The sequence below is a fragment of the Hemiscyllium ocellatum genome, chromosome 6 (genome assembly GCF_020745735.1).
Source record: "Hemiscyllium ocellatum isolate sHemOce1 chromosome 6, sHemOce1.pat.X.cur, whole genome shotgun sequence".
Taxonomy (NCBI): Eukaryota; Metazoa; Chordata; class Chondrichthyes; order Orectolobiformes; family Hemiscylliidae; genus Hemiscyllium; species Hemiscyllium ocellatum.
In genome coordinates, this window is record NC_083406.1 from 38,960,376 (window position 1) to 39,032,464 (window position 72,089).

Consider the following 72,089-nt stretch of genomic DNA (forward strand, 5'->3'; position numbering starts at 1 on the left):
TTTCCTTTTCAACTAAAGGGTAAAGGTTTTGAGAGCTCTAACAATCAATCTCATCAATACAAGTTGTATTTGCTGAACAAAGGATTCCTCAGAGAATAATATGAGACAATGGAGCCCAAATTACCTCTGAAGAATTTTAGGAACAGGTTCAACATCCATCTCACCATCAAATTAGTCGGGGAGACATAGATTTTTTTGTAAAGTGACATCTTAGCAGTCAAGAAAACTCTCATGAAATCTAAGAGTCAAAGGAAGACTCAATCAGATCTGCCCTTTTGAAGGCACATAGAGCCATAGAGTCATAGAGCTGTAAAGCATGGAAACAGACCTTTCAGTCCAACTCGTCCATGCCGTCCAGATATCCTAAACAAATCTAGTCCCATTTGCCAGCGCTTGGCCCAGATCCCGCTAAACCATTCCTGTTCATGTACCCATCCAGATGTCCTTTAAAGGTTGCAATTGTACCAGCCTTCACCACTTCCTCAGGCAGCTCATTCTATACCTGCATCACCCATGAAAAAGTTGCCCCTTAGGTTCCTTTTAAATCTTTCCTGTCTCATCCTAAACCCATGCCTTCTAGTTCTGGACTCCCCTAACGCGGGGAAAAGATCTTGTCTATGCCCTAAACATGTCCCTCTTGATTTTATAAACCTCTATAAGGTCACTCCTCAGTCTCTGATCCTCCAGGAAAAATAGCATCAACCTATTTGGCCTCACTCTATAACTTAAACCCTTCTAACCTGGCAATACCAAGGTGGCACGGTGGCACAATGGTTAGCACTGCTGCCTCACAGCGCCACAGACCTGGGCTCCATTCCCACCTCAGGCAACTGCCTGTGTGGAGTTTGCACATTCTCTCCGTGTCTGCGGGGGTTTCCTCTGGGTGCTCTGGTTTTCTCCGACAATCCAAAAATGTGCAGTTTAGGTGAATTGGCTGTGCTAAATTACCTGTAATGTTAGAAGAAGGGGTAAGTGTATGGGAATGGGTCTGAGTGGGCTGCTCTTCGGAGGGTCAGTGTGGACTTGTTGGGCTGAAGGACCTGTTTCCACACTGTAAGTAATCTAATCAACCTTGTAGATCTTTTCTGAACTCTTTCAAATTTCACAACATTCTTTCTATAGCAGGGAGACCACAATTGCACACAATATTCTAAAAGTGGCCTAACCAATATCCTGTACAGCTGCAACATGACCTCCCAATTCCTATACTCAATGCTACAACCAATAAAGGAAAGCATACCAATCGCCTTCTTCACTATCCTATCTACCTGCAACTCCGCTTTCAAGGGATTATGAACCTCCAAATTCTCTTTGTTCAGCAATACTCCTCAGAACCTTACCATCAATTGTATAAATCCTGACCTGATTTGCCTTTCCAAATTGCAGCACCTCACATTTATCTAAATTAAACTCAATTTGCCATTCCATTGGCCTATCTGATCAAGACCCTTTTGTACTCTTTTGTAACCTTCTTTGCTGTCCACGACACCTCCAATTTTGGTGTGATCTGCAAACTTACTGTTCTCATCCAAATCATTTATATAAATGATGAAAAGCGTGGACCCAGCACCGAAGTCACCTGCAGAGCAATTTGATGAGAAATCACAGAAGATAACTTAGTTAAGCAGGATAACTCCTCTAAGGGATCAGATGGATTTAAGAGAACAGTTCATAAACATGTTCAATCCCATCCTGAGCTGTTAAAAGAACAAATAGTACATCACAGGATCTAATCATGTCAACTGGCATCCAGCAAAAGTATTTGCTGTAGTTGCAACTCAAATGACATACCTCATTGGGACTGAAACACATGAACAAATGAGTAAGAACAGAGTCCATACTCAACCTGCACTGAGCTGGAAAAACAGAAGAGATCATCTACAACTCCAGCAAGATCAGTACCCAATGAGATATCATTGTTCACGAGCAGTACAGCATCAGCAATAGCAACAGCAAGTGACACATTAACAAATTCAAACACATCTGCAAGACTATATACACACCACCTGTACAATGTACCAAATATAAAATGATGAGAACAATGAATGCCGAATCCTCAAGGTAAATGCACAACATACTACATCAGCAATATCATGAACAATGCTTTTGTTAGAAAATGAAAAGAGCCTTAAAAGGTTTTTGATGTGTTAAGTTTAACTAGAACAGCTGATTGCTACTCTTCTTTCGGAAAAAAAGGTTAATAATTGGAATAGTTATATTGGCTTTAGGCATTGTTTATATTTTTTATAGAAAGAACATTGTAATGCTGTTGATTTATTGATAAAGAGAACAAAATAATTGCAATGGGAATAAATATCCTGGGGTGCACGCTTGTGCAACAAAAAGTTAATATTATTTACTGATTTGCAGATTGTTTGTGGCACTGAGGAGTCAATGGTTCATGTATACATAGGATGTCTGAGGCTGCAGACCCACTTTCATTATTATACAGGCCACTGCTAAACTTCTGTTTGCAATTTGGTCCCACATTCCTGATCTTTAGTCACCCACTGCTTGGGGATTGTATCACTGGCTTGTTCCTTAGTCTGACCAATGTCATCATCGACAGGTCCAGGAAGCAGGCCTGGGTGTTGTTAGACGTAACTGTGTTGCCTCTCTTCCACTGTTAAGTTTCCATTCATTTGCCCCTGAAGAGACAGAACATGCAATGTTCAGCAGGACACTTGAGACCTCCTGCAACTGCTGGGCACTTAAGGGGCTGGACTAATCTCCACCCAAAATATCATTCGACATTAGTTCATTATGTTTCCTTTGAAAGCCTTTATTTTGTTGTCGTATCCCTTCAAGGGGTTTTCAATTATTTCATTAGATTAATTATTTCATTTATTTAATTGTTTTCTGAAATTAATACTTGGGGTAACATATTTACTGTTCCACAGAAACAATCTATCAGTTGACCAGCCAACTGTTGAGCTGCAAGAAATACACTTAATAAAACCTGAGAATTTTGAGTTGAAAGTGTGATTTTTGTAACTGATGGGACCAAAAATACATGATGGCAATGGTGGCTAATTTGAGTTCTGCTTGTAGAAAGATAGTTATAGCCAAAATGTCATTACTTTTATTCACCAAAGCTTTCTACTTATCTATAACCTCTTGGAACTTAAATTAATGAGTTGACTACACTGCATTCACACTGGACTTAACTGAAATTATCTTTCTTCCTGTGATTTCAAAATTCTAACTTTTATAAGATGGTACTTTCTCAAGGCAGTAACATGAGCACTGGCAAGGATAGTAACTGTTGTCCCTCATAACTGTAATTGAACTGGAGAGAGACATTGAGGGAGGAAAGAACTCGGTTCACAGAAATGTTCAGAACCCGAAGATCACAGTAAACTATTAGCTAAAGAATACTTCCTGCTAGAGTTAACAAGTAATGACCCAACATTTCAAGAAAATAACCTGAAGAGAAGACAAACATGTTTTTTTCTTTTTCATGACAGAGATCACTAATAGAATGAGGTTGAACTTTCAAATAAGTCTACAGTCCAGAATACTACATAGTAGCTTTCTACAGATCTCAGTCCAGCAGTAGATTCTGTTGAGGTTGAAGGTGCTGTCCTACTTTCTCGTAGAGCCTCTAAATGTCAATGTCGTGACAGCAATGTCATACTAAAGAAAGTGTTAAAATGGTTCCACTATATACAGAAAGAAAAATTCCTACCCTAGACATAATATGTAAATCTTCATTTCCTTGTCACCAAAATAATCTTCAGAAAGCTCTTTTTTCTTCTTTTTATCCATAAAGGCCATACCCAGATCAGAAAACAAGACAGAAGGAAAGGAGAACAGGAATTGCAACTTCTTACCTACGCTTTCAAGAGTCTGTGATAATGTGAGTCCCAGAGTTTTCTCCTTTGAATCTGGTTTTCCTTGATTGCTCTTCATTGCTGGTGCATTCAAGTTATTGTGAGTGTCAAAGTCAAGTATCAGCTGTCATCACACTCCAGCAATGTATTCAGCATCTAAGGAAACAATAAATGAGAATTCTGTATGTCCAATAAGGCACCCTAGTACACTGTTGGAGATTACTGTCTCAGGAAAAAGAAGAAGCAAACTGGATTAAAAATTTCAACATTCATGGTTAAATGATAATAGCTAAAAAATTTGAGATGGAAGGATGTGGAAGCTTTAGAATGAGTGCAGAGGAGGTTTACCAGGATGTTGCCTGGAATGGTAGGAAAATCTTATGAGGAAAGGCTGAGGCACTTGGGGCTGTTCTCATTGGAGAAGAGAAGGTTTAGGGGAGATCTGATAGAAGTGTATAAGATGATTAGGGGTTTAGATAGGGTAGATACTAAGAACCTTTTACCGCTAATGGAGTCAGGTGTTACTAGGGGACATAGCTTTAAATTAAGGGGTGGTAGGTATAGGACAGATGTTAGGGGTAGATTCTTCACACAGCGGGTTGTGAGTTCATGGAATGCCCTGCCCGTATCAGTGGTGAACTCTCCTTCTTTATGGTCATTTAAGCGGGCATTGGATAGGCATTTGGAAGTTATTGGGCTAGTATAGGTTAGGTAGGATTCGGTCGGCGCAACATCGAGGGCCGAAGGGCCTGTACTGCGCTGTATCCTTCTATGTTCTATGTTCTATGGAGATTATTAAGTCTAAAAATAGCTACTGACTATATGTGAAAGAAACTGTCAAGTGATGTCAATTTACGCAAAACAGGACCCTAAGATTGTATTATTCCAGGTAAGATGTCCTCCCTGGTCATCCTTGATATATGGTTATGTCCAGTAAAGCCTTTTACTCCAGACTCATGGGAGTATAAAACTTCCATTAATAAAGCTGCTTGCTTTTTATGAATTATTATCTATGATTATTAGTCCACATAAGTAGTTGAAAAGCTGTTCAGCTCTGAAACTTCCAAATACTCAACCTTCTTTGCAGTGATGGCTGCTTTGCCTATTGTGATTTTCAACGGTGTGTCTCGCAATTACTTTAACTGGTAGCAGAGTGGAAGTCATAGGCCAGATGTTGCAATGAAAATAGATGCATTCAGTTTGGATTAATACAGTGAACCGGGACCATTATAAAACTTCGTGATGACTATGTTTGGCAATTCTAAGGTCAACATTTTGTTCTTTTGATACTTGAAATTTTGGAGATACTGTCAGATTGACTTGCTTAAATTTTGTACTCTTTCACAACAATGTTATTATAACTTCCTTGAATAATTAAATAATACCAAGGAACCAGTTTGACTTTGCATGTGTCTCCAAAATAATTGTCAGAATATCACATTAAAGTGGGTATTATTCAATGGGGGCAAGGAGCTGATGTGTTCAAAGAATATTGAAAGCTATGAGCATGCTATTATACTGCTGTCTCTGCTGTCATCTCTGTTACTTAAGTGTAAATCTTACATAAGCCAATGGCTTTGAAAGGGTTCATTTTCATGCTACATTGGTTTCACCAACTCTACTTTTTTAACAGACAATCTGTAGTTGGACAAAAGGGGATATACTCCAGTTTTCAAAGGGAGCAAATGTATCTGTACCAGCCTTCTGAAGTCTGAATAATTATGTGTGACCTCTTGCACTTGTACTTATTGTTGTCATGCAAATAAACCTTTTTGTTATGTGTGATCAGTGCCTCTTCTGTCGGTAATCCGCAGTGATTCATTCTCTACCAATAATCACTAGATAGGCCCAAGCTGAAGCAACGACAAAGGAGGACAGGTGGCAATGAATTATCTCAAATAATCCTCGCCCAATACTACATACCGGGCTCGCAAATACTACAAGCTGCTATGAGTGACTATTTCAGAAGATACGACCATTAGTTTAGTTAGTTAATAATGTCCACCTAAAGTTATGCATGCATTTATTGTGCTCAATCTACTTCATGACAATATTCATGGGAATGAAAAGAGACATTGCTGGAAATACACTGCAAGTTATGGAGGGAGAAGTAATGAGTCTATAGCTTCTTCAGAATGACCAGAACATCAGAAGAACAATTCTGAAGAAAAATAATGGCAACTTGATTCTTTAAATCTAGCTGTGAATTTTTTTCAACAGTATGCTATTTCCACTGTTGGAACTTGAACCACTGCTGATGTCTCTTATTTTTCTTTTTCCCAGGTGGTTAGAAATTGCATTTTATGTGTCAGCATCGTGAATGGAAAACACATGCAATTCAGCTGTGGGTCCGGCTTCCCAGTGGTGAAACCTGCCATCAGCAGATAATACAGCAGGTATTGCCACGCAGTATAAGAGCTTCTTGGACAGAGAGGGATACACTCCGTCCTGACCACCACTCTCCTGTCAACTCCATTGCTAATAACAAGACACTTGAGAGCACAAACGTTTGGTGTTTTTCATATTTGAAATTCACTTGTAAATATTTCACATAACGTGTAAAAAATGAGGTCTGCAGATGCTGGAGATCACAGCTGCAAATGTGTTGCTGGTCAAAGCACAGCAGGTTAGGCAGCATCTCAGGAATAGAGAATTCGACGTTTCGAGCATAAGCCCAATATTTCACATAACATCAATTTTGCTTTAATCGCGTGCTCATCTTTGTTATTTGTTTAATAAGGCTTAAGCAGATAGCTCAGTGTACTGGCACATTTCACAGTTGGCATGCTTTGATGGCTACGAGGGAGTTAGAAGCATTTCAATTATGGTTCAGAAACATTTTGTTTGGTCTTTATGGAATATTGATGTTAAGACTGAGTCCTATACTTGCCACTTTGTGAGACAGGGTTGAATTTGGAGGCTCAGCTGATTCTCAGTTCTGTACACTGTGAAGAACATTGTCTGAGATCACTGTCAGCAGGATAATTGAAATATTAAGGGTGAACTCAATGACCTGCAGGGACACTGTCAATTACATCCTGAGATGAATGCACATGGGGACAATACTGACATCACACTTAAGGCCCCTCATTTTTTTACCTTGACTGACTGTCCACACATTTCCCCTTCCTCATATGAAGTCTGAAACTTCCCATTCTACTCTTCAATGCAGCTAACCCTTGGAATCTTATTCTATTATTCTAATGACCATGACCCCACTTTGCAACCTTCTTCATCACTGGCCCTGTCTTGCCTGTCCTGAGTTCCCATGCAAGTTGTCACTCTTCTGCTTCCTTCTGTTGCATTATAGAGTTGAACAAAGAAACTCACTTACCTTACATACAACAACGCCAAGCTGACAGATGCATGCCACCTTTAAACAAGGATAAGATATTTCCAAAATCACTTTTTTACACTTTAGTGTATTTCTATCATGCAGATATATTGCATGTTTGAACCCACCACAAACCGGACTAATGCTTGGCAAGCTGACAATATATCATTGACTTTATTTCTGTTTCTCAACATGCTGTACTAAAATTGAAATTTCATGTCCCATGTAATTCATCTGCCCTGCACATAATGTTTCCATTCTTACAGGCACCATCACATTATCCCCTCTCTGCAGATACTGCCTGACCAGGTCAGCATTTCCAGTACTTTCAACTTTTGTTTCATATTTCCAACATCTTTAATATTTCATTTTTATATCAATGTTTTATTGGTATTATTTATTCAAAATCAAAAATGATAAGTTGCCTTAAGTAGATGGGATCCAGACTGTTGTTAGTACTCATTTGGCTAATTGCATGTTTGTTCTGGATGTTGGTGTAATTGGAAAGTTAATTGATAAGCTCTACAATTAAGAGACAATCTTTAATCACAATAGAAAAACTTTTAGAATGTTGTGGATTGAGTCACATCAATACTCTACCTGTGATATTCAGGCACTGTTCCAACACAGATTCTCCTTTTTCAGGTGCCAAAACATGGATTTAATTCTGCTGCCTCGTGTTTATGCTGGACAAGGTACTGCAGTGGTTTGCCTTCTGCAAATGGTTGACAAGATGTATGTTAAAAGGATTCAAATGTCAGCACTCAAACTGCTTGACTGCATTCTGAATGTACCTTCAAGTGTTGGAGCGTGGCTTGAACTCAGACATCTGGCTCAAAGGCAGGATGCTCTCCACTGCCCACAAGATCTCCAACCCTGACTATATTTGTCAAATAATAGTCAACTTATTTACAAATAAACTTGTGTTCCCTTTTAAAAAATTATGACCAACACTTTTTTTACAGGCAGAACATTTTTTATTTTTGAATGTTGAATGGTTGAATGGCCGGTGCTACAGGCCATGGAAATGGAATAAGGTAAACAGCAGCTTTTCACAGCAAGACAAGGATCAGTGAACTTGCAGCTACTAGTTAGCTCACAACTTTGTTTCAAAGACAACTGCATTGAAAATCAATAGGTCTTGTGGTGAACCCAAGAGTGGAGCATTGTTATGTGTTACATTGTTGAGGCTTGCCAGGAAAAGAATGCGAAAATTACCTTTGGGAGCATGAAGTTGCTTTAAGAAATTCCTTAAAGGAGCCATTAATTGGCTGTGACTATTTCCTCCATTCCTTTTATTGCAACGGCTTGGAAGAATTTTGAAACTAACCCAGAAGCATTAGCATCCTAAGCAACTTTTAACTGTCAAAGCCTATCCAACACTAGTTTTGGAACCTTCCGTCGTTTCGAAAACGCAGCTCTTTATTTTCTCTGACACTTAATGGTAAGGTCCTTGGGAGTGTTACTGAACAAAGACACCTTGAAGTGCAGGTTTATAGTTCCTTGAATGTGAAGTTGCAGGTAGATAGGATAGCGAAGAAGATGCTTGGTAAGCTTTCCTTTATTAGGTAGGACATTGAGTATAGGAGTTGCAGGTTATTTTGCAGTTGCACAGGACATTGGTTAGATCACTTTTGGAATATTGTGTGCAATTTTGGTCTCCCTCCTTTTGGAAGCTTGCTTGAAACTTGAAATGGTTCAGAAAAGATTTACAAGGATGTTACCAGGGTTGGAGGATTTGAGCTACAGGGAGAGGCTCAATAGGCTGAGGCCCTTTCCCCGGAGCATCGAATGCTGACGGATGACCTTATATAGGGCATGGATAGGGTAAATAGACTAGGTCTTTTCCCTGGGGTGAGTCCAGAACTGGAGGGCATAGGTTTAGGGTGAGAGGGGAAAAATTTTAAAGGGACCAAAGGGGAATGTTTTCACACAGAGGGTGGTGTGTGTAGGGAATGAGCTGCCAGAAGAAGTCTTTCAGGCTGGTACAATTACAGCATTTAAAAGGCATCTGGATGGGAATATGAATAGGAAGGGTTTAGTGGGATATGGGCCAAGTGCTGGCAAATCGGAATAGATAAGGTTAGGATATCAGGTCGGCATGTACAAGTTGGGTCTTCTTCTGTGCTGTACATCTCTATGACTCTATGGCTGTATGATTGAGAACCACTCCTTGCAGCAGAAACTATTTGTGTAGTAGGTACGCAGTGAACTTCTTAACTCACTTACTTTCTGTTTTTCAAGTTCAGCATAATTTGCATGCATCCACTGAACCCAAGAATCTGTCAATATTTCTTTGTAGAACCTTTTGATGAGTTAAAGATCATCTTGGTTTGCACATAACTGTGGTATTTCTTGCTTGAGGACAAATGATATAATTATTTCCTTTATCATTTGACAAGAGATTAAAAGGAGATAATTTTCCTTTTTGATAAATCTGCATCTGACATTTTGTTTTTTTTCTACATTAGATTAAAATTAGGTGAAAATGAAGCATTTTATAACTTATGTACCAAATCACTTGTGTTTTAAGTGTTAGTCCCTTGATATATAAAAAAAGTGTGTTTGTCTGAAGCCACATACAAATATCAGAGTGTGAAACAGATACTGTAATGTGTCATAGACATTTTAGTTTTTAGCGGCAGCACAAGTCACATTCAGTATTAATGCACTACTACAAACAAATTTGTTACTAAACACTTTCTGAAATATCATTTATCCATGAAGGGCTTTTAAAGTTATATTCTTACGTTTCACAGTTACTTATTAATGCTTTCCTCTATTGTTGGGGAAACTCTTTGATAAATGGTTTATGCATAGGATACAAAACATATACAAATAAAAATTAATCTTGAATCCAACCACTTCTCTTCGGTTTGCTTTCCTGTAAAATCTCCATTAATAAGACAGATTTCAAACGACTTATAGGACTAAGTAGGTATTGATGCTAATAACCAGAATATTCTGCAAGGTTTCCTTCTGTTCTATCAACTGGACTTTCAGATTAATTTATAGCTTAAAGTGTTCATATTTTAGATTTTACTAAAATGTCTGTATTTTAACAATGTTGTGTTAGTATTTTATTTCAATTAAATTAAATTTCAAGGTCTATGTACACCCGTATATCCAGATTTTCACAGCATGGGTGACATAGTGGCTCAATGATTAGCACCGCTTCTTCAGCGCCAGGGACCCTGATTTGATTCCACCTTTGGGCGACTGTCTGTGTGGAGTTTGCACATTCACCCCGTGTTGACTTGGATTTCCTCCAGGTGCTCTAGTTTTCTCCCAAAGTGCAAAGACATGCAGGTTAGGTGGATTGGCCATGCTAACCTGCCCAGTGTCTAGGGATGTGCAGGCTAGTGGATTAGCCGTGGGAAAATGCTCTTTGGAGGGTCAGTGTGGACATCATGGGCCAATAGCCTGCTGCCACATTATAGGGATTCTATGATTCAGTCACCACTGCTCAGAGTCAGCTGATGAGTGATAAAACACAGCTCACGTATGACGTTTTATTTGATCTGTTCATGTATGTGATCACCAGTGGCTGGATTAGCATTGATTTCTCACCCTTAATTGTACGGGAGAAGATGGTGTTTGGCTACCATCTTGAATTGATGTGATCCATGTAATGCAGATACACACATACAGTGCAGTTTGGAATGGAGTGCCGTAACCTTGAACTAGCATCAATGAAGGATCAGTGATATAGGGATGAAACTTACTTTTTTTGGTGAGATCCAATTGTGTTGAGCTTTTCAGAGGCCTTGATAGTGTTCCCACTATATCTTACCAAATTCACCACATTATTATTTACCCTCTCCCATGGCACCATCAAATTCAGGCCCTATCATACAATGCATTGCCCTCTCCCATGGCACCATCAAATTCAGGCCCTATCATACAATGCATCATTCTCAGAACAACTTGTCACTCAGTTGTTATCTGTCATGCCTGTGTATCTGGATGAGCAGTGGCATTCGGAAGCTGCCCTCAGTCAAGAACAGATTCTAAACTCCAAAAGTGAAGGGCAAGAGCAGAATATCCAGGGAACTCTGCATGTCAAGGGATGTCATGAGGTTGATAAAAAAAAGCAACACTTTAAGAGGACTGAAGTGTTTTGATAATGCTAACGGTACACTAAGACACTATTGAGGGCACTATGATGGCTCGGCTAAAATGGACTGTATGTGAATTTGTGCATTTTAATAAAAAAGATGGGATTGGCATAACTCATGAGCTCTCCTTCCCTGAGGGCTGCTGACCAGCAAGGCAAGCTGCTTGTTTGTGTGACTGTACTAATTGGCAAGACATGCCGAGGCAAGATAAAGCAAGGCAAGATAAAGCAAGGCAAGGCAGGGATGCTGTGCCTAGACAGATGTGAGCAAGAACTATGAAAGCAAAAATGGAGCCCTGCGATGCAGGTTGTTCGGCCCTTTGTTTAGATGCAATGGGCTACAGGTCTTTTATCTGTGATGAAGATTTCTATCAACAATACATAAGGACAGAGATTTAAAACCAATTCAATCTACTAGAGTGGACTAGAAGGACTGAATGCTTTTGTGCATTGCTGGCTGGGTTTGAATATTATCATGCTGTAACATTCATCAGAAACCTATCCTTAGTTATCCCTATGTTGCAAAAGACCTCACCTAACTCTGTGTACTATAACCAGTTAAACAAAATGTAAACAGAAGACTGTCTCTTATCCTGAGTATTAAAATATCAATCAACTTACAAAACCAAGAATCTCAAAACACAAATGTTCAACTACCAATGTCAATGTTACCAATAACCTCCTCTGCAATGGTGTAGAAGAGGAGTGAAAGGCTATGATAGTGGGTGGCATTGCTATTACTTTTGGTGCAGTTGGCTAGTGTCCCAATCAAGTGAGTAAGCAGCATAGAGAACATTGAGTCTTAGAGTCATAGAGATATACGGCATGAAAGCAGAACCTTCGGTCCAACTCGTCCATGCCAACCAGATATCCCAACCCAATTTAGTTCCACCTGCCAGCACCTGGCCCATATTACTCCAAACCCTTCCTATTTATATACCCATCCAGATGCCTTTTAAATGTTGCAATTATACTAGCCTCCACCACTTCTACATCCCATACACGTACCACCCTCTGTGCAAAACGTTGCCCCTTAGGTCTCTTTTATATCTTTTCCCTCTCGTTATATCTGTGCCCTTTAGTTCTGGACTCCCCGATCCCAGGGAAAAGACTTTGTCTATTTATCCTATCCATGCTTCTCATGAATTTAAAAAACCTCTATAAGGTCACCCCTCAACCTCTGACACTCCAGGGAAAACAGCCCCAGCCTGTTCAGCCTCTCCTTACAGCTCAAATCCCCCAACCCTGACAACATCCTTGTCAATCTTTTCTGAATCCTTTCAAGTTTCACAACATCTTTCTGATAGGAAGGAGACCCAAATTGCATGCAATATTCCAACAGTGACCTAACCAAAGTCCTGTACAGCCGTAACATGGCCTCCCAACTCCTGTACTCAATATTCTAACCAATAAAGGAAAGCATACCAAACACCTTCTTCACTATCCTATCTACCTGCTACTCCACTTTCAAGGAGCTATGAACCTGCACTCCAAGGTCTCTTTGTTCAGCAACACGCCCTAGGACCTTACCATTAAGTGTATAAATCCTGCTAAGATTTGCTTTCCCAAAATTCAGCACCTCGCATTTATCTGAATTAAATTCCATCTGCCACTTCTCAACCCATTGGCCCATCTGGTCAAGATCCTGTTGTAATCTGAGATAACCCTCTTCTCTGTCCACTACACCTCCAATTTTGGTGTCATCTGCAAACTTATTCACTGTATATCTTATGCTCGCATCCAAATCATTTATGTAAGTGACAAAAAGTAGAGGACCGAACACCGATTCTTGTAGCACTCCACTGGTCACAGGTCTCCAGTCTGAAAAAAATAATCTGAGGCAACCTTCTTCACTGTCATTTAATGCTCCAATGTTGGTGTCATCTGCAAACTTACTAATTGTACCTCTTATGCTCACATCCAAATTATTTATATAAATGATGAAATTAGTGGACACAGCACTGATCCTTGTGACACTCCACTGGTCACAGGTCTCCAGTCTGAAAAACAACCTTCCATCACCACTCTCTGTCTCCTACCTTTGATCCTAGTGACTATTTCTCCCTGTATTCCATGAGATCTAACCTTGCTAACCAATCTCCCATGGGGAGACTTGTCAAACACATTACTGAAGTCCATAGAGATCACATCTACTGCTCTGCCCTTATCAATCCGCTTCGTTACTACTTCAAAAATCTCAATCAAATTTGTGCGACATGATTTCCCACGCACAAAGCCAAGTTGACTATCCCTAATCAGTCCTTGCCTTTCCAAATACATGTACATTCTGTCCCTCAGGATTCCCTCCAGCAACTTGCTCACCACTGTCAGGCTCACTGATCTATAGTTCCGTGGCTTGTCCTTACCACCTTTCTTAAACATGCACAGTTAATTGTGTCAAGGTGGCTGTGAGTGAATGAGGGAAGATGTTGCTGGTGCAGTAGTAGAGAAAAAATGGCACTTACTCTGGCTGAATGGAGAAAGTCTTGACCTGCTTTCTACAGTAATGTGCATTGCTCCATGTGGCTGAGATTGCTTTAACTTGGTAAACTTGGACATGACCAGGTGCTGTGCTTTCCACTGTTGGTCCTAATGGAAGAAGAATACCCAGCTATGCATCATCCTTTTTTGCAACTGCATCACATCCTTGCCTGATCAGTGGGATGCTAGTTTCCTCCTGTCTTCCATGTCCTGGTCAAGTGCTAAGAAATATGCAGGACAGCACCAGATAACACTGCTTGTCTGGGTTTTCAATGGACTTTTTAAAGATGGCAGTGATGCCAGTCCATTCCAAGATGTTCTGGCAGTAGCAAATTCTTCCATGCATGCAGAGTGCTAGAAGGCGGATAGAATCAGATGAAAGGTGTGTCAAAGGGACAGGGTAGATAATTAATGAGGCATAATTGGCAAGATACAGCTTCACTCGGCATCTCAGAAAAAAGAGCATCCATGAAACTTGATGTGACTGACCGTCAAAAAAACCAGATCCAACCCAATGTGTTTTCAAACACTTTAATTGTGGTTACTGATATCTTCATATCTTCATTGAATAACTGGGAGAAAGTGAGGACTGCAGATGCTGGAGATCTGAGTTGGGAGTGTGGTGCTGGAAAAGCACAGCAGGTCAGGCAGCATCCGAGGAGCAGGAAAATTGATTCCTGATGAAGGGCTTATGACCGAAATGTCAACTCTCCTGCTCCTCAGATGCTGCCTGACCTGCTCTACCTTTCCGGCACCACACTCTCAACTCTTCATTGAATAAGACCATTCTGAAGAAGAGTCATTTTGGACTCTTTTATCTGTTTTCCCTCCACAGATGTTGCCAGACCTGTTAAGTCTCTCCAGTACTTTCTATTTTTATAAACTGTCCTGTCATTTTGTGTGAAAATCTTGCAGAACCTGCAAAATAGGTCTGTTGGTTTGGTAGCCATGAGGTTGGTGAGTGAGGTCACAACACAATATAGATACCATGCAAAAGTCATATTACAACATAATTAGCTAGAAAACCAACAAATATTTTTGATGCTTAACAAAGCATTAGGCGTACATGTTGGTTGGAATAAAGAACATTGAAATCATGCATGCTTTTGCAAATATTGTAAGAATGTCAACATTTGGTTCATTGCATTAATGCTGATGCCAGTTTTATATTAGAGGTAACTGGTCTAATACCACTTATTGCTATTTGGACATATATTTTACCCTTCAAGTGGTTGTCAAATTCTCTCTCTCTCTCTCTCTCAAATATCAAAGTTGACTTTGGTTTACTAGCCACTTGCAAAACACGGTCTCATGCTCTGGTAAGACTTACGTGCTTATGCTAACTTATACATAGGATCCAGAAAATGAAAACAATATTTTAGTCTAAACATTCATATTTTAACTTTCCTCAACCTTAGCCATCTCTGCTGGCCAGAATATTATCATCCTCACTCTTAGAGGCTGAATTCCATCTTCCCTCTGTTTACTGACTTCCAAGACTTGTTTATTTTTCCTGTAATCTAGTGCCCAGATTACCATATGTCTTGTTTCAGCAGCAGGCTAAACACATGAGAGATGGAAGCACAACAGATGATCATAAATACTCAACATTGAATTTGGATGTTATGATGCTACATGGCTTCATGTCAACAAGGTTAAGAAAATCCCCTGACCACCATGGGTCTTGCACTTGTTGACGTAGTACTCTTCCACTCTGGATTCCCTTTAGCAAAAACAGTGAGAGAAGCATCTATAAGGGATATTTGAATGTCTGCTGCCAAGTGTAGTTTTTACCAGTCTGAAACATTAAAGTGGGCTGGAAATCTATTAGCAAAGGAATTGATATGAAGGCATCTCATGGCTCATAGTTTGTAGATACCTCTGTCTGCAATAACATCAGAACACTTTACTTTGAGCATTGTCATGTTGCTAAGAGAAATAAATCCAGTAATCAACAATTGGAATTCAGGTTACGCTGTGGACCATAATCAACATAATTGTCAACTGCAACAATTTGTACCTTTATAACCCAGTACATCCTTTAATACATTATCTTCATGAAACCCAGAGTCCAATGTTTGATGGACAGTATAAAAGGGTGCAACTTCAGGTATTTTTTATGATTCTAGTATTTCATGTGTGATTTATTTAATTCTCAACAACTGCTGTAAATGGCACAGTACAATCCACATGTCCAGTCAGGCCACTTATCATCCCCATTATGTTGCAATTGCCTCCATGTGTTGCAGGGCACTAAGACAGAGTAGCTGGAGTACCTGCTTGGTTCACTTATTCTCACTCCTGGGTAATTACCTAAACCTGCAATTCACCCAGAGCCCATGTATTGCCTAAACATGTAAATAACCCAAGCAGCAATTTGGTAAGAATGGTTGCATATGAATGAGCAAGGATGATTAATCTGTCCTCTACCTTTATTGGCAGTTAACTCTATTATGTTTCATTAATCTATTATTGTGTCTATCTTCAGAAGGCATTCTATTTTAGCAATGTGAAATCCTATTTTACAATGATGAAACTAGCAAATTTGCTGATTTAAATGGCAACATTGCCTTGGTCAATAAATGTCTGTACAATGTCAGTGAGGAAGCTCTTTCTGGTCTTATGACCTAGGCTTCTAATAGATTAAGGAATATGCATCAACTGTATAATTTTTTAATTATATATTTAGCATGATCACACAAATATGGTACATTAGGTATATCAGCTAACCGATAGCTGATCTTGATCTTGAAATTCTTTTCCTGTAATACTTTATTTTCTGGAGCACTTTTTCCTTGTAATGCACTGTCAACTATAGTTCTCACCTCATATATCAGGTGGGTTTGTACTAGAGTGATTTGGCTATTGCAAATGTTTTTAATGAACCTGCATCAAATGAGCAGGTGGGACTTGAGCCCAGGCCTTCTGGCCAAGAGGTGGGGACACTACCACTGCACAAAAAGACTATGCTACTCAGTTAACAGCTCCAATCCGTTTTCTCCACTTGATTTGATTTGATTCGTTATTGCCATGTGCACCAAGATACAGTCAAAAGTATAGTTTTGTGTATTATCCAGACAGATCATACCAAACATAAGTACATTAGGGTAATAGATTAGAATGCAGAACATAGTGCTACAACTACAGAAAAGATGCCGAAACAGATCAACTCTTTCAAGGGTGAACGTTGGGAAGTTGTTTCCATTAAGAGGGAAGACTAGAACCTGTGGACAGCCTTAGAATTAAAGGGGGTCAATTTAGAACAGAAATGAGGATATATTTATTCAGCCAGAGAGTGGCGAGCCTGTGGAATTCATTGCTACGGAGTGCAGTGGAGGCTGGGACGTTAAATGTCTTCAAAGCAGAGATTGATAAATTCTTGATCTTGCAAGGAATTAAAGCAACAGGGACAGTGCGGGTAAGTGGAGTTGAAATGCCCATCAACCATGATTAAATGGTGGAGTGGGCCCAATGGGTCAAATGGCCTTACTTCTACTCCTATGTCTTATGGTCTTATGTCTTATGGTCCAACGCTAATATATGAGAGTTCCTTTCATTAGTCTGATAACAGCAGGGAAAAAGCTATTCTTGAACCTGTTGGTACATGTTTTTAAACTTTTCTATCTTCTTTCCAATAGAAGAGGATGGAAGAGAGCACAACAAGGGTGGGAGGGATCTTTGATTATATTGGCTGCTTTCCCGAGATAGCAGGAAAATCTTCAGAGTCAATGGAGGGAAGGCTGGTTTTCGTGAAGGACTGGGGTGCATTCACAATTCTGTAATTTCTTGCGTTCTCGGGTAGATCCGTTTCTGTGCCAAACTGTGATGTGTCCAGATACTTTCTGTGGTACATCTACAGAAATTCCACACCTTCCCACAATTGATTACAATGCAAACAGCTGATTGAAGTTGCGTGAATGACTGAAGTCAGCTGAGGAGGTGCTGATGCGCACAAAGTTAAAGGCCTGATATGGGCTGCTTTCTATGACAAACTGTAGATGGTGAAAATGGTCTAAACTGTGCATGTTACCACTGAATTCCTCTCAGTGGCAATGGTAGCGGTACCAGAATTGCATTGGAAACATTACTGAAGATGTTTAGTGAGATGTGAGCAGGTGTGCTGCCTGGGGACTTCCTGGTTATGGACTAAGCTGGAATAAGTTGGCTTCATAATGGCAGTGAGACAGAATGGAAAGACACAATAAAAGAACAGTTTATTTCATCCTGACTTTATTTCAACTAGAAGTTCAGTGCGCATATTACTTTTTTACAAGAAAGGCACCCCTGATTTATTTGCAAAACTGTACAGAATAAATAGCTTTCAGAATCTTACATTTTTGTAACTTAAAAAATATCTTGCAGACTTCTATATAATATTTGAAACAAAATGTATCCTTCAGCATTTTGGTCTTTGTGTGCTTCTTGGTTTTACCCTACATGTGTTAGCTTTTAACTTTTGAGTGATTTGAAGACTTGCAAATGTATAGCACAAATTATTTTGTTTAAATTTCTCTCAAAATAAAAAGTGAATGGAGTCCTGGGCTTGGAGGACCTGGGAATGCCTCATGATATAAACGATGTAAGAGAAACTTCACAAAGAGGAACATGACATCGTCTAAATACAGTGTGCAGCCAGCTTTGTGTCTGCTTCATACAGTAGATTTTTCAGACTTGCAGATTTTCAAGTACAAACTATAGTCTATCCTGTAAATTAACATCCAGCAGCATCAGAAGATTGGATTGTCAGAAGTCATGTAATACACCCCAATATCAGACAATGAAATTGTAACAGGCTGTCAGAATATACATTAACTAAAATAAAATTAAGCCAAGTTGCTTGTTTACATTGACTGAATAAGTCAAATTTTGTTTTGTTACATGCAATTATTACTGTTGTTTTGGGGATCCCGTTCCGTGATTTCACGTCCTTTTTTTCATGAAAACTGCAAACCAGTAGCCTTGAAAATAAGGCTCCCATTAAATGTGCATACAAGCAGTAATCATACCTTCAGGTTACCTCTTTTAACCACCATTGGCTCACATGATAACATTTTTAGATTATATTAATAGGATGTCTTTACAACTACAAAATGATCGTCCTGTCACTTTATAAAGCTATGTGCTTGACTACCACACACAGTCCCTGCATACTGTGAAACAAATGCTATTGACAGTTGCTGCACAGGTATCTGCATTCTCAATGGCTGTTCCAATGGTTTGTCCATCGATCCCTGAGATTAATAAGGATTACTGCTGTATTTTGTGTAGAAAAAAGAGAACCATCTGTAAAGGCACTAATGTCTTAGAATAGCAAATGAGCTTATTTATCACAATGTAACAACCAAGATAAAAATGTTAATATCCTTCCAGACATCATGGTTGGTTTACTGCTGTCTGTTGTTCCAGTACCTCTAGGTAGTCAGGCTCAGCCTGTAGTTTTGCTTTCAGCTCAAAATACTCATTTTTTGTCTCTTCTACCACAACCTTTTTAGGTCTCGAATACATGATCGCTTCCATCAGTTTCAGCTCTTCATGTCTTGATGGATATCGAACATCAAGTTCTGATTGTAGAGGTGGGATATTTTTCTTCAAATATTCAGCAATTCCAATTTGTTGAAGCTCTCTTTCTTTCTCAAGCATATTTCTATACATTGAACCAGGATCACAGAGAGGTATGAATTCTGGGGTCTGCTCTGTTACACTAAATTTGGAACCTGTGAGCATAGAATTCTTTTCTCTCATCATGTGACTCCTATATATCATTTTTGGTTCAATTCCATCTTTATTTTCATTTTCCAGCTCTACATCTCTAATGTTGTAAGGACGGCTTCTGCACACTGGACCGATTGCATTAATCGTATGCTGCTCATATATATTTCCATCTGGTCTTTCTTCTGTATGATGGGTCCTCTTGTGTCCATATACACTATACTGAACATGCAATGGACTGCAGTCCTGCACTGGAGTAGTTTTTTGTTTCTTTTTTGATCTCCTCCGACGATGGAGCACAAGGACCACTATTCCGGCTGCGCTAAATACAATCAAAATGAACACCACCAGCATACTTAGAATCAAAACAGAAAGTGGCACTGTGTCCATGATAGAATTCAGAAGGCTAGACGCTGTACTTGTGGCTGCTGTGACTAGACTGATATCATTTGACTGTGTTGGTGCAGCTGGGAAATTTATTAATCCAGGACATATCAATTCATTGTTTAACATTTTCAAATCTTTCTTGGCGAACTTCTCAGGAGATTCACACATAATCTCACTCACAGTTACATTTTTACTGAGTTTTTCCATCCATTGTTTCAAGCTTATCAAGTCGCAAGTGCAATCCCATGGATTGTCTTCCAGATCAATTTGAACTAGAAACTCGAGTTGATCAATCACATTGCTTACAGGAAGATGCATAAAATGGTTGTGTTTAAGATTTAACCGTAAAAGTGGAACACCAGAAAATATATGTGGAGGAAAACTATGAAGGAGGTTATTATTCAAATATAAGACCTTGAGCTGTGGTAAGACACTGAACGTTCCTGGTAATATCTCTTTAATTATATTGTGTTCCAGATACAAATACTGGAGGCAATGGAGCCCAATGAACATTTCTTTTGTTAATCTTACAATACCATTTCCATTCAAATACATCTTGTGGAGATTGGTGAGGTTGGCAAAAGCACCATCCTCGATTAGTGTTATTCGATTGTTGCCTAAATGTAATACATCCAAGCTGCCATATTCTAGGAGATCATTTTTTGCCACAGACTGGATAACGTTGTCAGTGAGATAAAGCTTTACTGGATGTGGGGGACTAGGCACAAGGTCTGTTAAACTCTTAATGTTTCTTTCTTGACATTTCATTATCTGCCCAACATTTGGTTGTGTACTGCAATGACAAGTTGTTGTGCAGGGTGATTTTGGATGTGATCCAGGCTGTGTTGTAGGAATTTTACCATCATCCTGTCCATCAGGCTGTGGAATAAATGGATCATTTTTAGGTTCTTTAAAAACAGATTTATTTGCATTGTGAATATTGATGTGATTGCTATCAGCAACCGGAGTTACCACTAAATGGATTGAAGTTCTGGGCTCTTCAAAGTCAGTACCAGACCCCATTGGGCAAATCTCAGGAATGGATGTTTTAGTTAACACCTTGCTTTTCAGTCGAAATGGGTGCATACAAACAACATTGCCAATATTAGACTGGGGAGGCATGTTTTCTAGCCACGATCTGAGTGGCAATAAATCACAGTCGCATTTCCATGGGTTATCTTCCAGCTGAAGCTCCATTATTCTGCCAATGTGCTCCAGCAGACCAACATAAGGAAGTGAATCTAACTGATTTCCACGAAGGTCCAGATGGGTCAGAGGCACAAAGCGAAAGATGTTGGTGGGAAGAAAAGAGATTGCATTGTCGTTCAGGATTAGTACTTTTAACCGGTGCAGCTTGCTGAATGCGCCAGGCTCAATAATGTGAATCAAATTATTGTCTGCCTGAAGGAATTCCAAATTTTCCAGTCCTCGAAATGTGCCCTCTCGTAGCACTTCCAAGTAGTTACCATTTATATGTAAGCGTTTCAGAGAACTAAGGCCAGTAAAAATGCCAGCCTCCAAGTCTTGCAAGTTATTTTTGCCCAGGTGTAATGACAAAGCATTCTTAAATTTGAGAAAACCATTGCGATATAATGTGGTAACAAGGTTTTCCTGTATGTTAAGATTATAGGTACATGTCTGGGGTGGTTTTATTTGGGATATTTCAGTAATGTCTCTGTTTTGACAGTTTATATGCAGCAAACCATCTCTCTCTTCGCAGGAGCACAGATTCTCACACACTTCTTTATCAGAAGTATCTGCCTTCTGGGAATTGATTAAAACTAAAACTGCACTTAGAATAAGAATCCAGGTCAACATTTTTGAGGAATTAAAGTCCATCAACATTTCACAGTAGCGGTATCTGTAAGAGAGAAAAAAAATAAGCTGACTTAAATATACAGCATTCAACATATAAAAATGTCTTTTGATTTAATGCAATCATAAAATCTTTATGATAGAGAGTTAAATTAGAATGGAACAGGCTGTTTTCAGGTACATTTGTATTGCAAATGAAGTGTTTTGGTAAAGCAGTTTCTGCTTCACATAGATGCTCACATGGAGTGCAATCCGGAAGTTAGAAGTCACCTGATTAACACAGGGGCATGAGACTGCTGCCTTGTACACATCATCATTTGGAGACTAACTGTACAGCATTGCTACCTATGTGGACTTCACAAAATCATGCAATATAGGCGCTCAAGAATAGAAAACACAAGTACTTTCTTTCACAGGATGTGAATGTCACTAGGAAAATAAGCATTTGTGACCCATCCTTAATTGCCCTTGAACTGAGTGACTTGTTTGGCCACTTCAAACAGCAGTTAAGAGTCAACCACATTGCCATGTGTCTGGAGTCACATATAGGCAGTAGATTTCCTTTCCTAAAAGAACATTAATGAACCAAATGGATTCTTATCACAATAAATGCTGGTTTTATGGTCACCATTACTGACCACCTTTCAATTCCAGGTTCATTAATTTAATTCAAATCCCATCGACTTTCACAGTGGCATTTGAACCCACATCCATTGATTACTAGCCTAGATCTCTAGATTGCTAGTCTAATCATGCCATCAATACACCACTGTTTTGCCGTCCTAAACAGAGAAAAGCTATAAGTTTTTGCGAGTCCACGTCATTAACTGTTAAATTGCCACTGGCCATTATTAGTGAAATGAGCTTGAGGAATATTGAGTTTTTAATCTCAATAATACAAAGTTACGTTAGAGGTATATGATTATAGAAAACAATTGGAGCATTATTTTCAGTTCTGGATACCACTCACCTATATTGCCCTAAGATGGAGTGCAGCATAACCTTAGCAACAGAGTGGTATTTATACTCTAAAGCAAAGATTAAGACTTGTATAATTTGGATTTTAGAAGATTATGAGATAATTTGAGCAAAACTATCTTATCATAACAGGGTACTGTTGGGACAAACAGAGAGAAAATAATTTTATCAATAGGATCGAAGACTAGGGCCATAAACTAAAAACTAAAGTCAAGGTGTGGGTAAGAAATAACTTCACACACAAAATCTCAGTTTGCAGGTGTGGGTGGGGTAAGCTAACATTTTAATAGTGTTTATTACAGGTTCTTGGGGTTCTAACAAACTCAGGGATTTGTCTGTATTAGCAGTTAACAATTTGATTTTAAAAACTGCAATACCCATAACTCTAAGTGAGAAAAAGTTCCTTGAGATGCCTTCCAGAAGGTTTAGTGGGAGGACGTTTCAGCTTCGGAACAAAAACAAACCCAAAAGAACTGTGGATGCTGGAAATCGTAAGCAAAAACAAAAATGGCTAGAAAAACTCAGCAGATCCTATGGAGAGAAAGCAGAGTCAACTTTTTGGGTCCAGTGATTTTTTTCAGAACTGATTGCAATAAGGAACAGGTTGGTAAGTATGCTGAGGATGGTGCGGGGGAGGAATAAAAGATAAGTGAAGATGGAACCCAGAGAGAGAACAACAGTTGGGCAGACAAAGAAAAAGGTAATGGCTAACATGCTTTCTCTCTCTGGGCTTGATCTCCACCTATCGGTTACTCATTCCCCCAAACCCCCCAAACACCAAACCACCCCTAATCCCGACCCAATTCCTGTCTTCAGCATGTATATCAAAGTTTTCTTAGCTACAATCAGTTCTGAAGAAGGGTCACTGGAACCGAAGCATTAAGTCTTCTTTCTCTCTGCAGGTGCTGTAGGACCTGCTGTGTTTCTCCAACAAATTCTGTTTCAGATTCAGACTTTCATTTTTCCGTCTGTGTTGTGAAGTAATTTGAGAGAGAATATAATATCAACCTCCAAAGTGCTGAGAAGTCTTTTGATGGAGTGCTACGCAGTATTCCTAAGAAACACTGTATAAAACAATGAAGCAATTTTAGATTAATAAGTCATTACTAACCGCAGTCTGGAGGATTAGGAGTCAGTCAGTATAAAACAAGTGAAGATAAGTTTTTATTGAAGTTATTTTTGTTAGAAGAAAAGGAATTGAAATATTATCAGAGATAGTATAGCATTGGAATGAAGCTAACCCATTAGTATAAGATAAATAATACTTCAGAGTTTTCTATAGTTTCAGATGAGTTGAAATCTTAATAACTTCAAGTCCATCAAAGTATTAAAACAAAAAGAGAAGAATCTTGGAAATGAGCATGACTATGTCTTGCTAGAGATATAGCATTAGATGTTATCAGCATTGCAATAAAGTTTGTAAAATGTACCAGGATATATATTGATTCAGATTCAAAGCTGTTATTTCTGTTTAATCTACAAACAGTCCTTAGGTGATTTCTACTGTGTGCTTAAAATTCTTTGAATCTTGAGTTATAAGACAACAAAGGTGTTTTTTTTTCTTGTCTGTCCTCATTTTAGTTGTCAATAAGTTTTTTAAAAATTTTACTCTTAAAACAAAGACTGCTATATTGTGCACTTATATTTGACTAAAAAATCACTTTAGTGAGAAAAATAAACACAAAATTTATGATTTATCCTGTCAGGTTCCTGTCAAGGAACTGACTGGTCTAGTGTGAAAATCAACAGTGATTGATAACAACTGGATTCATTAGATTACAATCCTTCATTCCATGGATTTGGCCTTTATTGGCTAGACCAACATTTATTGCTCAACACTAAATGTCCTTGGTACACTGCTCCCACTGTGCATCAGTGGTTGAAGGAGTCAATATTGAAGGTGGTAGATCCCAATTAGGCGGGCTGCTTTGTTTGGGTTGGTGTCAAACCTTTTGTGTGTTGTTGGAGCTGTAAGTGGAGGGTTTTGCATCATACTCCTGACTTGGAGTGCCAGGGATGAATTACAGCAGAATCCCCAGCCTCTGACCTGCCCTTGTAGCTATAGTATTGATATAGCTGATCCAGTTCAGTTTTTAGTCAATAACAACTCCCAGGATGTTGATAGTGGGGTATTCAATGAAGGTAATACCGCTGAATAGAAAAGAAGATGGCTAAATTTGCTCTTCCTGGAAATGGTAATTGCCTGGGACTTGTGTGATACGATGCTACTTTCCACTTGATCAGTACAAGTATTGATACCCGCCAGGTCTTGCTGCATAGAGACATGAACTGCTTCAGTTTCTGAGGCATTATGTAAATTGCTAAACAATATGCAATTATCAATGAACTTCCTTACTTCTGCCCTTATGTTTAAAAGAATGTCATTAAGCAGGTAGCTGAAGATGGTTAGGCCTCAGACATTGCCCTGAGGAACTCCTATTGTCATATTCTGAAAATGAGATGAATAACCTCCAAAGTTGATAAAATGTGGAGCTAAAAAAACATGGCAGGTCAAGCAGCATCAAAGGAGCAGGAGAGTTGAAATTTCTGGCTGGACCCTTCATCAGGATTGGGGATGGTGAAGGGGACCGAGAATAAATAGAAGAGGGGGGAAAGGTGTGTGGGATGGCCTATCAACTTCAAACCCCTCAGCAGCCATGCTGATCACTGATGTTCCCTCAACTCTACTCAACACAGCTTACAGCAAATGTTCATTTGGAACCATCCCAGGGATCCTGACTGTCGCCTCCGGTGACTGACATTTCTTGAACATCTGATTGGGCTGCTGCTTTGGCCACCTGCCTCTTGGGAGGCAGTGCAACATGAGCTTAATGAGGCTGCACTCTTCAGATTGGGACAGCTTCAATTTTCTCAGATTTGTCGATGTCTTTCATCCTCACTCTCTCTGGTTTGACATTAACATTTGGTTTATAAATCTGAATAGGGACAAACATTGCGATCCTGAGTCCCAAATTTCCTGTGGAGATGTAGCAATAGAAGACTTTTCAACATTTTACATGCAAGTTGAAAACAAAATAAAAGTAAAAATAAAATAAAAAGGATTTTACTTAATGAAAGAAATGAAGAATGGTAGATTTTATCTTTGGCAACAGAGCTTTTTTTTCTGAACACTGTGATTTCTCAAAGCCTTTTCAAGTCCTGCTTGTATTTATGCCAGGATTTGCCTTGCCAGAAGGTCTGAGCAGCAGCGCTGGAATGCATCAATGAACGCTTTAATTGGGGGAGGGGAGAATGAGGTCACCATGCTCCAAGCGAAATTTACACCTCACTTGTTGAACACAAATCACTTACATTTATATTCCAATGTTATACACAATTTGATTCAAAACGTTGCAAAAAGAAAATGTCAAAAAATCGTCTGTATTCCATTGTTGGCTGTGTGTGGGATCTTTGAAAACCAATTGTATTTGTCTATGGGTGCTGGGGAGTGGTTGTGAAGAGAGGGTCTTTATATTTTTTGACAAAATGATCATGGGTAGCATTGATAATTGACATAATTTATGAGTGTGTCAGTTCCAGGTTTCTTTTAAAAAGTTAATTCTCATAAAAACATGACTAGTTTGTCAGAATGTGTTCTGCTTGGATCAAGGAGATGGTGGATATGCAGATTTTTTTAAAAGTTGGTTTTCACAGTCGAAGATACAAGTAAGATCCCAGAGACAGCTGTAAATCAGGAAACGTAACAGAAAGAGCAACTTAATACAAAATAGTACTGAGCAAATTGTGAAAATTGCAAACTGACAAGTTCTAGCATCTGATGGACTTTGATCTGGCGCCTTAAAAGAAGTGAAGTAATTGTTGTGCTAGTTTTATTTTCCAAAATTATCTATTGGGATAGTAACATTAGATTAGAAAATAGTGAACATTACATCTTATGCAAAAAGGGAAGGAGAGAAAGAAACAGGAATCTCTGAGCTGAATGCCTATAGATAGGGAAGATGTTCAAAACTATTATTACAGATACTTGAGCAGGACTCTTACAGATGCACATGGTAATTAGGCAAAGTCAACATGGCTTTTTAAAATAAAAATCATATTATATCAATATCAGGATATATTGTTTTTACATTTCCAGAAGGTATTTAACAAGGTGCCACAATAAAAAATTTACTGTGGAACATAAAATATCATCATTTAAATGCTTTAATATTGGCATGGAATGAAGTTTGCTACTTCACAGGAAACAAAGATTAGGCATAGATAGATATTTTTCAGGTTGGCAAATGTAATGAGGGGTAATGCCACAGGGATCAGTGCTTGGAAATAAATTCTTACGGTTTATATAAATTACTCGGAGGAAGGCACTTAAGTTATTGCTGCCAAAGTTGCTCATGACACAAAAGTAGTTAGAAAAATAAGTTGTAAAGAAGACATAACGAACATCTGAAAATGAACCTTGCAGCTCAGCGAGTAAACCTACTTCCAAAACATAAGGAGGCTATAATGTGGCTGGATAAAAATCTGTCAAATAAAGTAGGTTGTGGGAAAATGTGAATTTGTCCAGATTAGAAGTGAAAATAAAATGATGCATCTTATCTAAATGTTGGAGGATTAGAGTTCTGAGATGTAGAGGGGTCTGAGTGTCACTGTGTGTGAATCACAAAAGGGTAGTTTGCAGGTACAGAAAATAATTGGAAAATTTCACAGTAACAAAATGTCACTGTTCATTATAGGAGAATTGAAAAAAAAAGTGGGGAGGGTATTCTTCAGTTATACAGGACATTTATGAGGTCACATTTGGAGCACTGCACATTTGGAGCACTGCGCACTGTATTAGTCTCATTATTTAAAGAAGAACATCAATGTGCTGGTAGCAGTTCAAAGAAGGTTGACCAGACTGATACCTGAAATGTGCAGGTTGCCTTAAACAAAATGGTTGGACAGGCTAAGAGGTCAACTATAATCTTTTTGTGTGGTGGAGCAGACTCAAGGGCTGAGTGGCCTCCTCCTGCTTCTAGTTCACATGGTCAGATTATTCTTGTGGGGAATATTAATATCTAATCATCTACTCTATCCCCCAGAGACCTAGAAGTTAATTTTGCTTCCATGTCAATCCAATTTTCTTTTGAAATTATTAATTGTATTGACTTCCACCAGCCTCAAAGGCAGCAGGTTCAAAGTCATCGCCACATTTTGGACAAAATAATTTCCTCACATTACCCTATATTGTTTTCTCAAAATCCTAAACTTGTGTCCCCTACTCCTTATGCAATTAACTAATGGGATCAACTTTTCTTGTGTAACTTTTGCAAACCTCCAATAATCTTTTGCACCTCAATCAAATATCCCCTCAACTTTGCTTTAAGAAGAACAACCCAGCTTCTCCAACCTAACCTCGTCACTAAATTCCCCTATCTCTGGTAAATCTCCTATGCACCATGACAAGCTTACTCACATTATTCCAGAACTGATTGAAATACTATTACTGGGGACAATGTGGAGCTCAGCATATGTTCACAATTTTTGTACTCAATGCCTCCACTTATGGAGTCTAGGGTCCAATATGCTTTGCTAACTACTCTTTCATATGTGCTATAATCTACGCACATTCACTCTCCCTGAATGTATGTTAAATTTTACCATTGTCTCAATATTGCCTCCTTATCCTTTCTCACTCTTCTGTCTTTTGTCTATCCATTCTGCTACCTTTCTAAATTGTATTGCAGTTAACTAATATCATCCTTATGGTCTGCCACAAATTATGCCTGGGAACATAGGACTATAAGGAATAGAAGTAGGCTGCTCAGCCCAGCATTCAGTGAGGTGTTTGGCCTCCTACTTCAATCCAAATTCCTATCATCATATCCCTTAATGCCACTGATCTCCAGAAACTTGTTAATTTCAGTCTTGAATAGATTCAGTGATTAAGGTTCCACAGAAGAATTCCAAGGATTCTCCACTCTCTGAAAGAAGAAATTCCTTACCTCCATCTTAAATAGAATACCTCTTGTCCTGAGACTATGTCTCCTACTTATAGAGTCATAAGCCAAGGGAAATAAATGATCTACATTGACCTTCTCATGACCTATAAGAACTTTTGAAGTTCGAATGAGATCAACTCCTATTCTTCAAAACTCTAGAGAATACAGACATTGCACTAACTTATCCCAAGTATATCCTTCCTTATATAAGGATATCAAAACTGTACACAATCTTGTAGGTCCAGTTTCACCCAGACTCTATATAAACACAGCAAGACATCCTGACTTTTGCACCAAATATCTTTCAAATTAATGCTAACATAACATTTGCCTTTTTAGTACATTATTAAGTACATTCAAAACTGAAATAGACACATTTTTAATCAGAGATCTAATCAAAAGATTATGGGGTTAAGTGGGGTTGAGCATCATAAGATCAATCAATGTCTAACTGAATGGCAGAGCATACTTGATAGGCTGAATGATTTGTTTTTCTCCAACATCTTATGACCTTACATTAAAACTTCATGCAAAATTCAATCATATTGTGTTCTCCATTTCCAAAATCTCCATGGTAGCACGTTTTTTATTAGACAACATCAAATCCAAAATAGCCCAATCCTTAGTTGGCTTCTTAACATACAGTTTCAAATCTTCATGTTATACAAGGTCCAGGAATTCATCCTCTACAGCATTAGTACTGACTTTGTTAACCCAGGTGATATGTAAATTTAAATCATCCTTTATAATTGTATTACTCATGTGTCATGCATCTCTGTTTTACTGATTTATGCCATAACCAAAAATTAGCTCTACCATCTATGGCTTAGAAATAACTCCCAACAATATGTCCTCCATTTTGCCATTTCTTCGCTCTATCTAAGCTAATTCTTCATCTTAGTCCTTCAATCTAAGATACTCTTTTACAAATGTACTGATCTCATTTCTTATTCGGAGTGCTATCCCACATCTTTATCCTTGATGCCTATCCCTCCTAAAAAGGAGAACATCATTGGATATTTATTTCACAAATTTGATTTGCCTTAGCTGCATTTCTGCAATATTAATGAAAACATACATTTACAATCAATTCATGCACTCAAATAATCATTGACATTTACCATTGTATTGCCTATACTCTATTTTGGCTCACTATCCCATTATTCCCTTTTACCACTTTTGCTTCCATTGAATCACAGCTCTCACTTAGATTCTATTCCTCTACTGTCTAGTTTAACCCCTCCCCAACAGCAACAGCAACAGCAACAGCAAATCTCCTGAAGAGAGTTTTATTTCTGATCTTTCTAAATTGCAGATTGTACATCTCGCATACGTCCCACCTGCCCAAAACTGGTCCCACTGCCCTGTAATCTGATGTCCTAACCACATAGGTTTTCTAGCCATATATTCAATTGCTCAGTTCTCCTGTTTCTATTCGAGCATGAGAGACTGGAAGTAAACATGGGATAACTACTTTAGGTGTCTTGCTTTTCAATCTTGCTCCTAGCTTCCTGAAATCTACTTTCAGGACCTTGTCCTCCTTTCTACCCAAGTCACTGGTGCCAACATGGAGCCTCTCCTTGTAGAATGTCCTACAGCTGCTCTGTGACGTGGTTGACCCTAGCATCAGGGAGGTAGTATTTTATTCTGGAATCAGGTTGTATGAACTCCTGTCTAATCCCCTAATGAAAGGATCCCCTCCTAGGACCACTCTTCCACTCTTCTTCCTCTCCTTCTGTATAGCTGAGCCACCAGAGGTAACACTAACTTCATTCTAACTGCATTCTAACTTCATTCTAACTTCATTCTATTTGAAGGATCATCACTCTTACCTGTATTCACTGTGTAAAACCAATCTGTGAATAAGAATGTCTCTGGGACTTCGCACTACCTATCTGGTTTTTCCCCACAAATTGCAGTGTGACTACTCCCTAAGGAAACTATCCATACTGTCTTCAGTTATGTAGATGCTCAACAGTGACACTAGCCATCACTCACGTTGTGAAATCCAGAGCTCAAGTTTATGCAGGGAACCGCACTTCCTGCAAACATTTGCATTTTGGACATTTAGTGTATCCATGACATTCCACAAGCTGTATATTCCACTTGGCCAAGCTGCCCTGCCGTGTCTTAATTGTACTGACAAGTTAATGTCATAGAATAATTTGCCAGTTATTCACCAACCTGGATGGTGAAGGAAGTAAATTAGAAAAAGGAAAAAGAGTGCCTCCTTCCTCTTCATCTAATTCATGAAACTCCATGATATACTATTACATAAATATATATGCAGTGATAATAGCACTAACTGTTGAAGAACTCCATTATCTCCCACCCTCTCATCTGACCACTTTTAAGGGGCATATCTAGAACTAATGCTACCCATCATTAACAGGTTGTGATGGATACACTCATGTGTTCTTCAGATTGATAATATCAGCAGAGCTAGAAATCAAATGTGTGAACTCTTAGATTTGTTTCTATAGTTTTATTCCTTCAAACAAATGCACACACACTGTTTGAGTTACCAGTCCTCTGTATGGTTTAGCATAGATAAGCACAACAACCACAATTCACTGTTATCTTCTTTTAAACCAAAATTTTATCCAAGCTGACACTGACCTTGTTGTTGCATGAGCTTCAATTTGTGAACAAGTCTTTTATTGACTTTGTCATACACTTTCTGAAAGACCATAGAGAAAATATCCAGTACATTCCCTTCATTAGCCATCTCTGTTACTTGAGAAAGTCTTGAGATAAGTGAGGAGCATGAGAGAAATATGAAGTTATTTTATGTCACAACTAAACATTTGATTTATGTAAGTTTCTTTGCTATTTTACTCCACATTGGAAGCTATGAAGTCTTATCACACACTTATGATCTGTAACAGATGCTACTTCAGCAGCTTTTTATTTTTCCTGCACAGTTTCAGGTGTTTGTCAGCTTTAATAGGATAAAAATGTGAACAGATGTCTTATGCAGTAGTATGATATACAGGATATACTGTATCGGTTGCTCTCTAGAGTATAACACATCATCACTATGCAGACATATGTGAGGAAAGCAATTGATCACAGCTCTTTTTCATCATTACCCACACTGCGTTGCTGTTGTTAGATGAAAATATCTGAAGCAACAGTATATGAGATCCTCTCTACCTAACAGGCTATTGTACAGTGTACCATTTAAAGATTAAGCAGATCTTTCCATGAGGTTAACATAAAAGCAAAGTATTGTGGATGCCGGAAAAGTTAAATAAAGAAGATGAAAGGTCTGGAAATGCTTAGCATTTCTTTCTACTACTTTAAAATCCTTCTCTAACCAAGTAATAGTGATTCAAAGCATTGTACCACAGATATAGCCAGGTCTGCTGAGCATTTCTAGCACTTTCTGGTATATTCCTTTGAAGGATCATTTTTAACCACCACAGTTAGTTACAACATTCCGGTAATACCACTGTAATGCAAACAATCCTTCTTGTACTGTGAAAGTTAATTGTTTGTAATATAACATGATGATCCAATGTGACACAAAGCAGAATCCTTTGATAAAATTTGCTGAAAGTGATTCTAAAAGACCCTGGAGACTGGTCATGGTCCGAATAGCACTATGGATGCCTCTGGACCCCAACAACTGCAATTGTTTAAGAAAGGAGCTCACACCATCTTCTGAAGGGCATGCAAGCATGGACAATAAATGCTCATCCAGCCAGCAAAATCCTCAACCAATGAATAAATAAAAATGCGTTCACTCACTGTATTCTCATTACTGTGCTCTGTGAAGTATGTGAAGGGCTGTCATTCTCAACCACTTTCCTTTTCTGGGGTGTGTTATAGAGTCATAGTGTTGTAAAGCACAGGAACAGACCTTTCGGTCCACCCTGTCCATGCCGAACAGATTTCCGAAATTAATCTAGTCCCATTTGCCAGCTTTTGGCCAATATCCTTCCAAACCATTCCTATTCATATACCTATCCAGATGATTTTAAAATGTTGTAATTGTACCAGCCTCCACCACTTAGTTTGGCAGCTCATTCCATACACACACCATCCTCTGTGTGAAAATGTTGACCCTTAGGTGCTTTTTAAATCTTTACCCTCACACGATAAACATTTGCCTTCTAATTTTGGACTCCCCTATCCTGGGGTAAAGGCATTGAATGTTCACCCTATCCATGCCGCTCATCACTTTATAAACTTCTATAAGGTCACCCCTCAGCTTCCGATGTTCCAGAAAAAATAGCCCCAGCCTATTCAGCTTCTCCCTATAAATAAAACCCTCCAACCTTGGCAACATCCTTGGAAATCTTTTCTGAACCCTCTCCTTGTTTCACAGCATCTTTCCTACAGTAGGAAGACCAGAATTGAACACGGGATTCCAAAAGTGGTCTAATCAATGTTCTGTGCAGCCACAATATGACCACTCAAACTCATCTACTCAATGCACTGACCAATAAAGACAAGCATATCAAACACCTTCTTCACTCTCCTATCTACCTGTTACTCCACCTCCAAGGAATTATGAACTTGCACTCCAAGGTCTCTTTGTTCAGCAACACTCCCCAGGACAATACCATTAAGTGTATTAATCCTGCCCTGATTTGCCCTACGAAAATATAGCATCTCACATTTATCTAAATTGAACTCCATCTACCACTCCTCAGCCTATCTGACCAAGATCCCATTTTACTCTGAGGTAACCTTCTTTGCTATCTACTACACCTCCAATTTTAGTGTCAACTGGACTGCAGATGCTGGAAAGTGAGAGTCAATAAAATATGGAGCTGGAAAAACCACAGCAGGTCAAGCAGCATCAGAACAGCAAGAGAGATAATGTTTTGGACAGAATCCTTAATCAGGACTGGGGAGGGGGAGGGGCTGAGAAATAGATAGGGGGATCGGGCTGGGGAAAAAGGCAGTGGGATGGCCATAGGTGGATGTAGGTAGGAGGTGAATGAGTTTGGTTAGTGGGAATGGTGGAGGGGTACGTAGGAAGGAAGATGGATGGGTTAGATCAGATTAAGGGGTAGGGTGGAGAGGGAGGGCTGGGCCTGGTATGAGGTGGGGGATGGGGAGATCTGGAAGCTGTTGACGCCATAAGGTGTAAGCTCCTGAGGCAGAAGATGAGGTGTTCTTCCTCCAGTTTACATGTGGCTTTATTTTGACAGTGGAGGAGGCTCACAATGGACATATCATTAGAGGAGAGGGAGAGGGAGTTGAAATGGCTGGCAACTAGGAGGTGGGTTTGATGAGAGCATGTGGACCATAGATGTTCCCAAATTGATCCCCGTGTTTGCACTCAATCTCTTCAATGTATTCGAGACCACGTGGTAACAAAGTATGCAGTAAATCAGGTTAGTGGAATTGCAGGTAAACCTCTGCCAGACTTGGAGTGATTCTTTGGTCTCTTCCCACCGACCAATCACCGTCCCACCTACCTTTCCCCCAGTCTGACACCCTCCCTCTATTTAATTCCCAGTCCCCTTCCCTCTCCCCAGTTCTGATGAAGAGTCCTGCCCAAAACTTCGGCTCTCTTGTTCTTCTGATGCTGCTTGACTTGCTGTGCTTTATCCAGCTCCACACTTTATCAACTCTAACTTTCCAGCATCTGCATTCCTCACTATCTCCAAGTTGCTGCAAACCTTACTGCGAAACCTCTGCAAAGGATGCTCATCTTGAAGAGGGTTTCTTCCTCCTCCCGCTGCAAAGATCTCAGCGAGTGTCTCTCCCACTGCAACCCCTGGCCATCTCCATCACCTTGAAGCTCTTTCACCACATCCTGAAACAATCCCATTACTACAGTTATGTCTCCTTCCTCAGCACCTGCCTACACAGCTGGCTTATCACCCATGGACTCCAGACAATATTCAGACTGTCGCAATTTGGACAAAACCATAACAACCACTACCTATAGCATATCCAAAGCCTCCTGAAATGGTTCTCCCTCTGGATCCTCAGCTCCACACTTGCTGTTATGTACTGCATCTTCTCTCACTACAGTCAGCCTCAGGGCCTCACTCTCTCAGACCTGTGAAGGACCTCTGCTATTCTTCATCCTCAGAAAGACCTACAGCTTGAACTAATGTTTTTTCTTCACCATATCGGACATCAAAAAATGAACATACACAATACTCTCCCTTACTTACCTTCAAAGCCAGACCTCCTCGACCATTCCAGATCCACTTACCTTCTGAATCCCCGATACCATTAACCACACGGTCACTTCAGCCATCCACGCAGCCACAGAGGATAACATCTTTTCTGCCGATCCTGCCGACCACATCGCCTTTGCAGACTGGACCCACCACGCTGCCCCTGCGACTGCCACTGACCATATCACTTCTGCCTTTGCCGACAACGTCAATTCCATCTTCATCAACAACACCACCTCTGTTAACGTCACTGCCGATCACATGACCACTTCCACACACTCCCTCTTCAGAAGCAATCTCCACTCTCATTCCCAAATCCAGCTCAACACTAGGCCCCAGCCCCAAGTCCTGCTAGGTATTTACCATTCTCCCACACTTCCCCCTCACTGAGGATGAACAGTCAGTCCTCAGCAAAGGAATCATCTTCATTCCACTGCGCCCACACATTAATGAATTTCATACATGTTGAAATGTTGAACTCTTTATCTGCCGCTTCCACCTCTGTGCCTACTTCTTCAAACATGACTCAGACCTTCCCTCCGAAGACCCCTTCTCCACCCTTCTGAACACCGCATCCTGGCCTCCTACCTTTCCTTGACCTTTTCATCTCCAGCTGCTGTTGCAACATCAATTACCTCAATCTCTCCACCTCTCTCATCTACTCCAACCTCCCACCCTCACAATGTGCAGCCGTCAGCTCCCTTCCCAACCTTACCAATAAACCAGCTGACAAGGGAGGTGCAGCAGTAGTTTGGCACACTGACCTCTACCTCACTGAAGCCAGACACCAACTCACTGACACCTCCTCTTACTGCCCCCTTGACCATGACCCCACCTCCTATCGTCAAACCAGTATTTCCAGGAGCATCCACAACCTCATCGCCTAGCGAGATTACCCATCCACAGTCCCCAACCTTATAGTTCCCCAACACTGCACCATCTGTTTCTATCTCCTACCCAAAATCCAAAAACTTGACTCCCCGTGTCGACCGATTGTCTCTGCCTGCTCCTGCCCACTGAATTCATCACTGACTCTGTCTTGTCCTCTTAGGTCCACCTACATTCAGGATGCCACTCACACCCTCTACTTTCTCCATGACTTTCAGTTCCCCGGCCTAAAAGCCCTCCACTTCTTCCTCTTCTGCAGACTCAATCAGTTCCCCTCCACCAACACTCTCGTTCACTTGGCAGAACTGGTACTCACCCTTTACAACTTTTCCCTTGAACCCTCCCACTTCCACAAAGCAGAGGGATGGCTATGGGCATCTGCATGGATCCGAATTATGGTGGCCTCTTTGTAGGATATGTGGAACAATCCCTCTTTTCCAGCTACGCCGACTCCAGCCCCACCTTTTCCTCCACTAAATCGATGACTGTATCGTCACTGTCTTGTGCTCCCACAAGGAGCTTGAACAGTTCATCCACCTCACCCAGATCTTCCACCCTGCCCTCAAATTCACCTAGATCATTTCTGACACCCACCACTCCACCCCCCGGACCTTTCCTTCTCCAACCGACTCAGCAGTGACATCTATTTCAAATCCACCGTCCCCTATAGTAGGCTTGACCACACATCCTCCCACTCCACCACTGCAAAAATGCAATCGCAATTCCTCTGCTCTGTTCCCAGGATGAGCAATTCCACTCCAGGACATCCCAAATGTCCTCCAACTTCAACGACTGTAATTTTCCCTCCCCATTATCAACAAGGCCTTCAACTGCATCTTCCACCTCTGCCATCAAACATCCAAGACACCCCACCCTTAAACACAACAGGGACAGAAACCGTACCTAACCTTACACTTCACTAATCTCCAAATCCAATGCACCATACTTCACCATTTTCACAGCTGCAGTCAGAACCCACCACCAAAAGGATATTTCTTTCCCCACCCCTATCTGCTTTCCATAGGGATCGTTCCCTCTGCAACTCATTAGGTCCACACTCCCCACCAACCATTCCTCCACACCTTGCACCTTTCCCAGGTTCTTCTCTTACTGCCATACAAGGTCCCTAAGAATCATTCCAAGTCTGGCAGAGGTTCACCTGTATTCACTCGAATCTGATTTACTGTATCCATTGCTCTCGATGTGGTCTTCTATACATTGGTGAGACCAAATGCAAACTTGAGGATTGGGATTGGTTCAGGGAACATCTATAGTCCACACTCGCCAATCAACCCCACCTCTCTGTTGCCAGCTATTTCAGCTCCTCTTCCCACTCACCCTTGAGCTTCCACCATTACCAAAACAAGGCTACATGTAAGCCTCAGCAGCTTATAACCTTATGGCCTCAACATAGAATGCACCAGTTCCAAATCTCCCCACCTTCCTACCTCATCCCAGGTCTAGCCCTCCCCCTTGACCTAATCTAACTTGTTCATCTTCCTTCCCACCTCTCTGCTTCACCTTTCCCACTGGCCAATCTCATTCACCTTCTATGCACATCCACCTATTGCCATCCCACATACGTTTCCCCCAGCCCCACTCGCCTCCCTCTACTTATTTCTCAGCCCCCAACCCCATTCCCAGTCCGAATGAAGGGTCCTGCCCAAAACATCAACATGCCTTCTGACACTGCTTGACCTGCTGTGCTTTATCCAGCTCCTCATTTTACTAACCATGCTTCCTATATTCACATCCAAATCATTTACATGAATGACAATTGACCCTTAGGTTAATCCATCATCAGTCATCTCTCTCTCTCTCTAGTAAGAGAGCACCATATGGTCTGGTAGGACTATGGTGACTTTACTTTTTATGTTGCACCAGAAGTTAAATCATGAATTACCAAATTAGAAAATCTGAAGATTCACCCCATAGTTATGTTCCCTAGTATGTGTTGTTCAGCAAATTTTTATTCCTCCTTGCATTATTTCCCCAATTTGTCAGCTATAATGGAATATAAATAAGAGATGCATATATAAGGTGTTGTTGTAATGTGGAAGAGTATTATGATATAGGCATCTTTTGACAGAATCTGGAAAATGTGATCTGGTGACCTGCCACAACAATGTCTCCTTTTTACTATCTGATTAACATTCATTGAAAAAAAGTATGTCAGAAAGAAATTTTAAAATTATGTCTCTTATAGTTTTTAAATCAAGTGTTGTAACAATGATCCCAAAGTAGCTTTTGAACAAATATATGGAAAAGATAAATAAAGAATCATGGTCTTCCTCAACTTCAAAGATTTACCTGAACTAAGCCCATGTGACAGAAAGGCCCTTAAAATGTATAAAACTTTGATAGTAAGAAAGATTGAGCAACTTAACGGAAAGGTGAGCAGGTTGTTCTCTGAAGAAGCGGCTTGGACTTGCTGGAATTTTTTTTTGAGTATCTGATAAAAGTCTTAGGCTGGATTTTTCACCCTCTTGCTAGTGGCTTTGAAGATAAAGGTGGCACATAAGATCCAGTGGCAATTCTCCTGCCAGTTCCTGCCTGTTCCTGACCTGTTAAAAAGGTGCAGATGGAGGAGTTATTGAACAGCCCGTCCATTGTGCGGTCTATCAAGATTCCAAAGTGGCTAAGTAAGTGGCTGGCCACTTACGTTCCTTAACCTGTTTGGAGAAATATGTTTGCGTATGGTACCCTGTACACTCTAACTTGTTATACTTTAAGTGATCTTTGAGATAGTTATTATCTAGGCATGAAGGCAGGGGTTATAGAATCTTAGAGTCAGAGAGATGCACAGCACGGAAATAGACCCTTCGGTCCAACTTGTCCATGCCAACCAGATATCCCATCTCAATCTAGTCCCACCTTCAGCACCTGGTTCATGCCCCCCCAAACCCTTCCTATTCATATACCCATCCAGATGCCTTTTAAGTGTTGCATTTGTAGTAACCTCTGCCACTTCCTCAGGCAGCTCAAAGCATACACGTACCACCCTCTGTGCCAAACAATTGCCCCAGGTCTCTTTTATATCTTTCCCTTTTCACCCTAAACCTATGCCCTCTACTTCTGGACTCTCCCTCTCCAGGGAAAAGACTTTGTCTATTTATCCAATCCATGCTCTTTATGATTTTATAAACCTCTATAAGGTCACCCCTCAGCTTCCAATGCTCCAGGGAAAACAGGACTATTCAACCTCTCCCGATAGCACAAATCGTCCAACCCTGGAAACATTCTTGTAAATCTTTTCTGAACCATGTCAAGTTTCACAACGCCCTTCCGATAGGAAGGAGACCAGAATTGCACACAATATTCTAAAAGTGGCCTAACCAATGTCCTGTACAGCCGCAACATGACCTCCCAAATCCTGTACGCAATACTCTGCCCAATAAAGGAAAGCATACCAAATGCCTCCTTCACTGTCCTAATTACCTGTGATTCCACTTTCAAGGAGCTATGAACCTGCATTCCAAGGTCTCTTTATTCAGCAAAACTCTCTTGGATCTTACCATTAAGTGTATAAGTCCTGCTAAGATTTGCTTTCCCAAAATGCAGCACCTCGCATTTATCTAAATTAAACTCTCATTGGCCCATCAGTAAAGCATGGAGCATGATGTCACAGTGTGTTGCTTAAATTGTGTAAATTTTAATAATTATAAGAAAATCAATTATTGCAAGGAGCAGCAAAAAAGTAACTAGAACTATTATTCCCAACTTGACATTGCTGGATGAGTCAGTACAGCTATGAATTTTTCAGTCCTGTCCCTATGGGGAAGAAAGTTGATTCGAAACAGAATTGGAATATTTCCAGTTTTAATAGCAAAATTATGAGATAGCCACAGAGCTAAACAGAAAATGTGAATGAGTAAGAGCTGCGATCCTGCTATCAGTACTGGGGGACAAGTACTACAAGCTCAGTTACAACCCAGACCTCACAGAGTTGCAGAACAGCCAGACTGGAGAAAATTTGAAGTCTGTGAAGATCCACTTTGAGCCTTCTACTAATGTTACTTATGAATGGTACATGTTTAACTAGAGCACGAAGAGAAGGAAAATTTTGATCAGGGTCTGCACTGTGACATCTAACTAAATCTTAACTGAAGTATGATCTCAATTGAAAAAAAAATTAGGAATTAGAGATTCTAAAATGCTAATGTGTTTGCTGAGAGAAGAAAAGTCATGCTCAAGAAAACAACTGACGTGCAGAAGTTCTGAGGTTCCTGCAAGTCCTGACCTGAACATCGTCTCTGATAGCAGTAAGAACAGGGATATTACAACCCATGGAATCATGCAGTGTTGAAATGTATTCCCAGGGTGACTGTTATTGCACACCTACAAATTAGCATGAACACAGTTTAATGGCCTGATGCCAGTTCTGAGGGAGCCGTCAGGATGAGGAACAGCCAGCATCTGCTTTGCCTGGTTGGCATGACCCCAGGTCTTGTACTGCAGGACCTTTATAATGTCTATTGTATATCCATTTGGCAAGTTATTTGTATAAGTCAGTGAAATAGGAAGAATCCCACTCTACTGTCCTACTGAACACTTGGATTTTTGATCTCTGTAATCCTTTGACCTAATTATTTTATGTCATTAATGCCTAATTACTGATGCCACTGATAACTGTCACCTTAGGGTTGGATTTGGGTAGATCATTGCAGATTATCTATGGACACAAGAAAGTCATGATACTAATAATCACTTCCAGCTGTTAATAACTTGCTTATAAAATTTTCATTTTTAACTTCACAATATTACGCAATCCTTTCCATTTGCAGAATTTTAACTGTTCACTTCATGTCCAAACTTGTTCAGCCCTTTCTGAGACTTTCTATTGCCTACTATCAAAAAGCTCCACTTTTATGAAATCCTTTGAATCTGTTGCAAATCTTTTTATACTTGATCATTAACTTTGCACTTTGAATCTGCCATTTATTGCTTTAGATGTACATCATGTTGATTACTACATATCAAATATTCTCTTGTTTTAAGGTAAATTTGTATTATTTCAAATAGTTCTTACTGGATATTGTCAGCAGTCTGCTAAAATGGCAGAAATTGACGTGTTCATGTGACAATATTGTAGTAGATTGCAACTGTATAAAGTGTCTCAATGCTCAACAATTCTAGTCAAACCTCCCTTGAATTCCTGGGATGTGGCTACATGTTTAATTCTATCAGCATGAACTATTATTTTTTGGGCAGTGGCTACTTACATCAATAAAGAAAGAAAGAGTATTGCACACATCCGGTAACAGTCAGTATAATATCACATAAAACACCATATTAGATTCAGCTGTGTCATCCATTTCCCAGAGATCCCAGATATTCTTTCAATGATTTGTAAAATCCAGATGTTAACTTACATCATCCCAGATTTATGCTTTTCTTATCCATCAAAGACCAGCTGAAATTTAGACTAATCTGTGGTATACCTGCTCTGAGGGTGTTACATGAAGCAAACAACCACAAAAAAGGTAACATTTTTGGACAGCTTAATTTGTGTATATACATGCTGCTAACATAATTTTGCATCAATTATAAGATTATCTATTGGATTTATAACACAAATGACTTTATTTGGAGAAGAAAACTGAAGAGAACAAAAAAGTCACTCCAGATTTCAAAAGGAAGCAATATCTTTTGGAGAATACATAAGTTTTTTTTAACTCACTTAAGAAACATGAATTTGCCACTCAATCATATGGAATGACATATTCCTCAGGAGTAATTCTACTTCTACCTGTCAAAATAGAACAACCCTGACATTAAAGATGCTATAACATCTTTATCACCCAGCAATGTAGCATTCTTTCCCCAGACGATCAATAGTATATCATTCTTTGAATAATTAAAATAAACATAGATACAGCATGTTCACGAAGTGTATGAAAACACAGATTGGAAAAAAAACCCTGTGACATAATTTTTCATCGTAAATTATTTTTGTTGACGTCTTAAGCTGTGTTCTGCTACTTTATGCTCAGTTTAAATTTCTCAATTCAGTGATAATCTTTGTAACTATACTCAGGCAGTACATTTGTATTTATTAAAATAAAACATATTTATTTTAGAAATATTTATCTCAATGCAACAATGGGCTATCACTCCACTATTAAGCCAGTCATTAATAGACTGAACACATTTTCACGTGATAATAATTTCTATTAGATGGAGGCATAGGGTCCAATTTTGAAAATGTTTTACTTACATAAACTATTACATGAATACTTTGCCACACCGTTCTTTTATTCATTGTTTTAACAGGGCTGTTTGTCTGATGAAAATAAATGTGTGAAGCACTTGCATGCTAAAATGTCTAATAATTACTTTGAATGAGCCATTTTTGAAAAAAATGGACTATTAAAAGCATTTCAAACCTCAGTTGATTTTATGAAGAGTTAAATTATGTATTTCTTTAGGGATGGATCAGAGCAGACCACTGCCTGTTGCATTACATTACATAACATCTTAATAGTCAAAATACTCCAAAATATTTTATGTTTTGAATTTGTTGTGTGGGTAAACACAGTTCTCCACATAATTATTCACCCAAACAGCACAAGCTTTACTTGAGCTCAGCGGTGAAATATATTTGCATCACATAAAGTTATAAAGCAAGACGTTGTGGATCACACTCCTCAGCTGTGTTGTTAACTAGTCTTAATTAAGATCATACAAACAAAGAATTTTTATTGCACAGATAACAGCCCGTTGTCCACCATGTCCACACTGGCCAAGAAATGAAATGGCCAATGTCATGTTACTTTCTAGCATGAGGAGGTACTGACCTTGTGGTATTATCACTGGACTATTAATCCAGAGAGGAGAAAGTGAGGACTGCAGATGCTGGAGATCAGAGCTGAAAAATGTGTTGCTGGAAAAGCGCAGCAGGTCAGGCAGCATCCAAGGAGGGTTAGGGCTGGGACTGAGATAAGGTTGGGGGAGGGGAAATGAGGAAACTGGAGAAATCTGCATTCATCCCTTGTGGTTATGCAGATTTCTCCAGCTTCCTCATTTCCCCTATCCCCACCTTATCTCAGTCCCAACCCTCGGACTCAGCACCGCCTTCTTGACTTGCAATTTTCTTCCCGACCTCTCCACCCCCACCCCCTCTCCGGCCTATCAGCCTCACCTTAACCTCCTTCCGCCTATCGCATTCCCAACGCCCCTCCCCCAAGTCTGTCCTCCCTACCTTTTATCTTTGCCTGCTTGGCACAACCCCTGCTCCTTGGATGCTGCCTGACCTGCTGCGCTTTTCCAGCAACACATTTTTCAGTATTAATCCAAAGACCCAGGTAATATCAATGTGATCTGGGTTTGAATCTTGCCATAATAGGAATTTGAATTCAACTCTTAAAAAAAAATCTGAAATTGGAGTCTAATGATGACTGTGCATTGTCAATTGTCAAAAAAAAATCTTGTTCACTAATGTCCTTTAGGGAAGGTAACTGCCATCCTTGCCAAGTCTGAACTACATATGACTGCAGATCCACACAATATTGTTGACTCTAAACATCCATTTGGACAATTTGGGAAGGGCAATAAATAGTGGCCTAGCCAGCAATGCCCACACAAATACCCAAATATATTTAGCCACTGAGTTCAAAGATTGACCCATAAACTACTGGTTAAGGAATCTGAATATATTTTAGTGAGTTGCAGGTTTCTCTTTCTACTAGTGTTTCAGGCAGCAAGTTTCAGACCTCTACTGCCTTCCAGGTGAAAAATGTTCCATCATTTTCCCCCTAACCTTTCTATTTTAATCTTATGCCCCTTCGTCACTAACCTCTCTGCTAAGTAGGCTCTTTCCATCCACTCAATATAGGTCCCTCATAGCTTTGTACTTTGAATTAAATTTCACCTCAGTCTACTGTGTTCTGAGGAAAATGATCCATGTGCTTTCAACAACAGATGAATAAGTTGAACGAATAGACAGATTTTAAGTTACCAATGTGTTGAAGAAAGTGGCCAATAAAGTAGTTTTGAGGCTGGTATAAGATCAACTGTAATTGTATTAAAAGGCGGAACAGGCTCAAGTGGCTGAATCTCCTATTCCTGGACTGAGGTTCTTATTCAAGCTTTCTACTTTGCTGGTTTTCAAGTCCTGGCATCATCTCACAAACCTTCTTTGTACTCTAATTAGTGCATCCTTTCTGTGATAAAGTGATCAGATCTGCATGCAGTTATTAAGTTGTGGCCAAATTGCTGATTTATCCAATTCCAGCAGAGTTTTCCTGCTTATGTATTCTATACATCAGCGAATAGAGGAATGGATTTCAGGTGCCCTCTTCATCAGGTCATAAAGAGACCTTAATTTTTGTTCTTGAACTCTTATCTGAGGGCTCCTTGCTATAAAATGTACCTAACTGGATATCAAGTGAGGATAGAATTGGCCTCAGTCATACTTACACACACTGTTGCTAGCATCTTGAGTGCAGAATCTGCCAGCTGTTATGCAAAGTTGGCTAATCTTTGTTAAACCACATGCTGGTTCTGAACAGAGCCCAAGTGCAGCTACAAAAGAGATTTTCTGGCAATGACAATGTTTGATGTTTGCAGAATGTCCAAACTTTAAAAATTTCATTCAGTGTTCTCAAAATTCACATGAAGCTCAGTGAAATATCAGAGCAACTTTTAAAATTTAATTTTGCACCAGCCAAGTTAAATCAGCCTTCCTTTTGAAAGGACAAATATCTCTCTGGTTAATGCACTTGGATTTTATTTAGCCCATTCTTTCATTGAATGTAGGTATCAGTGGAAAAGCCAAGATTTGTTGCCCATCCCTAACTCTGGCAGTGAGCCATCACTTGGAACTGTTTGTGCAAGTAAACCTACATCGCTGTTCAGGGACACCCAGGATTTTGGATCCAGCATTAGTAAAGGATTCATGATATAGTTCCAACTTAGGATGGCATGTGACTCAGAGGGGAGTTTGGGGATAATGGTGTTCTTGTGAATCTGCTGCTCTAGTCCATCAAACTGCGAGAGATAATACGTTTAGAAGGTCCTGTCAACGAAGCTTGGATGAGATGTTGTAACATACGCTGTAAATATATTACATCCTGCTGCCACCATGGACTGCTATAGGAGGGAGTGAATACTTGTTGATGGAAAGAATGCTGACCAAGCAGACTGCTTTGTCTTGGATGATAATGAGCTTCTTGTGTGTTGTTGTAGTTGCTCATCCAGATTACTGAAGAATATTCCATCAAACTCCTGACTGGAGCCTGTAGATGGTGGGCAGTCTGTTGGGAGTCAGGATGTTAGTTATTCACTGCAGGATTCCTAGCCTCTGACCTTCTCTTGTAAACCGTATATTCATATGTCTAGTCCAATTCAGTTTCTGGTCAATGGTAGTTCCATTGAATATGAAAGACAGACAGATGGTCAGGTTATTTATTTTTTTTTGTTAGGGATAATCATTAACTGGCATTATTTGAGCACAAATGTTACTTGTTACTTGTCAACCCAAGCCCCGGATGACATCCAGCTGTCAGCTTAGATGACACACAGCAACCGAGAACAAACTAGACTGCGCTTCTTTCAGAAATTGAATACACCCATGCACAGTTGCAGTTAGTACTTCACATAATGGGATAACACACCAGTGCCTGGTTGTGTAGTCTCACTTGACAGGAGCGTGAGTCAGAGAATTGGATGTCATTCAGTTTAATGGATGAGAAACTGTGAGTTGTGTGGACTAAATCCAAATCAGAAGATAGGTTTTCAACTTGCAGCAGGACATTAAAATGAAGATTTTGTTCCTTTACTTAAAGAAATCAATTTTGATTTCTATTTATCTCATCAAGATTCACACATTCATTCAGCTAGTATAATTGTACCAGAAACCAAGACTCTGAAAAGTTAAATTCTCTTCTGAATAGTGCATTGTATAGGAAATAATCTTGCATTCCACAGTTGAGGTAATGTACTTCCTAATGCTTTAGTGATTTTTAAAAACAAATTGCCTTCTCAAACATTGTTCTTAATGATACACTAAAACTGAAAGTTATCTTTTTCAATCCTCTTAGATTAATTTTATTGCATTCATGCATCATATATTGTTACATGAATATGAGCAATATTTTCAATGAGTAGTAATACATTTCAAATCTTTGCATGCTTTTGCTCTGGTTTCTATTCCTCTCAGCCAGAAACTTTTAACACTAAAGTTGGCATCAATATCTAAATCAGTTTTATTAATATGAAGTGGCTCAAGTCTGAACACGACCTCCACAGGAGATCATTCGACACTTCAACCTATCAGTGAGACTTCCCTCTCTCCCTCCTGACTAAGAGTGGCAATTTTTTAAAACAACTTGGCATCGAATTCCATATTTATTTTTCTAACCTTTGTTCTCTACTTTTTATTAAATCTATAAATTTCATGTATGATTCTGTGTCTCTGTGCATCTACTTTTAACTCTTTGCCTTTTGGTTTTCTTGACACTAGGATTGTTTTCTTGCTCCAATTCTTTCAAATAATGCAGCTTTTTAAAAAAAACTGACTATTATTTCTCTTCCCATATGCTTGTACCTCTTTCAATTCTTAGTATTGCTGTAGATGTTGAATATTTTACCAAAACAATGAGTGACAAGAGACCATTTGATCTATTTTTGATTCAATCAGAAGGAAACTGCTGGCAGAGGTAATATATAAATAGGAATATTTTGAAATTAATCAGCATATACAGCAATGGGTGGGCAAAGTCACTATGCCCTGAAATGAATGAGATCAGGTATGGAGAATGTTGCAATAACGAGTAATGCTGAATGCAGGATTGCTTTAAATATATAGCTCTGCAGCGAACAATGCCTGACATCCATAGAGAGCACAAGCCAAAGAAATTATGATAAGGATTCAGCTCACTAAGAGCAGATGTAGGACAAATAGGCTGGTACATGTTGTCACAATTCCATGCTATCTGCTATCTTTATACAAAATTACATGTGCCATATCTGAGAAAGACAACAGAAGTAGCACTCTAGTGCTTGATAGTGGAGAGGTCAAACCACAAGATAATTACTAATGATGCTAAGATCTAATAGCTGGCATTATATCTACTACCAATGTAGTAAGGCATGCATTGTGCCTTTTTCATGCCAACCTCTGAAATTACTATTTTAATAATTTTATGATGAATCATGTAACCGTGTAGGCGACTAGTACAATGCAAAGGAAAATTACAGCTTAACCATATCGGTGGCACATTCTTGCATCAGTTCGTGAAGGTTAGATATTTGAAAATCTCAAAGCAGACCACATATTGAACATAAGGGGAATTTTCACATTGAACAACAAGACCTTGCTTGGTCACTTGACCACCTGACATGGAAATAATAGCCAGGTGAAATAAAATATTCTTGTGACCATTTTCAACAAAATTCATTTTCTTACTCATGATTAATGAATGTCAAAGTTCAGCAATAGGCATTGGTGTTATTCTGAAATATGATGCTGTGAATTTCATCTATGACTTATATGCAGATGCATCTATTCTAGAATGTGATAATAAGCGTAACCTTAGTTTGAATGTGCATGTTTCATATCAGTATCTCTGGAACATGAGAAAGAATTAGCAGGCAAACGTTATTTGCCTACTGTGTATCACATTGATGTAACTAATAATGAAAAACTGAACATCTAAAGGACTTCAGTTCCTGGAAGCTTTTTTTGAATGTTAAGAGTGGACAGGTGCTCACTTAAACAGTTCAGTTATTTGTGTTGAAATTGAACTAAATGTTATTAGCATACAATGGTGTTAATGGGTTGAGACATATTTATGTTTACAATAAGTATGATTAAGGCATCATAAAAATACTCATTTAAATAAATGCTTTTGAGCAAACTTGAATTTCATCCAAATTACTAATATATTTATAAGCTAAATATCACACAGAAAAATGTCACCTACTTTAATGAATTAATTTTTAAAGTGCCTAACCAATCCTTAAGTTAAACTGAAACCTATTTTCATAGTCTCTAGAAATTGTTTCTGAGCTCCTATCCAGAATGTCAAATGGGAGACTGGATCACAAGTCTTATGCCATTGCACTTTGGTTGGTCCCATTTTCATTTCGAAGTCAGAAGAGTGTGGGTTCAGTTCCACTCCAGGCCTTGAGCACAAAGATTCTGACTAACATTAAGTGGGGATTGTGCTACTTTTGGAAATAGATGACTCCAGAGATGGTCCCATGCAACTTTTCCTCACACCAAGATTAAGTAGATGTAGTAGATCTCATGGTATAATTTCAAAGAACAGCTTTTAAGGATATTATCTCCATTTGCAGGTCAATAACTATCATTCAATCAACACCAGTGCAAAAGACAAGCTTGAAGTATTTGTAACCATCATCAGCAGAAGTGCCAAGTGGACGGTCCATTCCTATCCCCATCTGAAGTCTCCAGCATTACAGATACCATTCTCCAGACAACTTGATTCACTCCACTCAATTTCAAAAAATGGCTGAAAGCACTTGATACAGCATAAGCAATAGGCCCTGACAACATTCTGGCATTAGGGTTTGAGAACTAACCGTGTCCTTGCGCAAACTGTTCTACTCATCTAACCTGGTCCAGTTACAGCACCATTTTACAAATATCAGCAAAGTGATGCAAGGTATTCTCCAAAATGATACCAAACAGCACATACTCAGCCATATCTGGCTCATTCACACTCAGTTTACATTCATTAGACCCATCCATCTCCTAACCTCATCTGAGCCCTGGTCAAAACATGGTCAAATGAGCTGAATTCAACAGGGAACGCAAGAATGGCTGTCCTTGACATCAAAGCTGTGATTGACCAAGTATGGCATCAAAGAGCTGTGGCAGAACTGGACAATGTTGACAGCAGTCCCTCCACTGGTTTGAGTGATAACTAGTACATAGGAAGATCCATTGTTGCAGGTGAACCATCTCTGTCCATTTGTGACTTTCAGATACAAAAGCAGATTGTGCCCATATGCAACAGGATCTTAGCATCATTTAGGCTTGAGCTGGTAATAATTATGCCTTACAAGCACCGAACAATGACCAAGTTCAATAGGAGAGAATCTAATCATCTCCTCGCAACATTTAGTGGTATCGCATCACTAAGTTCCCAATTATGAACATCCTGGAGATTATCAATGACCAGAAAATTAATAGGTCAAAGATATGCAGGGCCGCTGAATTGACTGTGTTAAGTCGTCCATAATGTTAGGTGTATTAATCAGAGGGAAATGGGTCTGGTGGGTTACTCTTCAGAGGGTCGGTGTGGACTTGTTGGGCCGAAGGGCCTGTTTCCACACTATAGGGAATTTAATCTAAAATGCAGTTAGTTCATAGCATATAAAACAGCTGGAGATCCGATATTATAGTGAAGACCCAGAACATTCTATTTTGGCAACATTGTAAGCGTGCCTGTACAAACCTTTTATCGAAATTTCTCTCAAAGTTTTCGAACACATGGCATTGCTCCAGTCAACCACTTACCTTGATCTTTTTTTTCTTTTTAAAAGTTATTATTTGTTTGATATGAGTTATTTTCTCAAACGCAAGTGCGTCTTCATTAATTCTCCTTCTGGGCTACGAGTCCATTTTTGAAAACTAGGATTACAAACTGCTTCAGGCAATTGCCTGATTGCCTCAAACGCTGGCCGGATTGTGGAGAGGTTTCGCAAACCCTGAGCAGCGGAGCGATACGAGGGGCAAGCTGTCACCAACAATGACCTGTGCTCTTTACCTTAGTCCGGACGGCTGTGGCAAGCTGTTAGTACAATTTTCTGGTTAACTGCCAACATGATTGCTTGCTCTGACCTGCTGCTCAGATTAGGATCTACTGTAAATGTAGGTCAAAGTGATTATAAATCGGGAACACAGACATGCACGACAATTATTTGCTGAAATGCCATTTGCACGGAAGTCGTTTTACCACTCAGAAAATGCCTGGTGCACATTGTTGACCTAATATTATTAATTTCTGGTAGAAATCCCCGTCCGGGATGTGTGTGTGTGTTTGTGAGTGTGTTCGGATCTGGTCCTCTATTTTCTGAGTCCAGCTGCAAATAACCGAAACCTTTCACCACTTCCGAGGAAGCTTCCGATAGGATCGAGATACCCCGAACTGTTTTGCAAACATGATTTGGAGATGCCGGTGTTGGACTGGGGTGTACAAAGTTAAAAATCACACAACACCAGGTTGAATTGGAAGCATACACTAGCTTTCGGAGCGACTCTCCTTCATCAGGTGATAGTGGAGGGCTCAATCCTAACAGAATTTATAGCAAAAATTTAGTGTGATGGAACTGAAATTATACATTGAAAAATTGATTGTCTGTTAAGCCTTTCATCTGTTAGAGTACAGTGATAGTTTCACTACTTTCGTTCTTTCACATGAATCAATTTTTCAATGTATAATTTCAGTTACATCACACTGTAAATTTTTGCTATAAATTCTGTGTGTTAGGATTGAGCCCTCCACTATCATCTGATGAAGGAGAGTCGCTCCGAAAGCTAGTGCTTCCAATTCAACCTGTTGGACTATAACCTGGTGTTGTGTGATTTTTAACTCTGTTTTGCAAACGAACGTCTGCAGAAGGAATTTCTCACAAGATTTTGACTGAGCCCCGATTTGGGGGCGGGGGCGGGGGAGGGGGTTGCTCTACGAACACCTACACTGAATTCAGTTTTCCATAAGTGACATTCTCCTAAATAACACTATACCACAAAGGCAATTACTCGGCATGCAAACACAACTGGGCATTAAATGTTTGACACCATTTGACTGTCATCGTTCATTACTTTGCAAGGGCTATTATCGACTTACTTAAAGTCACAGGAACAGGACTTTATAGGAACAATCGCGTCTGGTATCTCGAAGGTGATCCTTCCAAAGGGACAAAATCGCGCGAGCTCTCCAAGCCCTTCATTATATTCTCCTTTGATATTGTTCTAAAATAACTCTCAAATTCCAGAAAAAAAAAGCCACCTACCCCAACATCAAGCAAACACCGGCGTCAGTAACTGTTTACGCCGCGTTTGTATTCACTGGACATTTTTAACTTAAGCCAGGAAAGCAGTCTATGTGATTTATCTCTCTTTCCCTTTCCATATGATGCGATGCCTTGCTGGACGACACTGGGGTGGGGGGTGGGGGAAGCAGCTAGGAAGGAGCTCCTCTTACCTGCAAAGCGGCCGGTCTGTCCCAGAAACAGAGTCGACTGAGATCCGCCAGTTATCTGGAGAGTCACGCGAGGTGCAGCCCGCATTTTGTCTTAAAGGCAACAAGCGGCGTATCAAACAAACTGCGTTTTCTAAGACAGGATGCAGGTGTAACGTTTCAGATTCACTTACCCGTAAGTGCAGCCTACCGAGAAGCCGAGTTGCACAGGTTCTCAGCGATGTAGATTGGCAGAAGAGACAAGCGAAGTTTCCTCTCACTCGGCGTCTCCTCTCAGACAACGCAATCGTCTCATTTTGACCCGTATCAGTGTCCCAAGTCCGGAGTTATACTGACGCTGGCGGTGTGTGGAAGTCAAACACACGCTCGCAGGAACTTGATTTAAAATTAAAAAAAAACACGATTGTGAAGAACTGATACTTCTCAAAACTGTGTTCACACTCCAACAAACACGACCTATTCCGGTGACAGTTTCCTCAGATGCTATTGCAGTTTTGTAAACGGTTTCCTTTCTTCTTTCTGTGGTTCCTGTACAATAACGCCAATAGCAGAGAGAGAGAGAGGGAGAAACACAGAGCGGAATACGCGCTAGAGCTGCAAAGCTACTGTTTTCCTGGTGTTCTCTCAGATTGCCAGAGGTTTTTTGTTTAGGAGACTTCTTTTGACTTCTGAATCAGCTCAGAAGCCCTGCCCCCTTCAAACTCGCTTTTAATCAGCTTTCGTTGGAGCTCCACCCTAGCGATTTGCATGAAGCCTCAGCCCCTCCCTTTCCCACCCCCTGTCCTCAGTCCTACCTCAACCCTCCCGAACCTCTCAGAGGTGAGCAGGATTCTCAGAGGGGCGCCGAGACTGAGTGCGTCACTGCAACATTTCACATTCACGCTGCAGCGATAGGTATGTGCACGGCTCCGCATCGCTCCTCAGGAACAGGGTTTTTTTTTGCCTTTTGGACCGAATTCATTTGATTGAAAACATCAAAGCTTTGCGGATTCCGGAATCTTCAATGAAAGCAGCAAGGGCTGGAGAATCCAGGCAGTTCCGGCACCATGTGTGCAGAGAGAACGAGCAGTCTCTCCACAGACTTTGCTGAGTTTCTCCAGCACCCACGGTCTTTTTTTTAAAAGTGTTAAACCGGTGACAATAAACGGCTGGCAAGAGGGGGAGAGTGATGAGGAAACATGAGTAGTATCCACCGTGGGACAGTGCCTGAATGGACCTGTTCAACTCTTTCAAGCCCATTATGGGGATTTATTTTTTTTAAAAATGATGTGCATTTTACCAGGCCTGAGATTTGATCTACACCAGCGCCCTGCCAGTACGGTGCATTCTCGCTAGGTTGGGTAGGGAGTACTTGGTTAAAGTAAAATCGACCCTGATCTTCAAACAAACAGTACAAGATGTATGCCGCTTGCAAAAAAAAAGCCAGGCACACTGACACTTTGACTCGGTTTGCCTTCCACATAGAGTGTACTGTGGCTTCATGCATCCGTGTGTGCTTCTTTCTAATCGAATCATACACTTAAAAAAAACTTTTCTCTGATAAGAGATAAAGCATTGCAGCATCATACACGATAGCAGTAAAAAGTAATTCTTATTGACTATATTTTGTGATTTTAACCTTTCGCTGATATACTTCCCCAAAAGGTAAAATAGAAAATAGCTCATGTCTCGTTTGCAGTTAGTTGTATGTACACTCCCGTTCGGCAGGTAAACCAGATCCAGTTAGTAGAACTCATCGCAGACTTCTTAAAACACAATGTGTGGGATAAATGCCTGATTTCAAATAAAGATGCTACACAATATCTTTTTGTTTCTCTCCATGACAAAGGTAACACGAACTTCTGGGATCAAATTGTTCTCATTTGCTTTGCCAAATGAACTTCCCCCGAACACAGCCACACACTGCTTTCGGCAGACCCAACCGCTTTGTGCAATTTATGGCGTTCCAGCAGACAGCTAACTGTCTCACTATGTGACGAGTGGAATCCTATCTGGGAGGGTTTTTTCCCCCCCCTGAATTTATAGAGTTGACCACATCAGTGTGGCCTGATTACTTTGCAACGCCACCCTAATGACATGTCTGCATTACAGTGACAGCGAGCCGGAAACAAGATTCTGAACTGCAATTCAACATCGCCCTCTCCTGACCGTAAATCATGCAGGAATAATTGGCAATCCGGTCAGTGTTGCAGGACATCAGTTTTGTTTTGAGCACGAATTCTTATCCGTCCGAAACTGTTTTGCTGCCCCTGTAGTTTAGTGTAGTTGAACATCTCATTAATGATTAAATAGCCACTTCTCTTCAAGCGTGAAATATGCCGTGCACAGATATTTATTTTAAATGGTTTACTTTTGGCAAGCATTTCCTTTAATGACGCATATTGTCTAAACGTATCGTGGGCATTCAATGTTTCAGTGCATTGATTTCAGGGAATGTTAGTCTTTCTCGCACTGTGGTGTGATCACGAAACACATTTCAGTCTGTTCAGCCATGCTATAACACACCTCTGGAGCAGGTGCGATTTGAGCCAGGGCTGCCTCACGCAGATACTGTATAGGGGGACTACCTAATGTCCTCATAATGCACATCATAATCTTTTCTAATCAACCAACTCAGACATATAGGTGCCCCCAACTCAAAGTTGGGGCACTAACAGCGCGCCACAAAAAAAACCGAATAACGCACATTATAGTTTTTAAAATCAACTTGCTAAAGAGATATTACGATACACCACTGGAGCAGGTACGATTTAAACTTGGGTCTCCTGGTTCAGATGGAGGGACTTTACCATTGCACACAAAAGCCCTCGACACATTGCATTTTTTTTCTTATGGGATGATTGAACCCTGAAGCAGATGGGACTTGAACTCACGCCTCTGGAGAGAGGGATAAAACTTCTAAAGAGCCTCCCAAGCACACATTTTAACTTTTGAAAAACTAACCATGTTATTGCACACGTCTGGAAGCAGGTGGGATCTGAAGCCGGACCTTTTGATCTCGGACTAGGGACGATAGGACCCTCAAACACTTTACTTTTCATTATACACCCTCCTCCCCCCACCCCTGAGCAGGTGGGATTTGAACTGGGGTCTCTTTGTTCAGGAGTAGGGACTCTAGATTCCCTCCAGTATGGAAACAGGCCCTTTGAAAACTAACTCACCCAGACCCATTCCTCATATTCACCCCTTGAGCATGACCAATTCACCTAACCTGCACATCTTTTGGATTGTGGAAGGAAACCCATGTAGACACGGTGGGGGAGGGGGGGGGGGGGGGGAAGAATGTGCAAACTCCACACAGTCAGTCACCCAAGGCAGGAATCAAAACTGGGTCGCTGGTGCTGTGACACAGCAGTGCTAACCACTGTGCCACCATGCCACCTACTACTGCTGCATCACAAGAGCACCCTCAAATGCACAATACATTTTTTAAAAAACTACTTTTCCAATCAACCTGTTCAGAGACATTATTACATACTTCTGGAGCAGGTGGGACTTGAAGCTGGGATTCCCAGTCCAGGGGTAGGAATGAACACTGCCTCTGCACCACAAGAGCCCCTATACTGGTGCAAAATGCATGTTCCAGGTGCTCCTACAAATGTAGATTTGCTCACTTTATCCTGTGGTTTTTAAAATTGCTCATGAAATAGACAGGCAGCAATTATATCCATAGCTAATGGGAAAATAGTTTGACATGGAAAATGTATATCTGAACCCAGAGTTGGAAATAAATTGCAAAGATGCCAACATTTGTGAAATGTGTTAGCTGTTAGAAAAATGATTTAATTCTTTCTAAACCACAGATGCTGATTTATTACACTTGTGCAACATCAATTATAACTGTAAACATTGTGGTGCAGTTTCCGACGGTTAGGCTTTAGTACATGCTTCATATAAAAAGAAGTCATTTGCATAATCACAAATGATTTTGCATGAACCAGCAAAAATGGCTACTGGCAGTGGAGAACAGAATATTTTTTTTCCCTTTACATTGGCACACATAGAAGTGGCAACTGGGCAGTTTCACTAATTTAGCAAAAAGTGATTTTTATCAAACATAGACAAAAAAAATTAAGAAGATTATCTAGCCCTCTGATTTTTTTTAAATCATTCACTAATTCATTCACTGGCTTGGTCAGTATTTGGTGTCAACCTCAAACTTTCCTTGAGAAGATGGTGGTGAGCTGTGGTCCATATGGTTTGGCTACACCCACAGTGCTGCTAGGAGGCAAGCCCCAGGAATTTAGCCCAGCCTGAAGGATTGGCAATATAGTTACATGTCAGAACAGTATGCAACTTGGAAGGGAACTTGCAGGTGGCGGTGCTCCCACGCATCTGTTTCCCTTGCACTTCTGGGTGGTATAGCTGCAGATTTGGAAGATGCTGTAAAAGATCCTTGGTGAGGTGTTGTGGATTCAGTAATGGTAATAACATTGAACATCAAGAGGTGGATCAGATTATTTCTTGCTGGAGATTGTGATTGTCCATTTATCTTGCCTTGACATTAAATTCCATTGCTGTAGTTGAATCCCTGCCTATTAACATTCAAGTAGTTACCATTGACCAGATGGAGAACTGGACTATCTATTTTAAGACTGCAGCTACAAGAACAGGTCAAAAGCTAAGAATCCTGCAGTTAGTGATTGAACTTGATTGAACATCATTGAAAATTACTTTAACAAAGTTAATTGGAGCTAGGACTAATTTCATTAATGTGCTCTAAGTAATTTTTCAATATGTTAAATATTTTGTGACTTATAGAAATATTTAAAAGAAAAGGAATGTGTCCATTGAAGAAAACTAATACAATTTGATCAATCAGTAGAAAAATGCACTATTGACTTATAGGCATTGTGGCCAGGGCTAGATTTGGCTGGACTATTGTTGAACCATCATAAAAAAAATCACAAGATCTTAAATGTGAATAGTTTTCATTATTTTTGATAATTCCTGCATCCTTTGAGCTAGTTTGCTCAGTGGTACCTGGAGTGTGTTGTCATCACTGCCATAAAATTGTGGAAAGTTGACCTCATTATGGGCTTTCTGGCTTTTCATCCAGGCATATTTATTGATGTTAATTCATGCTGGGCTGCTGAAGTGACATGTATCGCAGTAAAATAACTCAAAGGAGAAAAACACTGAGCTAGCATATTTTCCCAAATTTTACTCTTGTGACACTGTTTTAATATGTTTAGAAAAAAGATGAACAAACTTGTCACTTTCTCAAATTTTGCTCATAATGTAATTTTAATGTGAAGAACACTTTGATAGTCATAGGATATTCTTGACAGCTGTTGAGAGCAGATATGGAGTAGCGGGAAGTCCTTCTGATCTTTTAAAGTAGAAGTCTAGAGGGAACACTATCAATATTAAAGTACTCCATTATCTAGATATTCAACAAAAACTGAAGAGAAAAGCAATCACTTATCTTGAACAAGATAATCATTATATTTATCACAACATCATTCCTTGGAATCTCCCCTCTCACTGAGTCGAGTCAGGAAGTGGCTTCACAAAGGAAATTGGTATTTTGATTGATCATCACAGAATTCCGATAGTGTGGAAACAAGCTGTTTGGCCCATCGCTTCCACACCAACCCATCGAAGAACATTCCACCCAGAGTATTCCTCCCTCTATCCTATCCGTGTAAATGTGTATTTCCCATGGCTAATCCACCCAGTTTATACATCTAAGGACACTACAGGGCAATGTAATGTGGCCAATCTGCCTAACACAGACATCTTTGGACAGTAGGAGAAAATCAGAGCACCTGGAGGAAACCCAAGCAGAGACAGAGAGAATGCATACTCCACTCAGCCAGTCAGCTGAGGGTGAAATCAAACCCAGGTTCATGGTTCTTTGCGGCAGCAGTGCTAGTCACTGAGACACTGTGCTGCCCTACGTCTTGGGAGCTTCATAACTAGACCTAGTACCTGGATGTTTCCCAACCTAATCCATGATTGCAATGGAGGCTAACCTGTGAGATTACAAAAAAATGCCATTTACAAATGAAAACATTTGGTCCTGCATGAATATGTTCAATTTACCACTAAGAGGAGGTATCATGAGTGCCAAGTACTTTTTGTCACATTAGGTCAGATGGACATTCTTCATACATATGTCAATACTGTTTCAGGAGGCTTCACTGGTCACTTCGAATTGTTGTCATCAGACATCTGCAGCTTTTCACCCTTAAGATTCATTGGATAGCAATGCAGGCCAGAACACTAGCTAGTTTGTATTATTTAATCTGTTAGTAGCTGAGGAACATAAGAGCGGAAGGAGACCAGTCAACCTATCAAGCTTGCTTTACCAGAAAATATGATCATGCCTGAGTATTCACTCAAATGCCTCCCTTACACACTATTCCATATGTCTTTAAATCATTAGTATTTAGAAATACAACAATCTATACTTTAAACATACTGAATGACTGAGATTGTTACCTGAATGGCTTTTAAGTATTTTGTAAGTTTCAATGAGATCTCTTCTCATTCTTTGAATGAGAAGTGAATACAAGCCTGATTTTCCCAACCTATCTTCATAGGTCAGACTTACCATTCTGGAAACAAGTCTGGTAAACCTTCATTATAGTCTGTTTAGGCTAACAATATCCGTCCTTAGGTAAGGGGACTAAATCTGCACATCTCCAGGTGCAGTCTAACCAAATGTCTATTCAACTGAAGCAAAACTTCACTACTCTTTTAGAAAATTATTTTGCAAGAAATACAACTTACATTTAAACTTCCTAATTGTTTGCTAACCAGTATGTCAGCTTTCAGTGACTTAGAGACAAGGGTGCCACAGTCCCTTTGTACATTTATACGTTTGAACATTTTATCAATAATGAAATACTCTGCACATCTGTTCCTCCTATTGAATGGATAATCTCAAATTTTCACACACTATATTCCACTTGTCATTTTCCTACCCATTCCTGAAGTCTGTCCAAATTGCTCTGAAGCTACTTTTCTCTTCCTCACAGTGAGTACTTAGTTTTGCGTCATCTGTGAATGTAGAAGCATTACATTTAGCCTTCAAATTCAAATCAATGCAATAAATTGTGAATAGCTGGGACCAAGTAGTGATCCTTGTAGTACCTTACCAGTCACAGTCTGCCATAGTGAGAATGGTCCATTTTCTCCTACTCTCAGTTTTCTCAGTCTATTAGTCAATCTTTAATTCATACCAGTACTTTACCTTCTATCTCACGCACTTTAGCTTTGCTAACCAAATATTTGTGATGGCCTTTATGAAAAAAAACTTCTGAAAATTTAAGCCTACTTCATTCTGCTTTTCAATTGTGTTTGTAACTACTTCAAAAAAAACCCCACAGGTTCATTAACTATGACTTCTCATTCGCAAATCCTTGCTGACTCTGCTCAATCTGATTGTTATCCAAATGTTTATTTACCACATCATTCACAATTGTTTCTACCATTTTTCCTGTTACTGATGTATTAGAATTAGAATCCCTACAGTGTGGAAACAGCCTTTCAGCCCAATAATTCCACACCGACCCTACAAACAGTAACCCACCCAGACCCATTCCCCTACCTATTATCGTTAATTTACCCCTGACTAATGCCCCTAACCGACATATCCCTGAGCACTATAGGCAACTTAGCATGACCAATTCACCGAACCTGAACATCTTTGGATTGTGGGAGGAAACCCACGCAGACAGACACGGGGAGAATGTGCAAAATCCACACAGACAGTTATCTGATGTTGGAATCGAACCCAGGTCCCTGGAACAGTGAGGCAGCAGTGCTAACCATTGAGCCACCATGCCATCCACTATACAGTTAATAGGTCTGTAGTTTCATGTTTTGTCAATCCTGCTTTACTCAATAGTCATTTGCTGACTCCTCACCCTCAGGTACCATTTCAGAATCAATAGAGTTTTGGAAGCTGAACACACTGCATCCTCTATCTCAATAGCAAACAATTTTACCATCCTGGGATGTAGAGCATCAGGTCCCAGGGAACCATCAACCTTCAGTTTTATTAAGTTTTCCTTATTATACAAATTTCATTCAATTCGTCATTTTCCCTTGATCCTTTGGGTCTAAAAAACTGGCAGTTTTTTTGTTTATTCCTCAGTGAAAGCAGATACAGAGCAATCATTCAACTTTTCTGTGATTTCTCTCATGTCTATTATAAACTATCTGCACTCTGTCTGTGAGGGTCCACCTTTATATTTGCCAGATGCTTCCATTTTACCTACTTGTATAATCTTTCAAGCTTTTTGTTGTTTTTTTTTATTATTTTACATGCTTATTCTATTCTTCATTTCCTCATCTGTTTCTTTACTTGCCCATTACTGTAATCTAAAATCTTCCAATCCTTAGGTTTATTACAATTTCTGGCAATTTTATAAGATTTTATTCCATTCATTCAGTCCAGGTTTATGTTTAATTTGTCTATCTCAATAAAACTATAGACTGTGCAAACTTAATAGGGGAATTCTCATGTGATATAATACCAGTATTCATGGTCAATCTGCATACATTATTTGAATGGAGATTTACATATCTATACAGAGAAACCTATTTCAATCTAATGGGAGACATATCATGTGTGACAGAGCAATCATGCTTCCTCTTTGTCAATACAGTTAATTACATTGTTTCATTTGGGCAAATTAACCTTATAGGCCTCTACTTCATGTAACTCAGTCTGTACTGATGCAATTTGATTAAAATTAAGGTTATAATTAACTTTGTAACTTATAAGTAACTACATAATTTCTTCACATGTTAGTTCATCAAAAGTATGACAGACTGCTTATCTACAGCATTATTCAGGTTGTCATTAACACCTATGTTTTCTGTGCCCTTTAGGACCTATCAGATACTTCAACCAATAGGTTCTAAATGAATATATCCAGCTTTCCCACAGTACCAGAACAGCCAAATTACTACAGACACAGTTTGGTAGCGTTGCAAACTGCCACAATTTCATTAAGGAATAAGGAACAGTAAGACTAATACTAACAATGCAAGTATTGATCCTGCCCAACAATCTTAGTTGCTACCATACTTACTAAAGTTTTGTATAACTTGTGTTGGATTCACAATGTCATTGTTCTCTCTCTCTCTGAATTCAGACGGTCAGTTGGTCTTTACCTTCGCCATGTTGGTCACTTCTTCTTCGTCTCCAGAAGGCCCAAGAGATTGATATGCAGGCGAGCCTTGTTTTTATACCTTTTTGGATGGTTTTCTCAAACCTTCTATAGTTCTGGCCAATCAGGAATACTCATTTAATGGTCAAAAATATTATCAATCATTTGGATGGTTTGCTAATGTTTATTTCTTTGTGTAGCAGGGCCTGCATGCCTTTCTGTTTGTTTTTTGTTTTTTTGGTTGATATGTTGTTGAGGATATGTCTGTTCAGGATAACTGTTCACAAGATGTGCCCTTTTACAGTATGCTGATGTCATTCGCATCTGTCTGCTGTGTTTATACTGTGCCTAGTTTCTGGGTTTGCAATTTGGACAGCTTTACTTAGCCAACATGTCCTGTACACAGCATGCCTTGCTATTCAGCCAAGTTGGCAATCTACTTGTGTTTTAGCAACCCTGAGGCTGCTACACCTATTTATATCAATTATTTCCATACATTTTACTTTCAACATTATTTTAATTTACAACTCCATCTTTACCTAATTTTATCATGTTATACAATTTTTCTTCTGAGAGGCATAACAGAGACCATTGAACTGCAACTGCACATTTAAGGGTGTTGTTAAGTCCTGGTAATGTGAGGCTAATCTGCGTACTGAAGAATCAGGGTGTGCGGTTTGTGTAAAGCTGCCTTTGGGAACACCTGCCAGTTAGGGAGTCGAGAGTTATGTGACCAGCCCTTTCTGGGGTCAAGGAGCTGCTAGGCCACTTGATCAGGAATTGAGGACCTGACAATAATGGAGGAATTGCCTGGGAGGCCATAACCAAGTTCAAATGCAAGCTTTAGCAGGCTGAGGCCTTTTAAGTAGACTTCAATTGTCCATTTAAGGGCCTCATTTAACATCAAGGCAGGAGGTAGTGAAGGGTGCTGCTGACAAAGGCATTATGAAAGTTTCTAGACTGGATTTAAGGATTAGCCAGTGTTGAGTTGGGAGGCAGCAGGGTGCACTCCTAAAACCCTCCTTCTCAATGATATATCACCTTCAAAATGTGCCTCAGGCAGGCATTAAATCCCCACAGACAATGCTTGCATGACATGTTAAGTCACGTTTGCTCTATACCTAAAGTAAAAATATCCTCTGATTGGCTTCTCTTTCTGTTGAGACCAAATACTCAAGGCGTGAATAAAGATAACCATAAGCTCATAAGCTGGTCAAAACACTCATGGCAATGCCACCTAATACATATGATTACATCTGACACAATATTCAGATGATAGAATTGATAGCTCACTTGTTGGAAGTGAATGCAGAGGGGAAGCTAATTCTGCACTATTCCAGTTGTGTATTTGAACATTAAATTTATAACAAAATCAGAAGGGTAGTGATCATTAAAGAGAATATGATTCTACAATAAAAGCAGAAAATACTAGAAATGCTCAATGAGTCTAAGAAAATCCATAAGAACAGAAGCACAGTTAATACTTCAGGACAGCTAACTATCGTCAGAAGTTTTAAATTAACAGAAACAAAAGTTTGGTTGTACAAAGTTTGGGTGACACATTTCACCAACTTCCTACCCTGGCAGTCAAGCTGAAAATTATCACAAGTACAGTGTCAATCTTTCACAGACGGTACATCGTTGTGAAACATTTGTTTCTGCAATGCACTTGACAAATTTGGTGAAGAGCATTTACAGGTCTAAATGTTAATGCTTGCTGTAAAACTGGTTGGTGAGTACATTATACCTTTTGCTTCCATGTTGTTGCTACCATGAGGCTTAATCCATTTTGATGTGTGGATAGGAAAGCTGCATGTAAAATTTAAACAAATGCTTCAGCAGGTCTGAGCAGATGTGGAGATTGGGATGTGGGATATTGCTCAATTCCTGCAAGGAACCAGTTGACAGCCCAGTGCTACCTTCAGGAAGGGTGCAATGTGGTTGGGGTGGAGGGGAAGGGGTGGGTGAGGCAGACATGGTCAGTGATGACAGGATAGATTATTTCGATGTCTGTCAAGACTTCACAGCAATAACAAACAAAACTGGTTTGAACAACTTTTGTTGACTTTATTAAGCCACTCAATACTTCATCCTCTTATTCTTTATAATTTCACATTCTATTTTGGTCCCAAATGTTTCATAAAGCCATGATCCATGTGGTTAAAATGATCTTTTTGCAAAAGACAGGTTGGCACTCCAGTTGTCCAGCTAAATTCCACCAAGATGGTTCTGACTTGAGTGCAAATATAAAATGGATAGTTTTGGGCTGAAAGGTGGAATGTAACATTCATGCTATACAAATGCAGACAATGACCATCTCCAATAAAAGACAATAAACGACCAGCCCTTGACAAGTAATGGTGCTACCATCATAGAATTCTCTACTATTGATATCCTGAGGGTTAACATTAGTCAGAAACTAAAATGGACCAGCTACATAAACACAGTGGCTGCAAGAGCAGATCAAATACTGGAATACTACAGTGTGTAACTCACCTCCTAGTTCCCCAAAGCCTGTCAAGCATCTACAAGGCACAAGCACATAGGGTAAAAAGTGAGGTCTGCAGATGCTGGAGATCAGAGCTGAAAATGTGTCGCTGGTTAAAGTGCAGCAGGTCAGGCAGCATCCAAGGAACAGGAAATTCGACGTTTCGGGCATAAGTCCTTCATCAGGATGAAGGGCTTATGCCCGAAACGTCGGATTTCCTGTTCCTTGGATGCTGCCTGACCTGCTGCGCTTTAACCAGCAACACATTTTCAGCACAAGCACATAGGGACAGGAGTATGCTATTCAATCCCTTGAGCCTGCTCCGCCATGCATTAATATCATGTCCGTTGTTCAGCCTATCTCCATTTGCCCCTCTTAGACTCATATTCATTGAAATCCTTCCTGAATAAAAATTGCTTTACATCAGTTTCAAATTTAAGAATTGAATTAGCATCAACAGCCATTTGAGGAACCTCTACTACTCTTTGCATGGAGAAATGCCTTTTTTTGTAAATATACTTATGAGCAAAAAAAAACTTTTTTGATTTTGCAAAAAATATGAAGTTATACAAAATATAATAAATACTATTATAATAAAAATGCAAATTACAATACAATTACTGTCTGCTAACTACTAACCTATTCTACAAAACAAAATAAAATTAAACATTATGCAAGACAACACCAATAAATAAGTAATTGATTAAAAGAAACAAAAGAACACACAAGAACACAAAATAATAATGCTCGGCGCAGAGCTCCAAGACAAAAAACTGGAGCTTTGTATATGTCCTCTTGTTAACTCAGAAGTTCCCCTTCCAGGGCCCAGGGCTCAGCAACCCTAACCATCCTGGTTAAACAAACGTCCTAGTTAAGATAGCAGACAAATCTGTGTTAAATTACTCAAAAAGGACTGCCATGTCTTATAAAAAAGGTCTATTGTGTGGTGCACCATATTTGTGAAAAAATCCAAGGCAATGTGCTCCATAATTAATTTCTGCCATCCCAACAAACCCGGTAGGTTCTCAGACACCCAATTCATCAGAATATGCTTCCATGTACAGTAAGTAAGAATATTTTTCCCATGCCCATCTGAAGATGATAAATTCGGTAGACCTAGAAGGAGAGATATTGGGTCTATTTTAACTTTGGTCCTCAATACCCTCCCTATCTCTCCCGCAACAGTGCTCCAGTAAACACTGTGGCCTGTAGCATGCCCAGAATACCTACACTTATTTTACATTTGGGACACATTGGAGATGCCTCTTTTTAAACTTCACCAGATGGTACAGTACCAAATGAACCCTGTGCAGAACTTTTAACTGCATAGCGTATGTCCTATTACAGATTGAAATCTTTTCAATCTCCCACATGTCCTCCTACGTTTCAGAAGAGATGTCCACTCCTAGCTCTCGCTCCCAGACTTCACATTACTGGTTAATATCCTGCCAGGCCCTGCCACCCAGCAGGCAATAGAGGCACTAAACGAAAGGGTGCTTGAGGCACGTATTCAGGCTTAGTGAGAAGTATAGTCTCCTTCTGGGTGAAATCCCTAACCTGAAAAAAAAATGAAAAGATCTCTACTGGGCAGCCAGTATTTGCGACTCAGTTGCTCGAAAGACAACCTCCCCCTCAAACAGGTCTCTCAAACAGGAAACTCCTCTTGCTACCCATAGCTTGAACCCTGGGTCCACCATCCCAAATTGGAGCCCTGGCATACCAACTATGGGTGTGAGTGGAGAAGTCTTGGGTAATCAACCCCACCCCAATGCATTGCCCTCCATGCCTTGACCATACTAATAACAATGGGGTTCCAGCAGTGGTCCATAACTGTCCTCATCTTATCCATTAACAGCAGGTTAATAAGAAGGCACTTTGCCTGTGACACCTTGACATCCAGCTGTATTGAGCCTGGATCGTTACCTATCCAATCGCATACAAAGGACAGCAGGGAACTCAATTGATACTTCCTGATGTCTGGGAAATCAAACTTCTCCCTATCCTTGAAGTAACTACAATTTAATAAGTTTAATCATGGGCTGCCCATGACGCCAAGTGATGGATCCAACCAACCCATAAATTTCCACAACATTGACCTGGGAAGCATTATAGGGATCATGCGCATGGGATAAAGCAAACGAGGGAGGACATTCATCTTAATAAGGGCTATTTGGCCCAATCACAAAATTGGAAGAGACTCCCATCTCTGGAGATCCCGCCTAATATTGTTGAGCAGATAACAAAACTAGTTCGAAATAACTGATCAAACATGTGGTAATAAAGATACCTAGATATCAGAAACCCGTCCATGACCGCTTAAAGGGGAACCTAAGGCCACCTTCAACCTTTGGCACTTCCTTAATGTCCACCAAAGGCATAGCCTCCAACCTTGCAAAATTGGTCTTATATTCTGAAAAAAGCTCCAAATGAATTGATACATTGTGTCAGATGGGGTATGGAGGTCATCGGGTCTGACAAAAGCAGAAGGACATCATCCGCAAATATTGTGATCTTCAGTACCCTCAATCCAACTTCAAAAGCGGTTATGAGGACATTCTGATGAATGGCCTCTGCCAGTGGCTCTATCATCAATGCAAACAACAACATTAAGAGGGGGCAGCCTTGACGACTATTCCTGCCATTCCTAAAGTTCTCAGACTTTAACCCGTTGGTGATGACCCTAGCCATAGGGTGGGTAAAACCTTCACCCACCTAGCAAAGACCCCACCCAGCCCAAACCGCTCTAAGACATAAAATAGATACGACCATTCTACCTGGTCAAGTGCTTTCTCTGCATTTAAGTAAATCACATCCCCTGGATCAAGTGTTGTTGACACACTTGAATCATATTCAGCAACCTTCTAATATTATTAGGGGACCTACAGCCCCTTATAAAACCTATCTTGTCCTCTTTGATAATATAGGGCAACACCTTTTCCAATCTCAGCACCAAAATCTGAAATAGAATCTTAGACAGAGTTTGTGCGAAGATTTGTAGCTCGGGTGCTTGTTGTAGTGGTTTTGTTTACCGAGCTGGAAGTTTTTGTTGCAAACGTTTTGTCCCCTGGCTAGGAGACACCATCAGTGCTGTGGAGCCCTCCTGCGAAGCGCTTCTTTGATGTTTCTTCCGGTATTTATAGTGGTCTGTCCTTGCCGCTTCCGGGTGTCAGTTTCACCTGTCCGCTGTAGTGGTTGGTATATTGGGTCCAGGTCGATGTGTTTGTTGATGGAGTTTGTGGATGAATGCCATGCCTCTAGGAATTCCCTGGCTGTTCTCTGTCTGGCCTGCCCTATGATAGTAGTGTTTTCCCAGTCGAATTCATGTTGCTTGTTGTCTGAGTGTGTGGCTACTAGGGATAGCTGGTCGTGTCGTTTCGTGGCTAGTTGGTGTTCATGTATGCGGATTGTTAGCTGTCTTCTTGTTTATCCTATATAGTGTTTTGTGCAGTCCTTGCATGGTATTTTATAAACTACATTAGTTTTGCTCATGTTGGGTATTGGCTCCTTTGTTCTAGTAAGTTGTTGTCTGAGCGTGGCTGTTGGTTTGTGTGCCGTTATGAGTCCTAAGGGTCGCAGTAGTCTAGCTGTCAGTTCTGAAACGCTCCTGATGTATGGTAGTGTGGCTAGTCCTTTTGGTTGTGGCATGTCCTCGTTCCGTGGTCTATCTCTTAGGCATCTGTTGATAAAGTTGCGCGGGTATCCGTTTTTGGCGAATACCTTGTATAGGTGTTCCTCTTCCTCTTTTCGCAGTTCTGGTGTACTGCAGTGTGTTGTAGCTCTTTTGAATAGTGTCCTGATGCAGCTTCGTTTGTGTGTGTTGGGGTGGTTACTTTCATAGTTTAGGACTTGGTCTGTATGTGTTGTTTTCCTGTGTACCCTTGTGGTGAATTCTCCGTTCGGTGTTCTCTGTACTATCACGTCTAGGAATGGGAGTTGGCTATCCTTTTCTACTTCTCTCATGAATCGGATTCCTGTGAGTGTGGCGTTGATGATCCGGTGTGTTTTTTCTATTTCTGTGTTTTTGATGATTACGAACGTGTCATCGACATATCTGATCCAGAGTTTGGGTTGAATTTGTGGTAGGGCTGTTTGTTCTAACCTTTGCATAACTGCCTCAGCTATGTGTCCCGAGATTGGTGATCCCATGGGTGTTCCATTGATTTGTTCGTATATCTGATTATTGAATGTAAAGTGTGTGGTGAGGCACAAGTCTAGTAGTTTAAGTATGCTGTCCTTGTTGATAGGTTCCGCCTCCTGTTTTCTGTTCTGTATGTCCAGTAGGTTGGCTATTGTTTCTCTGGCTGGGGTTTTGTCAATCGAAGCGAACAGTGCCGTCACGTCGAATGAGATCATGGTTTCTTCTTTGTCTATGTGTGTATTCCTGATGGCGTCCAAGAATTCCTGTGTTGATTGTATGGAGTGTTTGGATCCGCTGACCGGGTGTTTCAGTTTCTGTTGTAGTTCTTTGGCCAGTTTGTATGCTGGTGTCCCTGGTAGTGATACTATGGGTCTGAGTGGGATGTCTGGTTTGTGTACTTTGGGTAGTCCATAGAATCTGGGGGTGTTGTTGCACAAATACAAACAAGAAATTGCGCGCCAAAAGATGTTAATTTCAAAGACTGCTAATCATGAATGGACCCGGACCATAGAACAGGCTGTCACTATAGAACAGAACAGCACAACACATCGCAAAAAAACGGCACTAAAAGAAAAACTGGCCAAACTAACACACAAAAAAGAGGACACTACAACACACACCTGGGTTAAAAACCTCTCCTACAGACAGCTCACAGACATGGAAAGAGCTATACTGACCAAGGGACTCAACTACAACCACAGGGACGCCAAGACAGCAGACTTCCTAGCAGCACTAGAATGCACACTCAGGAACAATGGACTGACTGAAGAGACACAACAAACAGTGAGACAAACGGTCGTACCTATGATGATAAGAAAAAGACAAACACATAACCTCAACACCAAGGAGAGGGAAGCACTGAAAGCACTAAGAAATGATAAGAACATAATCATACTACCAGCATATAAAGGCAGAATGACTGTCATCCTCGATAAATCAGATTACATCAAAAAAGCACAAGACCTACTAGCAGACACTAACACCTACGAAATGAAGGATTCTGACCCCACACCACAACTCACCAATAGAATAAATAACACACTAAGGAATCTACAAAAAAACGGACAGATAACCAAAGCGGACCTACGAAGAATGAAACCGGAAAGCAACAACACCCCCAGATTCTATGGACTACCCAAAGTACACACACCTGACATCCCACTCAGACCCATAGTATCACTACCAGGGACACCAGCATACAAACTGGCCAAGGAACTACAACAGAAACTGAAACACCTGGTCAGCGGATCCAAACATTCCATACAATCAACACAGGAATTCTTGGACGCCATCAGGAATACACACATAGACAAAGAAGAAACCATGATCTCATTCGACGTGACGGCACTGTTCACTTCGATTGACAAAACCCCAGCCAGAGAAACAATAGCCAACCTACTGGACATACAGAACAGAAAACAGGAGGCGGAACCTATCAACAAGGACAGCATACTTAAACTACTGGACTTGTGCCTCACCACACACTTTACATTCAACAATCAGATATACGAACAAATCAACGGAACACCCATGGGATCACCAATCTCGGGACTCATAGCAGAGGCAGTTATGCAAAGGTTAGAACAAACAGCCCTACCACAAATTCAACCCAAACTCTGGATCAGATATGTCGATGACACGTTCGTAATCATCAAAAACACAGAAATAGAAAAAACACACCGGATCATCAACGCCACACTCACAGGAATCCGATTCACGAGAGAAGTAGAAAAGGATAGCCAACTCCCATTCCTAGACGTGATAGTACAGAGAACACTGAACGGAGAATTCACCACAAGGGTACACAGGAAAACAACACATACAGACCAAGTCCTAAACTATGAAAGTAACCACCCCAACACACACAAACGAAGCTGCATCAGGACACTATTCAAAAGAGCTACAACACACTGCAGTACACCAGAACTGCGAAAAGAGGAAGAGGAACACCTATACAAGGTATTCGCCAAAAACGGATACCCGCGCAACTTTATCAACAGATGCCTAAGAGATAGACCACGGAACGAGGACATGCCACAACCAAAAAGACTAGCCACACTACCATACATCAGGAGCGTTTCAGAACTGACAGCCAGACTACTGCGACCCTTAGGACTCATAACGGCACACAAACCAACAGCTACGCTCAGACAACAACTTACTAGAACAAAGGAGCCAATACCCAACATGAGCAAAACTAATGTAGTTTATAAAATACCATGCAAGGACTGCACAAAACACTATATAGGACAAACAGGAAGACAGCTAACAATCTGCATACATGAACACCAACTAGCCACGAAACGACACGACCAGCTATCCCTAGTAGCCACACACTCAGACAACAAGCAACATGAATTCGACTGGGAAAACACTACTATCATAGGGCAGGCCAGACAGAGAACAGCCAGGGAATTCCTAGAGGCATGGCATTCATCCACAAACTCCATCAACAAACACATCGACCTGGACCCAATATACCAACCACTACAGCGGACAGGTGAAACTGACACCCGGAAGCGGCAAGGACAGACCACTATAAATACCGGAAGAAACATCAAAGAAGCGCTTCGCAGGAGGGCTCCACAGCACTGATGATGTCTCCTAGCTAGGGGACGAAACGTTTGCAACAAAAACTTCCAGCTCGGTGAACAGAACCACTACAATCTTAGACAGAATTTAAAATCTGAATTTAATAGAGAGATTGGCTTGTATGAGGCATAGTCCTCAGGAACCTACCCCTTCTTAAGAAGGAGGGAAATATTAGCATCTCTCAAAGATAGTGGTAAGCATTCATGCATGTAGGAGTGATTGTGCATCTCCAGCATCAGTCCAGACAGAATCCCTATAAACTCCTTTTAAAACTCACTGGGAGTGGCCTAACCGCCACCTGTATTTCCTGATCTGTCCGGGGGGGGCATTGCGGAGAGAGTCCTTATCCAAGATTACCCCTGGGAGGTCCAGGCTCTTAAAAAAGGTTTCCATCTTGGCCCTCCCATCCTGCAACCTTCAGACCAATGCAATGCAGTGTAAAAACTGTGAAACGCCTCATTAATCCTTTTGGCATCACATGTAAGAACCCGTGCTGTGTCTAACTGCAGTAATGGATTGGGGAGCTCACTTCTTTCCCCATCAGATACACTAAATACTTCCCTGGCCTATTCTCATACTCAAACAACCTTTGTCTAGCAAAAGCAAATTCTCTCTTTGTGGTTTGTGTGATGGCTGAATTCAGGGCAGCTCAGAGGGCCGTGATCTGCTGTAGCTTGGTCACCGAAAGCCATGCAAAATGTGCCACCTCAGCGGCTTTCAGCCGTGTCTCAAGTAGACGTTGCTGCTCTCCCTTCTGTCATTTCTAGCTAGCCGAATAGGAAATAACTAATCTCCTTGCAAAGGCCTTGGCAGTCTCCCATAGCAGAGATGGACTACTAGCAAGGCGATGATCCTTAAATCAGCAAAAGAAGACAAAGTCAGGATAAGCACTCTGCCCATCTTCGGCTCCATGTCAACCCCAATTACGACTAAAAGAGAAAAAGAACAAAAAAAAGGAAAACAACAAAAGGCACCCATAAAATTCCCCATGATAAAATCTAGTTATAAAAAATAATAGGAATAACATATTCCAAGACTTTTTTTGAGAAAATGAAAATGATTAAGGAGAGAGAAAAAAAAGGGACTGGGGAAAACACAGGGAAAGGAGGAAAAAGTGGACAAACATTAACCATATTCTTCAGATCAGTCGTAATATTTTAAAGTGTCCACAAAATTCTTGGCTTTATCTATCGAGTCAAATATATAAACTGAATCTGCGTGGCTGAAACATAGCACTGCCTGGTGCCTCATGGAGTACTGGATGCCTAGGTTCCCCAGGCTCTTCTTAATTTCATCGAAGGGCTTCATCTTTTGAATTACAGCTGTAGGAAATCTTGAAAAAAACATAATTTTTTACCCCTTGTGCAGCAGTGCCTGTGCATCTTTCCCCAGCAATCTGGAAGCTTCTATCACTCTTTGCTAGTCTCTGTATGTGTGGAAATGCACTAGGACCGGGAGGGGGCACTGTACTGGCCCAGCCCTGTGCACTGCCACTCGATAGGCCCTTTCAACGTGCTGCTGGCTGGACTCAATTTGACGGCCCAGGACCTGCAGCAGCCAGTATTCAAAAAAGCTGACTGGCTGCCCACTTCCTTCACCCGCCAGAAGCCCAACAATCTGAAGATTTGTCCTCCGACCTCGATTCTCGAGGTCATCGACCTGGTCTCGCAAGGCCTGTATTTGCTGTTCCAGAGTTTGGATCCATCCAGACGATGACTCGATCACTGCTTCAGAGTCCGTGGTTCGGCCCTCCACCTCCTCCATTCACGCCCCGAGGCCCCGTTCATGCTTTTGCAGGGTGGACATGATAGGTTGGATCTGGGCGTGGATCTCCTCAATCACAGCCTCAACCTTCGTGATAAGTCGCCATTGCCATCGCCACTCCTGCAAATCTGTTAAGTCCCTCTGGCATGCCCAGTGGTGCAGGCGAGTGTCATCCCTGCTATTGTTTGCTCACTCCCTTTCCCTTTGGCATCCCTCCCACTCCCAAATATTAATAAATACATGTTCCCAAGGCTTTATATGAACAACTCTCTCATAGGAGTTAGCCAAGGATGGAAAAAAAACCAATATGTCTTAGCTGTTAGGCAGTGCTTTCTACGGCAGTTCTACTGAATCGCCGCTATCTTGTCGAGTCCCCAGAGAAATGCTTTCTAAGATCTCCACACAGACAGTCGTTTGAGGCTGGACTCAAACCTGGGACCCTGGTGCTGTGAGGCAGCAGTGCTAACCACTGAACCACCATGCCACTATCACTGTACCGTTATCATATGGAACTTAAACAAGCAAAAAGAAATGAAGAATATCTTTTGTCTACGGTATAATTTCTGCAGGTTCTGGGGATTTGCCTTGGGGATATAATCTGCAACCTGTACCTCAGCCACACTTTCAGCTTTTTATTGTAAAAGGAGTGCTGATTGCCATGGGAGTTGCAAAATATCGATTTATCAATTAAGAAAGCTCCCCTTCAATGTACTACTTGAAGTAATTTATATTTGTCTTACAAGGCAAGCTGATGTTCTATTGAGATTGTGCAGTCAGTAATTCAGTCAGGTAGACCAGGGAACTCTCTGCTTTGGTCCTTTGTCTGTGCCTGATCATATGCGTTTAACTAGGCTAGAAATGTGAAAGTTATTAATGCCGTCCCAATTCTTTGACTCTGGGAGGAAATCACTACAGATTTTGTCTTCAATAATCCATTCATGAAGTTACATGGAATGAGGCAAAGTTAGAACTGCACTCAATTGCAATGTTTCCTCTTGATTAACAAGCCTGCTAAAACACAATGTCAGGATTCACAAATCAATCAAGGCTATTCCAATCACATACCAGAAAGTGGCTGATGGCTGTGTAATGAGCAAAAAAGTCAAATCCTGAAAATAAAGAAGGATGAGATGTAGTTGACACGCAAAAATCTAATTGAAATTCGCTTGTCAT

General features: G+C 40.3%; 1 protein-coding gene across 2 annotated transcripts; it reads right to left on the reverse strand.

Annotated features, from left to right (window-relative positions):
- Nucleotides 1-18,053: 18,053 nt before the first annotated feature.
- On the reverse strand, nt 18,054-51,466 carry slitrk6 (SLIT and NTRK-like family, member 6). 2 transcript variants are annotated; one of them, XM_060826537.1, is made up of 2 exons: nt 50,980-51,466; nt 18,054-21,722 (listed from the first exon to the last, which is right to left on the reverse strand). In XM_060826537.1, exon 2 carries the CDS (start codon nt 21,704-21,706, stop codon nt 19,139-19,141), a length of 2,568 nt encoding a protein of 855 aa, XP_060682520.1. In that variant the 5' UTR covers nt 21,707-21,722; nt 50,980-51,466; the 3' UTR covers nt 18,054-19,138. The 2 variants fall into 2 exon arrangements, with proteins under 2 accessions (XP_060682520.1, XP_060682521.1); XM_060826538.1 differs by lacking the exon at nt 50,980-51,466 and adding an exon at nt 50,810-50,843.
- Between the last annotated feature and the right edge of the window lie 20,623 nt (nt 51,467-72,089).

What these genes read in the sequence shown, in the direction of transcription:
- slitrk6 (XM_060826537.1), bottom strand. Translation starts at nt 21,706, where the DNA reads ATGTTGATGGACTTTAATTCCTCAAAAATGTTGACCTGGATTCTTATT.